Here is a 72089-nt window from a genome sequence, read left to right as displayed (position 1 = left end):
TTGCTCATTTTCAGGTTGCAGCCTAATAAAATCAAATTTAGGGAGTTTTTAAAGCAAGAGGTGCATTTGAGTATTCCAGGAGCTCTGGAGCTGAGCTACACAGAATTTTAACGATCCTTCACTGCTACCAGTTCTGCTTCTCAGCAGCAAGGAAGGTGGGATTTACTGCGATGGAAATGGCTGGTAAATCATGCAACACTTTCCAAAAGCGGACAACATCCTTCAGACTGGGACAGTAAACTGTGTTTAGACACTCCATATCTAAAGCATTAAAAAGATCTAACAGATCTACACTTTATAGCAGCAGCAGGTGCCAACAAATCCTTATAGATGTGATCAAAATGTCAATGAACAACAGTGTGAAAGTTGCATCTTGCAGCTGTTTCGAAAAGTGACCAGAGCCATGTATCATTATACACAGCCTGCCTACTAGTAACTAGAGGTGGGAGGAAGGTAACACAGGATTCCTGAAAAGTGTATTTCTGGAAAGCTTTGCAGATGTGAAATGGAGTACATAACAGAACACACTCTTCAGTGGAGTGCCTGGGAAACCTAAAGTGAGGCTTGATGCAAAACTGCTAAAGTGTATAAAAAGAAATGACAGATCTGTCAGGGTGCTGGAAAATCTAATTAGTGGCACAGTAACCTCTGCAGTTCTGTAATAACCTGCAGATTAGATGCAAATAGGAACAAGGAGTCTGACCAGCAGTGAACAACTTGTTTTTATAACTGCACAGCCATTTTATAATCTCCAGTGCAAGGGTGTAAGTTTACAAGAGAATATCTAAGCATGAAAATTACAGAAGGGACTTTCTGAATAAAATATTGAAGTAAGATTTCTCAGAAAATTTACTCAGGTACAGAAGTTTTGAATTTCATAGATTGCTCTCTTTATTTAGAATTAGCTCTGGAAAGCCACAAAACATGAAATATTATGCAAAAATCAGCCAGTAATGTCAGAACATTCTTACTATTTTTGTTTTACTTAATTTCAATATATCTCACCTAGCTGTAGGAGGAAATGAATAGAGATTTTCCAATTGCAGAGGTGCCAAAAGAGGTATTAAACTATATTGGAAGCATAAAGAAATAAACCTGCTTTGTTTTCATTCCTTCTATAGACTGAGCAGCGTAATAATACAAGTGGACAAGAAAACCGGTGTAACGTCATCTCTGAAGTAATGCTATGTGCGAATGATCTATGAACTCTCAAAAGTTAGAACTCCTTCAAATTAACTTCCTCAAGTGTTTGAGGAAGAAAGGAACAAAAATAATTTATTGACAAATTAGCTTCTAAAGCTCCATTTTTGACTAGTGATTTTTATTTTTTGGTGCATATAGAACCTAATTAAATTTGTAAGTTTTTWGTTTCTAGATGATCTATTTTTTGCTGCAAGGATTTTTCTGCATATTCACTGAAAGCCAAACAGAAAAGCGTATAGCTTTGGACATGTATTTCAATCTTTGCAGACATATCAGAGTGTAAGGATTTGCAAATGGGAATGTGCATCTTTAGTGGCACACGCACTGTTTTTCAGTGTGCTCTCTGCAAGGCTGAATGCCTATTCCTATGCAAGCATGTAGTTGGAAGACACTGTTGCCACCACTGATGGTTATAATTAAGCAAACTCAGTTTTGGAAGAAAGTCATTTGGATGTAGTTTACATACGGCAAACAGTGTGTCTTTTATTTAAATATACCATGCGTTTAGAAGGTATATCTGAGGGTCCAGGTAACCCATTTATCTCTGCTGAGCAGTAATTAGAAGCATATAAAGCTTCTGCCTTGTCTGGAATAGGACTATTTGATTACAAGCATTCAGATAATGTGCAATGCTGCAAAGGATGTAGACATTCTGAATTTTATCTGTGATGATGATAGGAAGTACAGTATGTAGATATTAATTAACTCTGGATTTGGTGAAACACACACAAAAAAGCTTTTTGTAACAGAGTCACAACACAACCAATTCAGAAAGTGAAGAGGCAGCTGGTATGCCTAACCTGCTAGGCTTCTCCATAACTTGCGCTGGAAGMCTTGTACTAGAGTCTGTTCTTTACACTACTGAAATAATAAACAGCTCCAGTACCGTGGGTGGGAAGGGATGAGGTGAAAGTTCTCTAAACATGCCTGAATTCATAGGGCAAGTATGTCGTATTCTCTTGTAACTCTTGACAGCCAGATTCCTTTGCAGCTTACACATTTGTTGTCCATTTTAGTGTTTTGGAAATTTCACTCGCATCTTGTTCTGCCCTGTTACCTGCATTTGTTGGGCTTTTTTTCACCCTCTGTATTCACTTTGTATAGGGTTTTTTGTTCAAATGTTTTGCAAATGTTAGCACTGACCTCCTCTATTTAGAGCTAAAGGCAGTTCCTGCATCACCTTTGAGAACTGGAAGTGCTGTGATGCCATCGAAGTTTGCATTTGTTGAATTCATCAATCCAGTAACCAAGTTATATGGATCTTTTTTGTAATCTATCTAGCTTCCAAAATTTTTAAGAAATGAGCATAATAATAAAGGATTGTGAGACATTTCTGTAGTTAAATGTCAGAGCTAATATATTAGAACTCACRGAAATGGATATTGCATGTAACTATAGACATTGTACTGCATTTAAATGTGCCTGATTTGTCATTAAGTAGTGTGGTTCCAAAGAAATCCAGTAATGTCATAAGAGATTTCATCCATTTAGATTTTACAAGAGGAACTCTAAACTGGTTCCCAGAAAGGTCTTCCAAATTCCCGTTTGTATCTTTTTTCATTGGGTGTTTAGTGCTTATACAGTTTGATGATGCATTTAAATTATTTTGATGGAGGAAAAAATGAAAGCAATGTTATTTACATAAAATTAATCTGAAAAGGACAAATCCTGAAGAGAGGCGTAATTTCAACATTTTTTTTTACTGAATTTGTTAGCTATAAACAAAATGTGATGAAAGAATAGGGAGAAAGAAGGGTCATTTGCTATATCTGCATTAGTTTTTGGAAGCATGATCAATAATATTGCTAATAGGTATTGTAAGTGTTCCCTTTACATTTTAGCTTAGGTAGGAACCTTAAGGGAAGCCTTAACTTCAACATGTAGAAGCATTTGTTAAACACTATGTGTCTATTGGTGCTCATCAGTGGAGTCTGGAGTACTAGGAAGATGATATTATCATCACTTAATTGGTCTGTGAGCCAGCCAGATTTCTGAGATGTTAATGAGTCCATTTATCCTTCTTTGCAGGGAGTTCAAGCTTGATTAGACTTACATTTTAAAGGTCTCCTTTGTGTCTTAATTCAACTGGTTTTCATATTGAAATCCTTGTAAAACTAAACAGTATGGCATACTTCATTGTTCATGATACATCCAGCAGAGAAAACTAAGTTTTTCATCTTTGCTCCCGTTTAAACCTGCCAAGTCTTGTACATTATGTGTGAGATTTACTTGGCCCCCATCTCACGCTTTCTTACTGTGGCACCTGCAGCTCGGTGGCATACATTATGAAACAACACAATATCTCTCTTGCTCTGTGATCTCAGGTGCCAAATACAGGAGAGAGATAAAAGCCAAGGCTGTTTTTCGTTTCTGTGTCCCCTCCTTTGTAAAAAGCTCTGACATGCAGGTACAACGTACCCTGTAGGATGTTGATTCAGCTCATAGAGCTTCACATATTGGGTTGGAACAATGTTGAGAGTTGTTCCTACTACTTTTGTACAGGTATATTATATTTCCTTCTCCACTGGACACATATCCAGTTTTTCTTTCTCTCTCTCTCTCTCTCTCTCTCTGAAAATATGCTCTAACATAAATATCAACTGTTTTATTTCTGTTAATAAGTTCTATTTTATGCTCTGTTTTGCATATATATTTTCAAACTAACATTCACATTTTTCTTATGTCTGTCACAATTATAACACAATGTGACCATTGYCATACCATGAAGAATCCAAGATAGGACATGCAAAAGTACGAAGGATGAGGTCTTAGCTTTTAGTAATTGCTAATGTAGCTGTTTATTTCGCATCAATATTTGAAAGACTGCATTAAACTCCAGTTGAAGAACCTGATTTCAAACATCTTGTCTATTGATAAGAGAATCTCGATAAAAATGCTAGTATTTAAATTAGATTATTTGTTTAAGAAGATAATGTACTTTCCTCCATGTCTTTATACATGGCATGAGCCAGGGAGCTCATCCTAGTAGCCACATGGTGAACATAAACAAGGTTCAAACAAACRAATTTAGATCTTTATAAAGTTTGATAACATTGCTATCTCTGCCTCAGGATAAAGTTCTATGCAGACACAGAAATTGGGACAGAATATGTACAATATGATGTTTTCCACAAGATAAAGACAAAGTCCAGAGTCAAGGATGAGCAAATTAAAGGCTGCTCTAGTCAATCGTCTTCACGAATGCTTGTAATTTCTGAACTAGACGCTACCTTTTGAGTTCAGTATTAAGAACAACCTGGGCCTGGGGGATAGACTTTTTGCAGTGTAAACACAGATAAAACACAGCAAAGCATATTTACTTTTGAGATGAGACCTGGAAAGTTACTCATGAAAAGCTAATTTCAGTAATATGAGGTTCACCTCCCTCAGCTGCCATTGTAGTCATCACAGAGGAGAAGGCTTTCTGTCAGGTTATTTGAGGAAGACTGAATTAGCTACTCGGGATGACAATTTGGGGCGTACTTGCTCTGATGGTACAGAGAAAACCTAGAGTAACTTTTGTATCTTCCTCTGCTGCATGCCTTCCTCCTAGGGGTCACAGTATCACTGAGTAAGAAGCTAATGCAATGGCCTATGAAGGCAGTGGCATTAACTGATCTTACATCTATCACATACATGTCATTTTCACATTTGGAATAAGTCATTGGCCTTTTCAGCCTAACATACTGTTGTTCAATTTACCTTTGCTTAATGCATTTTAGTTGTGGGGAGAAGGGCCTCCAGTGGTTTCTCTTTTGTGGCTCTGTTGTTTTACCATTCTAATTTTCAGAGATTGTAATGCTGAGAGTCAATTCTGTGGGATTTGCAACACACTTATATTAATTCAGCATGACTGTAATTGCAGAAGTTAAGTCTGTAGTGTTTTGCGGGTTTTTTTTTTTTTTTTTAATTGTAGACACCTGAATTACGAAAAGCCCTCGTTACAGGGAAATGCCTCAATGGAACAGCTAAGTAAGGAATTGCTTCAGGATCTTTTGTTGTACTTCCTACTGACCATTTCAGAAGTTAATAGAAGAGAAGTCTTCTGATGAAGCAGAAAAAGCAATCAAACCTATAATTCCATAATAATAATAGCATTTCCTGTACAGGCTATTCTACTTTTGTTYTTCTTAATTCTCATTTCTATACTTTTAATAGGCAATTTCATATACTAATGGATGCAGGTTGGCAGATGAAAAATAATATTAAGAATTTCAATAGAAAAAGTTAATAGAAGCTGCAATATCTACCTTGTGTCTTTAACCATTACAGTTTATAGTATTAAATGAATTTTACTGAATGAAGCAGCATTTGCAGTGTACCAAATGATAACCCTGATTTACTGATATTGGTATATCCCTTACTTCTCCCTGTAGTATTTCAATCTAATATTGTTATGAAAATCCAGGAAGATAAGAGAACACTGTGGTAAGATATCTTTAGTAATGGAGTTGTTACACTTTGCAATTCACCCTCCGGAAGCCAGGGGAATTAAAGGGGCTCAGCATTTTCCAAAAGAGAATCTGGGGTCATTGATTTATAGGATCTAGAATAAAATTCACACATTGTTACTGAATGGCATTTTGATATGTGAAAGGATTGTAGAGAGTATGATATAAGTGAGTATGAGAACTAGAAGCAGTTCAGAGTTACAGCTCTATAGCTCTAGACAGATGCATACTAATGAGTAAAAGTTCATGGTAGCTGTAATGTCCTATATCATTTCAGTGATCTTATTATGGATGGGAGAAATATATAATAACATTGTTCAGAAATGACATTTGTGAATCTCCCGAAGGTCCATTAAGTATAATATTTATGATTAATTGACCAAAATATGCCACTAAACCTAATTAGTGTTTACATTCATCTCTTCAAAGGTTCACCAAATAATCACATTATTTTCCTAAAAAAACGAACAGCACAAGTGATCTCGATGAAAGAACTGCAGAACATAGACTTTATTTAAAAACTCTACATCAAAATTATTCCTACTATCAAGTAGTTTCTAAAGAACATCCCGTTTGTGTTTGCAACATACATGCATTTGTCTTCAATCACTGAATATCCTTAGTATCCCGTATACTTAAATACTAAGCTTAAAAAACAGTTACGTAACTTTAAAAACCTATGTAGCTTAAAACCTTACCCGGTAAAAGAACTGTCCAAACACCAAATGGGGACCTTCTAGGGTACCCACAGAAAGCATAAGCTTATGATGTTGTATTGTTTAAAAATATTTCTCTCAAAAAGAAGCAAAAGATAGCTCATGGGAAACAATGTTTCTAATTTAAACTGTCCATGCAAGCATACAAAAGACAAGGAAACTACATTTCTGATTTTTAAACCTGATTGTGTGGTGAGCTTAAAAACCACAGTACTGACCAGGAAAATAYTTACTGGTCAAGCAATAGAAGGAAACAGAGCTTTCTAAGGTCTTTTCCATCTTCTACTCAGTGGCCACAGCGTATCTTATTGGTGCTTTGCCCAATGGCATGAAGGCAATAAAGCAGATGATCAGGTAGGCTTCTTTATGTGTTACCTTGAATTATCTGTTGTTGTTTGGGGGTTTCCTTAAAAAAAATTTTACTGTCTAATGTAGAAGGTAATGATATGTGCCTCCAGGTCTGATAATGATCTGCATACAGTAATCAACAATCTTACGTATACAGACAAGCAAATACTAAATTAAATGCAGGGTTCTTCATGATCTAAACAAATTCTTTTTAAAGAAATGTGGTCATTTAATATAATTGGTTTCTTAGAGCAGCATAGACTTTATATTACTGCAGTAAAATGGTTTTCATTTTGTAAGTGGGACACTTCAGAGTTTTTAATGTCATCTTAATCAAATATTATTAAAATAGTCTCAGCAAAGTGTATTATGAATTATATAATTTGTTGATTTTTTTCTTGCTGAAAATTCTTCAACAACCCAATATACTCTGTCACAATAGTATATTTTAGCTTAGGTTTTACTTCTCCTGGTTCCTGACAATGTCTTAAAGCAAGTCAGTTCCCTTTTCACTCTTTTCTACCTGTCACTCTTTGCCTTTACTTAATTAAATTGTAAACTTTTCAAGACAAAGTCTGTCTTTTCCTTTACTGGTTTGCACCATGATCTGTTTAGGCTACTTTTGCCTCCAACATTTGCCAGTTTTCATCTATGCAAATCCCACATGTACTCTAAGCTTATGAGAAGTCATATCATTTAATTAGAAATAACTGTAATATGCTCAGATTGTGTGATTTCTTTGATATATTGGTTTGGTTTCTATTTGACTCTCCTCACAATCTGGATTAACATTATTTTATACGCAGGCAATGTTCCTCTTTTATTAAGGATTTTTGTGTGAAAGTTTAATAACATGCTTTGAACCCTCAAAGTCTCCTATTAGATCCAATAGGATTTTTGGAGGTCAGAACTAAGGCTTTCAAAGTTCTAATTAAGAGCAAATAGTTATACTTTCAGGACATATTTCCCCACATCTTATCTCCAATGCATTGTAGTGTTTGTAAAAATGAATTTCTTAAAAGATAGACACTATTAATGTTTGTTAAGTCTACTCACTAAAATATTGATCATCTTTGAAGTGAATAGATTTCTACTATTCTCCATTAGAACAATCTTTTAAAAATACCCCTATAACCATGAGATACAACATGAGATCTTATTCTCTCTTGCTTTTTTACTTAATTGATGATTGTTCAGGAAAACCAATTCACATATCCKTAGTTTTGAAATCCTCTTATTATGTGGTCGTGTATGTAATTGTTTTATTTTTACAATATTCAAGGTAATTTTACTGTGAAGGTGAGGAAGCAGTTCTGTAAAGTGATCTGCACTACTTTAGCTGCCTGCAGTGCTTTCTGATTCACATCAAAAACCTAAATTCATGACCTGAAGTAGATTTCTAGTTGTCCTGATCTTTCTTTTCCCTCTTAGAGAATGGTTAGTAGTAATTCTGTTGTTATGGGAGATTCACCAATGTGACACAGCTGCCTCSCCTTCCATAACTTAATGTATTTGCAGAAAGAGTCTATGGAAACAGTTATTTCATGGGTAAAAGTCTCAGACACAGCCAGATCTGCCCATGATTAAAGATCTTTACAATCAGTTTCAGCTGCATTTATCTTTGCCCGTAAGCCTGCAGGTTTATTTAAAGCAAACCCTAAACTGTGGCTCATAAACCAATAGACTGATATTAAACTGTTAGCAGCATTTTTGCAAACACTGCTCACATGGACATTTAATTTAGTAATTTATTAATTTTAAMTTTTCATTTTGAAATATTCTCTTTTAAAGAAATTCAGGAAATGTTTCAGTTAAGTTCCAAGTGAATTTGATGGCAGAAATTAAATATTTCTCACTCTTTTTTTTTTCTTCTTAAAAGAATATGCCTTGTACTATCAGTTTCCTACAGTATTGGTCATCTTGCTGGTTAGTGTTTCAAATTATTTAAGATTATTTTTAGAAATGGACTCTACTTGGCTAATCTAATTTAACCAGGCAACTCAGTATTTTTTTCATGTTTTGAACCTATGTTTTTCTTTCTATAGTGAGTACAGTAGAATTCAAGTATGATGTGACAAGTTATTTGAGTTATATGATATGAAAAAAGAAAACTGTACCACATTTAGAAAGTAAACTTAAATAAACTCTTTGAATGCAGGTCAATCTGGAACTGTCTCCCTCATGTCTCCAAAAATCCCCCATTACTCAAAAATTCAGATCTCTTGTGGTCAACTATATATATTTCCCCTTCCATATTACTATTAGGGTCCTACTGTTTTTCCTGGCAGTCTTTACAATAAAGCAGGTACTTATTTATTCATATAGCCTTTTCTGTTAGCGCCATTCCTTGTAGTCATTCGTGCATTCTCCTTCACAGGCTATTGAAGAAAATATTTTCTGCTTATACTAATATGAATGTTTTCAGGAACATGTTAGGCTAAACTGTTGTAGTTTTTTGTACATGTATATATATATACACTTTATATATATATTTGTATATATGCTATATATAGTAGATGTGTAAAAATATCTTGTTGTATATTTTCTTTGCATAACCCACACTGCAGTACCTGCAAGCAAAATCACCAGCTTCTGCAAACCACAGAGGATGTTCTCCTTAGACGCATATGGAAARAGCACAGCTAACTACTTGCACTGAGGTCTGTGTGAGACCTTCTAAACTGAAAGTCTGTAGTACATGAATTAGTGCATGTATAAAGTGTTTCCTGCTTCATGTTTCTCATCTTCAGGGAGCCTTCTCCATCTAAGCAGCATGTAGCATGTTTCTCTTTGAGTAACAGTTAAATTGATCCTTAACAGAAACTGCTATACTGAATTGCATTTAAACTTTACCTGCAGTCACAAAACAGTGCATTTAAAACACTTTATTTTAAAGAACATGTTTTGTGAGAGCAAACCCTTGGAAGAGAGAGAATGAAAGAGCAAATCACGGCAGACAGATGACTTCTCTGAGAAGGCCGCCTACTCTAGGTCCAAGTAACTCCACTCTCTCTGAGGTACTAGTAACCTTCACCCAGCAGTGCCACGCAGGAAGGCTGAACAACGAGGAACGCTGAGCAACAGCAGAAGTGGTTGCAGGAAATGAAATAGCAGTGCTGGCAGCCATTCCTTTATTCTGTCCCTGGCTTTAACTGCTACAGAGCATAACATGGACGGCCCTCTGCAGACTGAGGAAAGAAGGAGCAGGTCCCCACCCCAGTCCAGTTCTCAGCAGGTGTTTGTGGATCTCTASTGAAGTCAAACGTACGCATATAAGGGCGGCGATCATCTGCTGTAGGTAAAACTGATTRATTAGTATGGCAAAGTGCTCTTCTGGTTTTGTTGAAGTTGGGTTCCGTGTTTGATCATGAATCACTGTAAGTTATGCTTAGCACCTCTGAATTCATGTAGATGACAAAAAATAACTGTTTATAGTTACTGCCACAGGCAGCAGCACTCGTTGCTCCACAAGCAAGGCCATGAAGGATGAGAGGCAATCCACTGACCGCTCTCTCATTGCCACCTTGGTCCTTCCTTCCCCGTTTCTTTTTTCAGCTCTTGCACTCCATGTGGCTACTCTTCACTGCTCGCACCTAAAATCACAACTCCTCTGGGGCTCTTAAGAAAGAAAAACCAGAGGAACCAGAGTTTCACGTGTCGGGGCAGGGATGCCTATGGGGCTTTCCTTGCTGAGCAAGGCAGAAAAAGGTGAAGCACTGGTGGCTGCAGGAGCGCAGAGGCATGCATGGTGCATGCCTGCACGGGGAGGGCAGCCACTGCCTGCCCCGGCCGGGGGAGCCCTTGGCAGCCCCACCACGGGCCGGTTCCTCACAGGGCCGTGGCAGGGCCCAGCCCACCCGGCCGCACCGACGGGAAGCYGCGGCACCGCCAGGCGCTGCAGACCGTGGGCTCCTCTCCTTTGCTGGCCGGCACCGTGCCACTGCGTGCCCAGAGCCGCGGCCTGCGGGGCCGCTGGGCCGGCCGGGCTGAGGCTTGCCTCACGGCCGCGGCGGGAGCAGAAGGATCACTCGAGGGGTTGGCGCGCAGCGGGTTAGACCAGCCTCAGAGGCGCTGGCTGGCGCATGGAGCCCTGCGCGGGCCCGCGAGGCGCCACACGCTCGCGCCCCTTCTGAGCACCGCAGCGTCAGGGTGCAGCACTCATTTCTTGTCTTTCCTTTGCAGTATTGAAACAACTTTCTGGTAATGTCGTAAGCTTTAACTTGTTTGAGGGTTTTCTAATGTATAAGGAGAGAAGAGAGGAGAGAGCAGGGAAATAAAATAGGAGCCGGGGATCTGCCGTTCAGTCTCAGCTCTGCCACTGACTGGCAGGGTTTTGTCGCTTGACATCTTTGGTGTGTGCTGTAGGTTCTCCTTCCAAAAATTGATGATGGTAACCAGTTATGCAGTGCCTTTTTGGATTTCTGTTAAAACTTTCAATCAAAGACAAYCAGTATTCTAGAATTTTGAGGAATTCTTTGTAGCTATTATAACCCAACCATTCACTATTACTGGCCCCACGTTTAACTCCTGAAAATTTTGAAACACTGTYCCTCAAAGAAAGGAAAATAAATAAATTGTATTCAAAATTTAAACAAAAAATAAAGCTTCTTCAGAAAAGAAATACAGCTATTCTAATGCCTCAAACCCCACTTTCAGATAACACTAATGAAAATACAATGTAATCAACGTTTTTAGTCAAATGCTATTATATATGTGAAGCTAATTTATTCCACTGTGGTAATGAGGTGGGTTTTTTTTGTCCTTTTAGGGTCTTTGGCCATGGCTGATGACCTTAATGACAAGCCAGTATCTGAAGGAAAGAGAGACTTGGACAAAGAATCTATGTTAAATGCATGTTCAATTTTATTGCTATACTCCGTAACGCGTGCAGGTGTTCTACATAGTGAGCTTTATTTACGAATAGTTTGCAAAATTACCCAGAGTTTTTCTAGATCCTTTTTTAGAAAGTTCTGGATGATAAATAGAGAGCTGATAACTATACTAGTAAAAGGAGTATATATGCAATTTTATTAATATTTTCTTAAAATAAAATTCTTTAAAAAGTGGAGCTGTTTGAAGAACATAGTGTAAATGAAAAAATGCGAATGCTGCTTCATTTCRAATGGTTTCTGATCTTAATTTTCAGCAGATGAAAGCAGTTTTTTTCTTTAATTAAAATGTTAAGGGGAGGGAATAACTTCTTCAGTAGTGACAGGAATTTGTTTTACGTGTGTTAACTTTACAATAGCTCCATCTTGTGGTTGACTAACTGTGACCTGCAGATTAACTCACTATATGTTCTCTAAGAAAAAAGTGGTCAAAAAAAAAAAATCTGGTGAAGAGAGGGAATTTTAGATATAATTCATTTTATTGCAGTTATTAGTAAATAAAAGAGAGGGAGAGGAATTCATGTGGGATAGAAAGTAAGAATGAAACCTGAGTGTTTAGTATTTGCCATATGTAAGTGAATAATTCAAAAAATGGAGGGAGWTTTAGCTAAAATATTATTACTGAGTTTTAAGAATCACATGTACAGTCCCTGTTATATTTTGATTGTATTTCATACAGATGTTTGATGCTACTGATCAGCAGTTTAACCTTGAAGCTGTGATTAAAAATGTTGATAAAATGTCCAATGAGCTGAAGAAACTAAATGGTAATTGAGATCACCACCCAGTTAAACAAGATGTTAAGGCATTGTTTAAAAGAATATGCAGCTGTGAATGGTTCATGTTCATGTTTTCTTTGTCATAGAGCTTTTTTAATGTAATGAAACAATAAATTTGCTCTTTWGTTTTGAAAAATTAATTTTGTTTTGAAACAATATTTACATAAACATGGAATCATATTAGCTAAATATGGAAAAATCTGTTAGATAATCAAAGTAATTCCTTTATAGGGACATAATAATTTCCTAACAGAAATATTACTAATACCCTAATGCCAAACTTTATTTAACTGCTTTGGAGTAAAGCCAAGCCAAAAATATTGGGACTGTTGAGGGATGAACACTTGAAAGTGCTGCATTAAATTGCCTTTCACTTAGTATCTACCATTCMATAAATGCCATTACAATACACTGCTCTTTGTCTTACAGTGGAAAGCCAGCTACTGCTCTGTGACCTTATACTGAATTTCAACCATCCCATGAAGGCCAAAGATTTAGCAGAAGCTGATGAAAAAYACCTGGGAGTTTGAAGAATTAGGTAATACTATTGATTTTCATGCATTACCTTCTATTAGGAGTCCTTCAATTTGAACTGTAAAATGATAGTATTGTTTTCCTCATTTGAATATTGTTATTTTAAAATGGAAATGTAGAACAGAAAAATGTTATAATTACCTTATTGATTTTAAGATACTTTTTAACTCAAWTTTTCTAAAATAAACCTATTAGGCTAAGAGTGACATCATTAACTGAAAAGGACAGGAAATGGGGCGTGATTTTTTTCACATGTAGTTGTCTCCTTTCAAGGACCTATTGGAACATTAACAGAAGATTTTAAACTATTTTAAGTCATTGCTATCTCTTATCTCAATTCTGCTAGGGGAGATGGGAAAAGAAAGGATTAGCAAAAGAGAAACTGCAGCTTGTCATCTGATCTGCCTTCCTTTTCTAAAAATGTTACTGTGGAAGGGAACTAAATAGCAGGTAACTTCTGGATAAACCGAAAGTACTCTCATTCTAGTTTCTGTAGTGACCTTCTAATTCACCTAGCTAAAAAAGAAAGCAAGAGTTAACTGATTTAAACACTCTATCCTGAAATCTTAAAGGCCCCAAATTTGGGTAGCCAACATTTTCATATATGTTATTACAGTTAATAATCAACCATACTGTACTTGTGGAAATGCATGAATGTTGAGATACGGTTTTATTCAAACAAAATATATGTTTCTGAATAATCAAATCCAGATTTACTCTGCTGAAAAAAGAAGATACACAATGTTATAATTTGTTATGCTAGTTTGTATTTTGTTGCTCTTTCACTAACAAGACAATTTAAAACAAGTAAGACACAATTCCATAGAAGACATCTCTAGGTTGTCAGAATTTTCAGGGTGATATTATAGAATAATATTACAAACCTCCAGCTCATAWAATTAGCAGTAATATAGGGTGTTTATTCTTAATTTTAGCATTTTTGGATAAGGGTAACTCCTGAGGCCTCCTCCTCAAAATTAGTAGCAAATTTAAATATGTATATATATAGTGCTAGAAATCAGTCTTGTCAAGTGAAGTTTTTTTTCAATTTTATTTTTCATCTTTTAGGGTTGGCTCAGAGCTACATGAAAATGAAATTCTTTAGCTCTAAATCCAGCTTCTAGCAAAATATATTGGAAATGAACATAACATTTACAAAATAAATATATTTAAAGTTGTAGAACTGTTTATGAAATTTGATTATCTGCAAAACTATCTATATAAGTTACACTGAAGACATTATCCTGCCTTCAGTTGTGGTTCAGCTGTTTCAAGTGATACACACACAAAATAAGGAAAAGTGTGGCAAAGTCCAAGGTATGTCTCAAACTAAGTTCTTTCTTAGAAAAGAAAAATCAGTAGAAAACCCAGGCAAAGAATTGGGTAAGTACCACTTACAGAGGAATGGGAAAAAAACTCTTGATGTAATGACTCCTCAGTAGTCTTTGGTACAGCTTACATTTTGGAACTGAGAATGTTATTTTTTTTCTTGAAAAAATACTGTAAGAACAGAAAGCAATTTTGTAAGAGGAACTCAGCTTACCCTGATTGTGTCTGCCTGCTTTCTAAGAGACTTGGGTGTGGTCTGACGGTTAAGAATCACATGATGATGAAGATCTAGTCTGCTGTGAAACAGTAGTTATTTACTTTAGAGATGAAGAGACAGCTAAAGGAAAGCTTGTGGTAAGGAAGAAGAGCTTTTTTCTGAATGAGGATGAAGGATCCTAGGGGATACATACTTCCATTTTGAAGGATAGCATATGCTATTAGTGACTCACAAAGAGTATGATAGAGATATTATCTCTATATGGTATGTTTTTCCAAAAAAGGGTGACCAGAGACTGTTTAATAGATGAATAACACAGACACAGATCTTGAAAGCCAGCTTAACATCCAGAGTTTTTGCTTTACTGAAAGTTAGGTGGTTTTAGGGCCAGGTCAGGGTCCTAGTCTTTTAGGACTAGACTTGAATTGTCCATGGCTGGATTTATTGAGAAGTGGACTGTGAAAAATAGTGCTCTTACTGCCTTTGTCTACTGCTCAGCTTTGACRAGATTTAGGTCAACTGTTTATCACTTTACCTAATGTAATTGCTACTGCAATTCAGACCKGAAAAATAGCTTACAATTTTTCTTCCTAAGAAAGAAAAGACATGTATTGGTATGTACATCATGGGTTCTGTAATTTAGCATGGAAATCCTTTCAATAAGATATATGTATGTTGGAAGACAATTTTTCTCATGTAAAGAGTTCTCACGCATTGTATGATTAGTAGACAGTACTAAAGATATTGTAGGAAGGTCAGATTTGTTGTATTTAAGGCATATTTTAAAAATAAGAGCATTGTCCTTTTTTTCTTAAAAGGATTTTTAATTGCTTCTTCATGATTTGAATTCACTGAGAAAGGAAATATCCTGAGACTTAAAGACTATAGTAGACTTTGATCTTGTACATGACCCTCATTAGGCTCTCATTTAAATATGTCCTGCAGCATATTTTAGCATGCACTGGTTTCTTGAACCCCTGTCTTTTCCATCAATCAGAAGAAGGGGTGTTCTTTGGAAGTAATCAATGATATCCGCTACAGAAGAAAAATCCTGTGGGACAGAAAAATGAAGATGAATGGGAAGATGTTAGAATCATCACTAATCAACARCCTAAGCAAACTTCTTTTCTGAACTCTAAATATTTTGCACTCTGGTAAGGTCCAGTACATATCATTAGATCAGGTATTTTCTTTCCCCTCATAATAACTCCATAACTTGTAATAGCTCCATAACTGTTAATCTAGTGTGTGCAGGAGGTGTTCAACCTACTTGTGATATGCTATGTAATTAATGTATGCTGATGTGGCCTGTTTAATATGCARTGTTGTTCTGCTTGACAAAGTGATTGTGCTTAAAAGTCCAAAAAGTTGACTCAGAAGTTCAGAAACTTTGACCTCAATCAGAACAATAGTACTTGTACTGACCAGTCTGTCTAACACTAATAAATCCAATGTATTGGATTTGTATTAGTGGAAGTGAGTAGAAAGCAGTCTGGGATAAAAGCAGTAGAGCTGACAGATGCAGATTTGTTATTAGCTGTGTATTTTCCTTATCTGRTATCTTAGTGGTAAATGAACATTCCCTAATCAGTTATGTTGATTTCTAATAGCTGTATGCTAAGGCTRTCCCCATTTCTTGAGTGTAAACAGTTGAATCTGATTTTAGTCTCAGCAATACCATACTGTATTTGCATCAGGAATAGCTCTAAGACAATACATACAATTCTGCTGGAGTGAAGCAGCTGCCAGGTCAAGTAGCCTGACGTTTTGAGAATGAGACAGGAGATACTTCAAGAAGAAAGGAAGTAATATGAAAAAACATGTAGTACCTCTTTTCCTTTTAAGCCAGTTCCTAGCAAATATGTGTGATTTTGCTCCTGGTAACGAATCTGAATGTTGTACACTTTATCTCTGTATAAAACCATCAGTACATATGGATGAGTAGCAGTTTTTCTTGAGCTGTCTCTCACCAAGAAAGTTCCATCCTGAAAGATGAAAAAAATGAAAGAGGAAAGACACTTGTAGATTTGGTTAGCACAAGAATCTTAAGTAGACCACTCATGCTTTTAGGTGTATTTTCTTTCATAAATCTGCTTTCCTCTTTCACCCTAGTAAAACCAACTGTATTATTAATAAGGGGAAATGTATAGGTTATTTTTGAAATGCTGCATCTTTCAGTCTGCTTCTTAAAACATTCCTTATCCAATAACAATGCAGATTTTAGGAAGGAAGGAAGGGTGTTGTATGAAGGAGAGATTTCATTAAAGGAAGAGGTGAAATCTTGATATCAGAGGCCAAAAGTAGCTTTACTTTGACTGGAAGGGAATTCCAAGATTCTGATAGGATCTATTTACAGACAAGATACTGATTGTGTCTATGTTATTTTGGTAGAGCCAGTGATGTTCTCTCTCCATAAGCACTACAGATGGTTTTTCTTCATTTCAGATCTGTTTTTAAAAGTATTCCATTAAGTCACCCTTTCTTAAAGGCAGATGAGGTGGTCTCATAGGCTATAGTGTAGTACAAGTTGTTGAAATGCTGTACATGTCAACTTTAGCTCATTGGATGGATTGTGAAGAATCGCAGTTTAAACATGAGTGGGACAAAGAGAGATACTGGCAATCCCACAATAATGGTTTACTTCTGATCTTCATTTTGCTGGWATATATGGCCTAGAAAAGGGTATGATTAATCTCTTCTAATTCAAGCTGTCCAAAACTTGGATTTTCAGTCTAAGCTATTTGACACAGATTCCCCACTGGTGACAAAGAAATAAGTCACCCCTCCTAAGGTAGGTGAGATTGTTCTCTGCAGGTGCCTATTTTGTTCTCTTTGACTGTAGAAACCAACAGCCTTCTTGCCTGGTTTAGGCTGGATGCCTAACCTTTGGGTGGCTAAAGGTATGCAAAACGAATCCTCCACTTTCTGTAAATGTACTGGGCCTAAAACCTTAGTTATGTACCTTCACTCTTTCTGTACGACTGTAGGGGCAACTAAGTAGGCCATTAAATCTTCTTTGGAATGCTGAACATCTCCAATAATTTAGAGTACCTTGTTTATTTTTCGAAGAGCGGCTTCTGCTTCCGGCCGGCTAATATCAGCAACGTACCATTCATCATTTAGTGAGTCCTGTGTTTTTGTGGGAGAGGATAAAGGAGAAAGTCAGTTGTCAATAAATTAGCTTGTAAAGTTAACAACATGCAAACAAGTAGAGGGAAATTTGAATGTGAAGGTTTATGTACGGTCTCAAGGTCTGAGTTCAATGATCATATTGGTATATCTTAGTGTATGCTATGTGGCTCTAACAGATTTTAAAGTGATTTGATAATTTGAATAAGTCTGAAARTCTGGCTGTAATACATCTGGCTATAATACATCTGCAAAAAAGCTAGGAAGACTTATTAAGTCATAAATTAAATTATAACAAAGACAATTATCTTCAATAGAAGTTAAATTTTAAGTGAAATTTTCACTTTTGCCTGGGATACTGACACTATTTGCCTTTGTTTTCCTCTCTCTCTCTCTCTCTCCTTTTTTTTTTTTTAAAAAAAATTTTTTTAACTGCCACTGAGACAGTAATGCAGACTTCTTTTGCACAAACCAGCCTTAGGTAGCCATACATGCCATCCTCGGGAGTGGTTTACTCTAAAATTGACTTGTTTAAAGAAATATGAAACTGGATTACACTTATGAGTCCAAATTCTTTATTTGCCAAGTCTTTTATGGAAGGAGAAGTGCATTTTTTATGCTTGAAGGCAAGTGTGCACATCAAGTAATCCAGCAAGCAAACATTTCTTTTGCTTTGTTCTACTGGGTTTTGGGTTTTGTTTTTCTTGATGAAGACAAAATAGGGCACTAAAGTTTGATGTAGAAAAGGAAACCAAAAGCAAATACCAGCATCCTGACAATGACTACTAAGTAGAATAACACATTTGAAAAAGTTCTCTCTCAAAATCAGAGTATTTGCTGTGTGTAGAATTTATGGTTAATATTTGTGAGATGTTTATACCTCATCTTCCCCTGCATTTGATGGATGAAYAGTCTGTCTGCTAGGAACTGGCAATGGAGGCCTTACATCTGCTTTGCCTCTTGAAGGAGATCTGTGGTTRCTGCCTTTAAAATTATAAAGTAGGAAAATATAAAAACAGCAAATAATTTCATCTGAGGAGCAGGTACAAGTATACAGTATAGAATCTTGATTCTGAGAGACATGAAGAAATTTATAGCAGTCTGATACAGAGAAAGTTTGAATTGATCTGAAATTAAGATTAGGCTACTGTATGAGAATGAGGTTCCTTACATAAATTCATCCTTGGTGCACAGGGACTTTACCTGAACTCTTGTGGTTCAGGGCACCTTAAAATCATATGAATTTGAAATACAGGTTACATCTTTTTAGTTTCTGTGCCACAATTATTAATCTGAGAGCATCTCCAGTTACTCTAAAAATAATTATAAGTAACATTGTCTCTTTGTATTCTTTGCCGTCTCAGCAAGCAGAAACTAAAAACTGTGACTGTAACACACTGGCAGCTGTGATCAAATGCAAAACTTCACTTTTCAGAGCAAAAAGATATCTAAGCTTGCTTTATTCTTGAGCTGTTATTATAAGCTATATATGCAACTAAGACATTGAATTTCACCTGGGAAATGTTTTCCCTTTTTTCAAGAGTAATAGTATACTTCAGTGATTTGCAGGTAGTGCTACTCTGCTCTCAATAGTTACAGCTAAATTGAAAAAGGCACTTATATGAGGTTTTGGCAATAGTTAAACTAAACAATAAGCCCAAACTTCATGGGAGAAAAACATCTTAAATTCAGGCTAATCAAATTAAGCAAGATATCTTTCAGTAACTCYTCACAGTTTTCTGTTCATAGTCCAATCAGAAGCATCTATAGAAGAAAAGATTATATTAACTGAACTGAAATGGCCTTTCAACCTTCAAGTATGATTTATACATAAAAGGGATACAGACCTAGCTGGAAGCGTGGCGGTAGAGAGCCACCTGAAGACAGGCTGCTAGCACTGTTTAAAAACAGATAAACAAACAAAAACAGTAGTCAGTATAAACAAAAAGTTTTGCTATACAAGCGTTTATAMTTTGAAGACGTGGTCTGGAGTTTGTGTTTGTTCTGCAGAGTCTTACATCGTTTTCAAGGCAGGGCAATGATTTTTAAAACATGGTAAGTAGATCCAGTTTTAAGTTTACTTGTAGCTTAGTATCTGGGAATAAGGTAGAGGGAATCAATAATGATCTGCCAATACTTCTGTATGAGGATTAATAGAGGAAACTACTTAAGCTTGTTGTCTTCCTACAGGGTTTGGCTATGTTATTCTCCCAAAGCAGAAAGCATAGGGAGCAGCTTGCCAGATCACGTTCCACTTGGAGTTCCACTTACTTTTTTCATATGCCTTCTTTAGTATCAGTGATGAAAATTCAGCTTCTAATCATAAATGTCCAACTATAAGCTGAAAGTGACACAGGGCTCATACCTACAGCATCATAACACTTCAAAAACACGTGAGCTTCAAATGCTAGAACAAAGCATGACAATGGTATTGAAGCTAGAAAAATACATATTTGAAATAAAGTTTACAATTTTAAATAGGAATTATTAATCATTAGGATAACGTAGTAAAAAGAGTGGTGAAATTCATTCAGATGGTTAACTATAGACAACTAAGGTATATGTTTTTCTAAGTTTTGAGGCATTTGTCAGTCACAGCTCTAGCACTTCTAGAGTGCTAGAATCCTCTACAGTGTGCAGACTCCTTTTAAATCAGGACCTCTTTGACGTACATGCTGTATAATTTGTAGGAAAAGATGGTCCCTTCCCAAAAGAACTTGCCATTCTAATGGACCCTGCAGACAAAAGATGGGAGCACGTGTTTTAAAAATTGAAGTGTTATACTATATAGACTCTAAAATACTTCTTTGACACAAAACTGAGAGGTGCATTTTTTCAGGCTGCCTCACTTGCTTACATTATCTGTTTCACTGAATATGGAGCTTCAGTTATATTAAGGATTCTCCTCGATAAACAACACAGATTAGCATGAAGTGTAGTTGSGGGCAAGGATAGAGCTGAAAATAGAAAATAGAAATCCTATGTTCCTCTGAACACCCTGTAACCTCATATATACTATTATTTGCTAAATAACGTAAATTTAGAGTCAGATTCAAAATGAATGACACTAGTGGCTGAAACAAACCTTTCTGCACCAGGCATACTGTTGGATCCTGGCTTAGGTGGAGGCTTGATAGATCTTGAAGGGAATGTATTGGAGCTGTATGGGGGCAAAGATAGCTGTGGCACTGGTCTTTGGGGTGCAACTGTGGAGAGGAAGAAAAGAAGACTTAAAAGTTAAGAAACATTCTTAAATGAGGTAGAACGAAGAAATGCTATCATTGCAGTTTAATTAGATACATGTAATTGAGTAAGTTGTTACTTTAAAATAAGTTATTTTAAAAGTCCTGGATATGTTAGTTATGGAATGTAACTTCAAATGATCACCTGAGAACTTAAGTATGAAATAAAACAGGCTTGAGCAACATTTAAATTTTCTAAGTTCTGTTTTAGATAAGCYACAATTCAGATACCTAACTGCATTAAAGCCCGTTGTGGCTTTCTTTTTTGCTTTCTCTCTTTTACCGGGCTTCCAAATAGTGGATTTAAGGTTACCTTCTTGAATTTCATTTCTTTTTGAGATTTCTCCCAAAATATCTCCACCATAAACAGCATAAAAGTAAAATGTATTTTCTTTTAGCRGTGACTTCAGAGCTGAACTACTGGTAAGAGTGGAAGAGTTTAACTGCACTCTGCGCAGTTTAAATAGCCCTATTTTTTATAAAGTCTTAGAAACAGTGATAAATTGCAGAGATGTGGCTCAAAGTCCAGCTTTTGTTATGAAGTCATATTAGGAATTTTATTTTAGGAACCAGGGTTGTGAAGTAATTTAAAAATACTGTTATTACATACCACAAGTTATTCTTCTCTTCCTTAGTGTGAATACTACAGAACACTAGCAAGGCTTGACTGAATATTTGATGAAAACTGTGAGGACWCTAGGTTTATAAACCTACCTATTTGATGGTGTGTACAGAACACAAACTAGGTTTATATACCTAGCTATTTGATGTTGTGTGCAGAATACAAGTCTCTACAATATAATGTGTTTCAAAATAAGAAATCCTGTTGTGTTGTAACTGGCTGACTGGAAGATGCTCTTAGCTATTGATTTCTTCTGTTTTGTGGCTTTGTTAGATATATCTGCAGGACAAATTTTGTAAGCTTTCTGCAGCTTGGCAAGATATCACTTGACAAAGCCATTTTTTAAAATGGCTCTGAAGAAAGAATACTACTTTTTTTTTTTTTTTTTTTTTTTTTTAGTAGTAGTATTTAGACAAAGGAAGACTTTAAGTTTTAAAAGTCACCACAGGAACACTTACTCTCTTCTTCTTCCTGAGGAGGCAAGAAAAACAAATAAACAAACATTAGCAGCTTACTATAGTACAGTTCTTAGGAATATTTGTCTTTTACAAAACTGAAACCTAGAAGTCAGTGAATTTTGAGTATGTGTGGAATCTAAGATCTAGACTGTCACTTTCATCTAAATTGCTGGGGTTTCTATCTTTATGAAATAGCTAATAATTTTTAAAATTCTTGTGATGAGATGCAGCCATTATTTACAAATAAACGGTGAGATAACTGTCTACTCTTAGGATTTGACCCAAAGTATTCAGAAACCCTCAGAACATGTAAACTTTCCTCATACTTTAAGTGTATGTTCTCAGAGTTATCTAAAATGAATTCCTGAGGTCAGCTTAAACCGAAAAAACAGTACCTGGTGTAAACAATATTACTTCTCCTGTGTCATAAAAGTGCTGGCCTTATTTTCCGTATTGTCTAAAATAAAGTAATTGAGGAATAAATTGAGCTGATCAATTGAGCTAGATCTGATTAAAAAAGAAAAAATGTGCTATGAAAGATCTACCTCTATTCATTATAACTGATAAAAGAAACCAGGTTATTAGTTTATGCAAATATTTCATTTCATTGTAGTACCTATTCATTTTATTTGCTTTCAAAAATATACTTACCTCATTTTTTTTTTGTGRTGGCCAACCCTGCCTAAAATGAAACAGAGAAAACAATATATGAATCACAGATGAAATATTCATTCACTTGGTGTTCATTAGGCAATATTTTCAATGAAGATGTGAGTTTATAGGAAGTTTTACAGTCCCATATGAATGCAGAAGTAATTTCTTCTCATAAAAATATCAAAATTTCTGATTTTTTCAGCCATAATCTAAGACTGCATACCAGCCTTTAGCCCATCTTGATCCTATGAACAAGTAAAATGTCTGATGACTTTATCATAAGCCTTAGAAAAGGCTTTGACAGTGATGAAACATTAGACCTCAAGTTTTAAACTCATTTGTGGTACTTACAACACTACTGGAGCACATGATGAGCCTTCTAGCCTTTTTTCTGAAAAATCATCTTGGCTGATCAGAAGATCTCAAGAACTCTCTTAAAATCGATCACATTGTTCAGCGCACAAGTTATCTAGAGAATTATCTAGTTATGCTAGAGAATGCTATTTGCTATCAACATTGAGTTTTGCAGGCTAATAAAATCAATAGTAGGAAATGGAATGTTTCTCTCTAACATCCTACAAAAATGGCAACAGGATTCATGAAAGAATATTCTCTAAAGCAAGAACTTGATCTCATCAAAAGACTGTGGATCGTGTACCTGTATGTAACTTGGAAGGCAGCCATGCTCTACATGATGATTGTATGATGGCTGGAGAGAGGGCTTTTTCTGTGTTTCCTCCCTTTTTTTATTTTTATTTTTTTTAACTTACAGCACATTGATTTCTGCAGACATTGCTGTAAATTTTGTTAATTTTAATTTAGATTTTCATTAAATTTCAATTAAATTGACTCTATTTTATCAACACTTACTTTACAGCTTGTTGCTTCCTTAAGGCAGATGGATTGCCTCTTTCATATCGATCACTTGGTGGGACAGGAGGTTTTGGCATCATTGCTAGCTGTTCCCCCAGGGATCTAAAGCAGGAATAAGATAATGAAATAAAGGTAAAAGGCTGCTTAGTAGGAAATAACCGGGTAACATTGGCATTGAGAGTATCTATTCGGGAGGCAATAGTCTTACCTTAGCTGTGCAGTCAGAGGCTGTAAAGCAATAAGGAAAAGTCAAGACAATGCATAAGTGTATCAAAAAAAAAAGTATCTAAAAGCACCAAACAAGGAAGTTCATACCTTTTCAGGAAGGCCTGGCTTCCTTCCTAAAAATAGTAAAAGCTTATATTTAGAAAAAAAATGTTTACAATAATAAATTAAATTTTCCATAAAATAGATGGGTTTTAAATACCATTGAAAGTGAATTTTTCAGTTTGAAGCATTCAGTTTCCTGAGATGTAATCCAGAAAAACAATTTTGGCTTTATGAGGGATGAAGAGATTGCCATTTCTCATAGTAAAGCATCAGAAAAATTAATCAAAGAGTTTTCAAAGTGTCATGTTTTACAATCTTATTTTCCACCCTTCACCTTTGAAATAGTGGATACATTTATGGCACTATAAACTAGATAAAAGAGGTTAGATATTTCAAAAAATCATAGGGTAGTCTATTGAGATTCATTGTAAAATGCTCTTTTCTGGTCTGAAACAAACATCATTTTTGTTTCTGTTATTTTTCAGTTCTCATCATTCTTTTAAGTGTGGATACCGAATTATATATATTACTCTAAACAGACTTTTGTGAACTTTGTAGGCAAAAGTAATTATTTCTTCTGTTAACCTGCTAAATATTCCTTTGTTCATTCAATCAAAGATTATGTTAAACTTTTTCGTACAAGGATCTCATAATCTCTTTCTCTTCTACTAGTCCTGAGCCATTTTCAATGTTGCTGCTTTCCAGAYAGAATTTCCCTCATTCTACAAGCATTGCTCACATCATCGCCTTTTCTAAATAGTTCACTTTATTTGTGATTGGATTATGGCACATTTGGTTTAGCCTTGTTCTGTGCATGAATGATATTCAAACTGATAATTTTGAGCAATAAACAGCTGTTGGTATTACCATAAGCAAATGCTGACCTGATACTGGGCTTTCTCTTTCAAATAGTGGAGCAGGACGATCCAATGGGGGTTTCGTGCTTCTGTCTATAGAAGGAGCYGGGGCTAAACACAAAAATTATGCAAAAATAATTTACTGGCATGGGTCAGTAAGGCTTTGTATAACCCGGAACTTGTGTTACTTCTTAGAATATTAACCAATACAACTGTAGGACGTATGAATAAACAGCAGAAGAAGGAGAAACTGAAGAGATGTAGGCAAAAATGAAGCGCTACGGAGTCCAGAGAAAAAGCTTTAAGAAAACAAAAACAGTTCCACTTACGTTTCGAAGGCTTGATATTTCTCTCTCTGTTCACATCGTTGTTGTTTAATGGAGGAGGAAAGGGTGGCAGCTAAAACAAATATTTCACAGATAGTTAAAGTTACCTTCTTTTTTTGGTTTTAATTTAGTATTAAACATGTCACACCACAGCTGTCAATCTTTGYGTCTGATAAAGCAGAAAAAATAGGTCTCTGCACAAAGCAGGAAGACCTATACATACATGCTTTTTCTGTCAGATGCAGAAGTAAGTCTGTCCTTTAGTCTCCCAGGGAATGCCATAGTGGGATGTTCGCTCTGGGAAGGGCATGGGCATGTGACAGGAGAGAAAGAGAAGCTTCTACAATGCTGTTGTATCTTTGCCCCTTCACTGCAGCAGRTGTTAGTTTTGAAATCTGATGTTGAAATTAGTGGAACTTGAGAAATATTCATTAATCCTGTATTAATGAAGGCTGCTGACTAATGGAGAACGGGCTATTCTTTTTTTATTGGGAGATCTGGGGTCCAACAGAAGAAAGTGTAGTTAGCTGCTGCAAAAATGGTGAAGATGTTTTCATCTAAGCCTAGATATCTTCAGACAAATGCCTTCCTGTGTTCTTTCTTGTTCCAAGTAGTAGAGCAGCAAGACAGGGTATCTGTCTTGAGAACTCTTGACACTTACAAGAGGCCTGTGTGTTTTATATATAAGAACCAATTATACTGTGTGCAACTGAAGGTTCTCCTATTGCACCTAAAAATTATCTTTACTTGTGTACATGGGTAGAGATCATGTCCATCTGTGCTGGTATACAGTGACTCTGTAATGGCAGTAACCAGCACAATAGCTTTCAGTTTTAAAGTTTTAACAGTATAAAAAAGGAGAAAAATGTGCATGTCATTTAYGGCTTTGAAAAATTGAAGTTTTTTTTTCCCAACTATATCGCTAAAGAAACTCAGAAGTATTAAACATCTATAATTTAAATGGGAGAGGCATTCTTAAGTTGATACAAATTTTCAGTGTAAGAAAGAACAAAGTAATATGGAAATAATTTAACATATTTGTCCTATGAAATTCAATATACTTGTTTGAAAAAAGACCACCCTGTAACAGCAGTGATCTATTTTGACAGCTGAAACAGTTTCTCCTTTCTTCTACATACACAATCTGAATAAAAATGGTATTACACTTGGATCTCCTAGGAGGTAGTAGCAAAGAAAATAGATGAAATATTAAGAATGAAACATACAGAAGTGCCTCTTCCCCCAGGTGCAGCTGGTACAGGGGATGGACCAGGTCGTTGGGGTGGTACTGGAGGCTGATTTGATGATCTAGCTGTTGAAGGTCTGTCTAAAGAAAACAAAAATCTTAAACTAAACAAGTACTCAGTAATTCGGTTCTTTTGTTCTCATCGGGTTTTTTCGAAGAAGAGGCCTTGTAGTAAGCTTAAGCTAATACATCACCAGGACATTGTTTTAGTTCGTAACAGACAGTTGCATTATGATCGGTTTTCTCTTGAGAGTTAAAGGCATGTATGTCCCTTTGGTGGGGAGGTATGTTTGACTCCACAGCTGCAGGCTACTGAAGAATCAGACATAAAAAGATGTCAAGCAGAGGAAGCTCATTTTCASTAGAGCATTTTTGCTATTGTTGTGAGAGTTCACTCTGTCAAAGGGACAACACTAAAGCTAATATAGTATGCACATGTGTTTTACTTTGTGCATATTCCAAATGAAAGGACACATAATGCACATATCAGAAAAAAACAACCTTGAAACCAACAGAGCTTGTCTGAAGTAGTAAATTTAACTTTGAAAGTCACAAGGCCACCAACATGCAGTAAATCTGTCACTAAATCTTATTCATGAACTGGACTGTTGACTGTGTTTCATTATCAGGCACTTAAAATATCCAGTCTGTTTCCACAACCAGTTTTTATTCATCATTTCTAATTTATTAGTAATAATTACTTTTTAGTAATTACCTATATAATCTGTGTTGTTGGCAAGTGACTTGGCAGGAAAGATGACATTGTGGTGTGCTTCATCATTATTGGATGGAGGTGGCTCATAGCCATCACTGTCGTGTTCTGCTTCCTCGGGTTCTTCTGTTGGTGATTCATAGTCAGCCTCATCTTCCTTTTCCTGATCATCATCAGGGCTTTCGTAGTCATCATCTTCATCCTGGCCAGTGCACATAAAAGAAGGATACTCTAACAGGATACTGAACACTTCAGTGCAATTTCCTTGTGGTTTTTCACTCTGAAGGACATCAAGTTTTTAAAACCACTTTGAATAGAAAAAATTATCTATATAATTCCAATGGGTAAATGAGGCAGCATTTTTTTTAAAATATATACTACTCAACAGCTTAAGAGAGGAAATGAGTATATTTTGTAATAGTAACTGCCGTGGAAGTTCAAGTTAAAGTGATAGCTTACTGAAATGTTTCATTTCTGTTAGATTCCTATCATTCTCATCTCACTCATTTTGAGGTGTCCACCAGGGAATGCACAGTGCCTTGGTTTTAGATACCATATGAGTTAAGGCACCAGCAAAGAATTCAGTGCTTCCTAGAAAAATAAGCAGTAATTCATAGCTGTTGATGCACACTCCTACTTAATAGTACACACTCTTCAGCATAAAGCTCAACTTCTTGAAAGCACTTCAGAAACAACTAAGTCTTTGATAGGGGCCTTGGTGTCCTCTGCTAACCAACTTCATGCAACTTGGAAGATTCAGTAAAATCACAGTGAAAATGTGGCAGTGGTTGTTGCTCACATCTTCTGTGCAATGTGCCATGACTTATAAGAAAAGAATATTAAATTTGTCACTGGTATCTTGGCTGAAAGTTCCAGAATAGCTCAGTATCAGCCTAGCTCAGGTGTTTTACAGGTTGTTGCTTGTGATGTTAGTGTTCCTGAAATGGCGGTAAAAATCCTGCAAACTTAGTAGTAAGTGCTTTCTAAAAAATAAAATAAAAATAAAAAATAAAGGCACTGGTTGATGAGAGAGCGCTTCACAAAGTAGGACCGTGTAACAGTCAACTTACATAGCTAGCCAAGCTGTGCATGCTTGATCTAATAACATTTACTGATGTATTTTTTATGCAGAAAGGCAAAAAGTACTTTGTCTGTCTAGTCGTCTTCAAGGAATTGGATTCTTTAAAATGTAAGATTGCAAGCAAAATAGCAAGATTTACCACTGAATTTCATTGCAACCCTTCCTTTACTAACCACTTCTAAGAGCTTGAAATAGGAATATGAAGTTCAGCTGTTGTTCTAGGCTGGGCTGTCATGGGCTGTAAGGCTGCACTCGAGGCAGTGGTACAGGACTGCTGTTGTGAAGCTCTGTCTTGCATCACTGGTGGTGAGGCCCTTTTCCCAGTGAAGAAACTGGCATGCAGCAGCCCCAGTYAGCCGTGCTCCTCCTCCTCCTTTTCCTGAGCCTAACACCCGTGTAATTCCCCACTCCTTCCCTCTGACCAAAGTTGATAATGCAAGACATGACAGAGCTTAAAGAAGAGTTAATCTGCTTAGCCAGCAGGCTTTTCTCATCCTGATACTTACAAATGAAGACCAGTCATCTTCTTCTTGACTGTATCCTGCATAAGGATACAACACAGGCTTCTTAGCATGTACAACTTTAATATATCAAAAAATAACATTTTTTTAATAATGTGATATATGTGCTTTCACTTTAAGTTTGTCCTAGTGTTTCAATTTTAAATACCATTTGAGGTAGAATGTGTTGAGAATGAGGTCAGACTTTTTACCTCTTTGTTTAATACTATTACAGCTTTCAAATCAGAAGGTGAATTTCTTTTTAAATTTCAACAGTCTTGGGAGAGAGTGGTAACTTGTAGAAGCTGAAGTGCCTTGGGCCATTAAGAAAATAATTTAAATAAAAATTAAGTATGAGGCAGGCRTCTGGAAACTTGCCTCTAATGTTGGAGGCTGACAGGAGTAGGGGGAACATATATACAACATACACAAAAACGTATATAGTGTATACATAATATATAACGTAAAATATTAATTTATATAATAATATGTTATATATAACATATACGATATATAAGCACTGATACTAAGTATCAGGTTAAACAAATGCAGTAAGGGAATGTTTATGTAAATGTCTCTGCTCTTGCCTTGTATTCCCATCTTTTCTCTTTTTGTAGAAAGAAGTTTTCATACTTTTCCTCCTTTAACTATCTTTTATTTTTTTTTTGCCACTTTTTTGTGTTCTCTTTAGAACATGCTTCCCCCCCCCTTTACTCTGCCCTACTTCCATTCTTCTATGCTTCCCTCTTTCTTCCTGATCCTTCCTTTCCCCTTTTTCTGCCTTGCATACTGTTCTTTACTACTTTTTACCTTTTCTCACACATAAGACATTCACTCTTATGATGGTGAGTGATCCATATGAAATATGTGCCTGGTGCTATTCAGTTATTCATAACAGACAAGGGGCAGTTTGGGTTAACTTCTAGCTAGACTAAATATCAGAGGACTTCTCTCTCTCTAATAATTACTGGTAAAACTATTGCACTTAAACTTTAAAGACAAAAGGTTTCATTGAACTGAAGACTTGACCAGTGTTTTTGTTTGGTTTGATAATGAAGAAAGCCTGGCACACGGAGATCTCTCTCTATATCCTCTGTAACCAGAGTGGGCTAGTGTGTTCTCTCCCGGTCTTCTACAGGTATGTGATAGGCCCCAGAAGTTGGACGTATCTGGAAGCTGGATCCTATATCCAATGTAAATAGTAATCTAGCTCATTTTTCTGCAGTTAATCTTGGAAGTTTGGAAAAGRCTTATTACCCAAGTGGAGTTACTGCCGATACTCTGTTCTAGAGTCTTCTTCTAGTCTATCTTCTAACTGAAGAAAAGTGACGAAAACTAAGCTTACAGGAACTGCAGATATAAGTCATATCAGTGACACTGAATGTAAACATTGCAAAGATTAACTTAATATCTTAATAGTTTTAATCAGTATTAGTAGTCATAAACAACCTGCCAGTACACACTTACCTGGGTTTTCAGGAAACTTTTGTGTTTGAGCCCTGCAACAAAGATACCAACAAATTAACTYATTCTAGCTTTAATAATTTTAAAATGCATATGTTTACTAAAATCTATTGCATGGATAACTTTAACAGTAAAATGAAATTTATGTAGATGAACTTAACTCTGCCCAAAATGCTACAAACATTTTATCTGATATTTCAGATACAGATACATACTAGTGCAGCCAAAACTGTCTTGAAAAAGTTTCAAGTCAGTTAGGCAGAGCGCTTGGAAACAACAGAACTCAGTAAATAAGCTTACCAGTAATCCAGTCCTGAAGAGAAACACTTTATTCACTATTTCCTTTGGAGTTGGTGAAAAGTCCAGTCCATAAATATTTGTGGGATTGACAAATATTTTTATAGATTTCAATTCTAGTTTTGAACTGTCTTGATAATGCAAAGGCGTAAAACTATGCTATCAGAGGGTGTAAAATCATGTTATAGCTTAGATCATCATACTACACGAATATAAATTGTTCTTTTTCTCAAGAACCCACCCAAATGAAACATTGTTATTGTGCTTTTCAGTATTTTCTATTGCAAGAATATCRCATTCAAAGATATGTATAAATTAAATATTACAAAGAGTAGCATCACAATATGTGATGCTGTGAGATGTACTCATGGCAATTCATTGATGTAATAATTTGTGTCAGGCTTTATAACATTCCTAAAGATTAATTTACTCAAGATCAAAGTTGTTTTAAATTTGTGTTACTTGTCTCTAGAGGTGGCGGGAGTATACAGGATGTTCGTGCGCTTAGGCTCTACTATTCTTAACAGATGACAGTAAAAACACAGAATTTTGTTTTATATACTTTCCACACACAAGTATTGTTAATCAAAGGGAAAAGAGTTAAAAAAAAAAAAAAAAAAATCTGTAAACACTGAAAAAGAAAGCTGATTTTTTTCACCTACCATTTTGGAAAGAATGATATCCTTCCTTCATTTCTGTTAATTTCTTGGCTTAATTTACTTATAATTCTGTTTAAAAGAAACAAAAGTAGTTCTTTTTAAAAAAACCACAACCTCCTTGAAACTTGTTAGTCACTTTCTCACCCACTTTCCTCCCCTTTTCTCTCAATTTTCGCTAAATGAAATCTAGTGATTCAGAATTATTATTTACAGATGTGGCAAGGATACTTGATTTCTCTACTTACAGTAAAGTTGCAGTACAGTGTATTTAATTGAAAACTGAAGCTTTTATACCATTTAAACATAGATAAAAACCGCCTTCCCTCTGCAACCAAGATATACTTAATCTGGAATGCCTCCAGGAAAGAAGGTGAAAAGGCATATCACATTTGCAGGCAAAGACAGACATATTCAGGGAACACAGGAAGACTATAGCTTTGTCTAGAAAGATTTTTCCCGGTTGATGTGTTTGTCATCACCTGTGCATAGTTGTGTATGGCAGAGGGGTGAATGGCCATCAGTGAATACAGCCTTGAGTGAAATTTCAGTCAGGAGCCTGCACTCAAATTCTGTACTTTGCTTATGCTGCTATTAATGCTGGCATCCCTAGAGCCTGAGAGTAAGGGGTTTTATATTCACAAACTTCTGAGAAAACTCTGAGCATGCAGGTCACAGTCATTACTGAGGTAAGCAGAATTAAGTCTGCTGAGAGCAACAGGACTCTGCTCTGCTAGTAATTAAGTTGACATCTACAATTATTTTGTTTCAAGGAAAGTTTTGTTTCAAAGAAACCTTATGATGAGTCATGATCTGATTCTTAATTCTCATTATTTCTTTGTGATGGAAGTCCCACTGAGAARGTGCCGTGACATCCACAGCAAATTAGTTACACGCATCTTGTTAAAAATACCCCATTTTATTTCTAGCTATATTATTTAGGTCTGCATTGTAATAGTGAAAATAAAAACATTATCAAAGACAATCAAGAATTGAAGATGTCTGTTTACTGTCTAAATTCTGTAAAATCTTAATTTTAGTGTTTGTCTGTGCAGAATTTATTCCATAGATCTTAGATTTAGCCAAGCAACCGTAGCAGTATTGCAAAAGCTTTCATTATGGCCAGGCAACTGCCAGGTAACCAGCAATTCATTTTGTTTATCTTCTTGCTTCACATCTTTTTCTGCTACTGAACAACAATGATCTCCTAACTTTTTCCAAATGACTTCTTTTGTGACTCTCTCATGTCTAGTTGGGCTTACTCTCTGGGCTGGGACTTGAGTTAAGCAAGCTTTCTAGGAGTACAATATTAAAAAAAAAAAAGCCAACAAAAGCATACTATTTTTTATCCTGTACCACTCTAAACATCTTGCTCTTATTTTGAATATGCTTCTCTTGCCCTTRTTACTTTCCTAATACTTTAGTGTAATTCAGATTAAAGATAAATTTAAGGCAGATGGTTGCTCTGTTTGATTATGGAAAGTGCTATGGAGGCAGATCATGCTACCAACAAATGTGAGATAACAAGCAATTTCAAAACACTATGATGATGCTATCTGAAAATTATTAAGAAGTGAAGGATATGTACTTAAGGATCCAGGTATGAAAATTAGAAAGGCAGAGGAAGAACTTAGTATTTTTAGTTTTCCTTTTTCAGACAGCACTTTGAAGTTTTCTGATTTTGAGCATATTTTTCCCCTTTTGGAATAAGAACATGAACAAATGTTTGTAATTTAAGAAGGAGTACAATTGTTTAAATCTGATATCCCTACCCAAGTGAATTCTATAAAGTAAGAAAAATGCCAGGTTATAGGCATAGGCAGGTCTTGCTTGTCTCTCTCATCCAATTCAGCCATAGTCATCTGCACAAGAATTTCCTTCTGCTGTGGATTGTAAGGAAGTTACTGTGTCCATTTTTCTCCCGTGGTTCTCTGAATAACACAAATTCCATGCTGAAACACCGGGAAATAGTCATAGGTGAAGCATGCACTGTGTAGTCCTGTGCTGTGAGCAATAAGAAGTAGATTAAGGAACTTGTGTGTGGCTAGTTCTCCATTGTACGAGAGGGAGAGGAAGGATCTTTCATAATGTTGTATTCATTTTCAGCTAAAGAAGCAAAATAGAAGTCAGACTAATAATTCTTTTAGTTTAGAACTCCATTGATATGAAAGAGTCTTGAGTGTTTGGAAGATTTCTGGACTGACCAAGGACTGGCTGCAATGAGGATTTACACCAACTGTGAGATTAAGAAGTTTTAGAAAAACTGAAAGGACAAAGTTTGCTCATCTTATCCTTAAAAACAAACAAAAAAAAATCATTTGCTGCTTAAAATTCAGTGCCTTATCTTCACTTTAAGGTTATTTAAAATGAATCAAACCAGAGAATATATTAGAAAAAAAAAGAAAGTAAAGTTTAGTATGGTGGCTCTTTACAGGCAGTGTCAATACAGAAGATTTGTGCACGGAGCAGCTGAGTCTGTCAGTGAGGAAGGAAGTACCAAAACCACACTGCTTTCTGAGCTGTGGGAGTGGATGATAGGACAGGATAAGGCTGTGCAACAGCAGAAAACGTTACTCACAGTGTTCTCTTTCTCTTTCTGCCTTCTCCATCAGACACTTAGCTTAAAACTGTCAGGAAGTTGAAAAGAAAGCAAAAAAAAAAAAAAAAAAAAAAAAAAAAAAAAAAAAAAAAAAAAAAAGCAACAACCCAAAACAGTACTCCAAAACTGGCTTTTGTTTGCTTAAAGGCATGGTTCTACATGTATGGGGTTAAGGAGTGAAGATAGGTGAGAGAGATGCAATGCAAAGTCCACTAGCACCAGGAAATCATGTATCTTGAACACCATCAAGAGCATAGTTTGGGATTAATCCTCCTTTGTTTTGGCTAGACGCAGCAGTGTGTTAGATTCAAAACTGACTGAATTTCAGTTAAGTTCTAAATCTAACATCCTTCTCTAGCATCCCACACTGGGGAGCACGTGTGCATACAAATTCACTGATGCCCACGGCATATGTTTTTAAAAGAAGAGGTCATTATAGATTCCTTTGTTTTTAGGTTCACAACTTCACTCTCCGGAAAGCAGCACGACTCTCAAGCACGACTCTCTTTTGTAATGCTCTRCGACTACCAGAAGTGATAATGAGCAATAAGAAAACAACTGCATGTATTTCTTAAGTTGTATCTTGGCATTTGGTTTCGCTAGATTTATTAACAAAATGTTGATTATATCCTCATGATGAGATATGAGTTCCATCTTGCACTTAAGACAGATATTCAATGTCTGCTCTGTATAAATATACACCATATCCCCTCTCCGTTCTCTCAATGTACCATTTACTCTTTAAGGATGCTGTGTGTTGTGAAGTTTCGAGGGCTATTAAAATTAACTTGAATTGATCTTTTATAAAATRTAGCAGGTATAAGAGTAACATGAATGAGCTCAACAAAGAGTATAACATCTTTTCATGTCACAAAATGCCAAGTTTTGAGCATAGTGCATGGCTGAAGAAAACAAGTGCAAAGCTATTAATAACAACTGGACTAATTCCTAGGTCAACTTCTATGCTATGCCTTATTTAGGATGACAGCTACATTTATGGTAACCCAGTCTCTGAAGCTAATGGTCATGCAACAATTATTTATTTTAATTTCGCAGTGGAAAAAAGGAGAAAAAATATGTGATAGGTATTTTTACCAGTAGGTTAATTGGCCCCAATGTGGCTGCTCCTTAAAGGTTTGCAGCAGTGTGGTAACTCTGGAGATAACAGATGAACATCTCCTGTTCACCACTAGGTGAGGAGGACTGAGGTAGGGATAATCCTTCATGGTCTGGAACCTGGGGACTAGATTCTACCACAAGTAATCATGTAATATCAGATCTTCAAATGTATTTCATCAGTGTCATAATAGATCCACATMTACCAGAAAAAATATGCATATTTCTTTTCACAGAATGGCAACTATTCTTAAATTCTTCAGATATTCTTAGTATTCTTAAAAGTTAATTTTTACAAAGATCTACCAAATTGTGATTGTCCTAAAAAAAAAAAAATTACCAAGTCTGAAAAATGAGTTATTGCTATAAATAAATAGTTATCTGTAGAAAAGGTACTATACAACTGCCTCCTATCACCTGCTTTGGAAGAGACATGGAGAAAACCATGAGCTTTTCTTAAAATCAGTTCACACTAATTTGATTATCTCCGATAGCTAAATACTTTTAATCATACTGTGATGCTATTCAATGGATTTTTGGATGAAATCATTTCAAGTATAGTCAAAGTTGCTTAGATGCTGTAATTGGCTACCTCTCTATCTGAATGTGTGGTCTCTGATTTGTTTATGAAACCTTAACTCTGAACTTTCAGTTGCTATGATGGTTCATTTAATGAAAAATAAAATAATAAAAAACTCCCACCCTGAAACTTTCATCACTTTCATGGTTGCACACCTGTGTTACCAATATTATCATGTACATTGTCACTGTTGATTCTGCATTTATTTACATGAAATGGTTCATATGTTTAGGCAATTACAAAATTAAACTGAATATATGAGATCTGCATTGTGGCTCCAGTTCATCAAATCCCTTGAAGCAGATGCCTGTGGTTGAGCATGTGCCTAAGTGCTGTCTTCTGAACTGAAGCCTTTAGGTAGTTAAAAAATCTCTCTTCTTTCCCACTCCTCCCCCTTCTACCCAGAACAGTTCAGCTGGCAAAGACCAAGCTCCTCTCTCCTCTACAGGAAAAGGCAAAAGTTAGGCAGTGAGTGGAGCTGAGCTCTGCCTTGCCCCTCTGGGCCTGGAGCCTGAGCTAGACCTTTGAATGTACTGTATACGTAAGTGGGAGTGAAAGAAAAGGCTGCATGTTAAAAAAAAAAAAAAAAAAAAAAAAGCATTAAGCAGAAGTAATTTTCTGAACTATTCCAAAGATTAATAGCAGCATGTGCAAGGGCTCAGGGCTCCAAAGAGTTACATCATCATCACAGTCAATATTTTAAATGAGTGTATAAACTTTGTATTTTTAGGCCTAGATACTGTGAGGAAAAGAGGGCTTGTGGGTTTCCAGTCATCTAGTGCTCTGTTTGGCACAACTTTTGATATAGCTCAGTCATGAAGACAATTTTTATCCTAGATCCTTTCAACTATGCTGATGAAATCAGTCTTCATTCAGTCTTCCGTTTCCAGCCTCATCAAGATACAATGCCTCAGTGGACATGTGGCATAGATTTCTTTACCCTTGCCAGTAAAGCTCCTCAGCATCACTGGCAGAGTCTGGCAAGTCTACAAGAAAATCAAGTGGTGACCACTTACAAGGATGGGAATCATTACAGAGGTAAGTGGTAAACTGTAGAGCTTATCTTATGATCCCTTAATAAATCTGTGCGTGGTCTGTGCAGGTAATCATTAGTCAGACTAAAATTTGCAGGATTGTCCTGATGCYTCAGTTACTTATGTATGGGGCAGGCCCCAGCTCTGCTGCAGCCTCACTTCTGCTAATGGAGAATTATTTTTAATTTCTTGAATGTGACATTGGAAATGACAGATGAGCAATTTATAATCTCTCAATCTGCAGTATAGTAACACATATTAACCACCATAGTGCAGCATTACTTCTTATATAAGCAATGGAAATTTTTGGCAAAGTTTTCAGTAAAGAGTTCCAGCCCTTTAATAGAGAGTTCTAAAGATTTTATAAAGTATTTTAATTTTCATAATAGTATTTCCATGTTTTTCTGTTTTTTAAAAAACAGCTAAACAAGATTCATTAAGGTGTACAACTCTAACGAGTGCTGGATGTTAAGCTTCAAAATCATAATTCTGTTAAAATCGTGTTTCTTATCAGTTTCAGTAAGTGACCCCTTATACTTTGCAATGACAGCTGTGATCCACACAGACACTGCAGAATTCCTGTGAAAGTCACAGAACTTCGGTTGCAGAACTGTGCCCAAGCAGTGGCACAGTTATACTCAAAACTTGATCAGTAGATTTCCTCAAATATATTTTTATTTTGTAAAGCCACAAACTCTGCTCAGGAGGCCAGTATGGATATAGGCTGTGGTTAGCAAACCTTATACAGTTGCAAGTGCTGGGTTTTGTTCTCAGCACATATAGGTCATCGTAACSCTGCTAGAGCTACCGGGTAACAATATGGCTTGTGTATGTGCTTTTTTGTTCATTCCGTTGAACAATGCTGTCACTGTGAAACTTAATATTAACTGGAACATTTTTATGGAATATGTTCAGATTTCAGCTCTGCGATTAAGTAAATTAGGTACTATAATTACARTATTATGTGTATTTTTGCTTGTAGGAAAACTCCTTCTACTAGGGAAAGTTTGCATTAGGATGTAAAAGTTTAAGGCATAATTGTGTTCTAACAGAAATCAATAGCAAGCACTTTTCATTTTGGTGAGAGCAAGGAGGTTCCAAAGTAATRAAATCAATGTTAAAAAGAGCAATAGCCTTCTATTATTAATTATTCTGCTTTTTAAATGGCAACCAGTTCTGTTCCCTATTAAAGCTCTAAATTCTCTTATGAAACAGTGGCATATTTGGAGGATCTCACACCACACTACCCTTTTTTCTTACATATTCACAACATACTAGGRCACTAGTTCCCTGACAGTAAGTGATGAGAAAGCTGAGAACAAGCGCAGTAGAGGTTCATTTGGCTAGTGTAAATAGTATGGATATATAACTCAAGGAAGAACTTGGTCCTAACCCTCCTGTAGTTTGACTACTACTACTTCTTTTGTTGATCATGCTGATGAGAAAGTGTCATATTAAAATTGTGGAATATTCAAAACGTTTTCATGTAGTCCTTCACTATACTTAAATATATGCCTATTTGGACCATGCACACAAAACTGTATTCCTAATTGATGTTATTTTCTAATTATTCCATTATTTGTTCTAGTCTGCTAGGTGAGTTATAAATAGGTAAGAAAGATTAGCCGAAGGAGCTTAATTTTTAGGGACACAAAAATGCAATAAGAASAAAACCTATGTGAAGAATATAAAACCTTTTAGTTCTACAACTTTTGTTCAGATTTATTAATTTTACTCAKCTATTGGGTTCTCCAAATAGTGCACCAACCTTCACTGTTCTTTTCCAGTTCTTGACTTAAGACCCTGCTAAGAAGCCCAAAAGACTGTAGCAGACAAGGCTGTTCRCTTTCTACTAGAGTGTTACAAGGCAAGTGGACGATGAAAACGTAATTTTCAAATAATTTGTTGAGATGTCAATGGATTAGAAGGGAAGCTACGAGCAACTCTACATTGTTTAATTTGATTTTTAACTGTCCACCTGTGACATTAATATCTSTTGTCTGCGCATGCTTTTAAGGTGCTCCACTAACCACTTTTGATTTATGAACTTTAAAGATTCTCAAAATTAAAAGTTAAAACAAGAAGAACAAAAGTGAATTTTGCCAAAAGACTGTGGAAGAGGGACAAAGAGTCAGAGAATTACAGACAAYGTATTTAACAGTGTGGTAATGTCAGTTAACTCTGGTCCTTTGCAATCTCAGTAACCACCATAGACCACACAGGTATTTCAGAATTTTTCTATATTCTTAGCTTCACCAACGCATCTTATGCAAGTACTGATGCTTCAGGAAAAGACAAGCAGACTATGTCTCCCTATCAAGATCAAGATATGCAGAGAGAGAAGGAGCCTGGAACTGGGAAATGAGCAACAAAGAAACAGGAATGTTGAACCACAACTTGAGTTTCTTTCCTGTTATTTAGAATGACACGAAGAGCACCACCTATCTCGTGGATAGAAGCTTTCTAACTTGCAGCTTAAATACATGCTACAAGATTCACAGCAAAATAAAATCCATCTTTCACTGTGAAACATTAGTAGAAGCTAATTTCTCTGTTACTCTGCTAACTTAGTGGGAATGTTGTTCTTCAGGAATAACTTCCTATGAAATTAGAAAAACTATTCAGATTAGTCCAAAACTTTTTCAAGGCCTAATCCAAAGGTGCCAAGGAAGCTATTTAACATGGAATAAGAAGTTCGAGTCTGATCTATTTTTAATGCCTACCTAAAGAGAAAAGCATGTTATGAAAAAAGCTTGAACTCTTTAACTCTTGTATACATAGCTGACAGTTTTTTTCCTTTKAGTGAAAGTCAACAGTTAAGCAGTGAATAGTTAAATTACACTCTGATATAATACTCCCAAAATAGGTTAGCCTTGGTTTAGCTGCTGTCAGTCAAAAAAGAATTTGAATAGGAATGAGATATGACCAGTTCTTTTGAACATCCCCAGACAGTATTTTTATATTGTATCATTGTACTTGAGCAGCCATGACAACACTCCTTTGTTTTTACTTAAGAGGATCCTTCTTTTTCTCCTAGTAAAGTCCCATAAGCAGATCTGTAACTAATCAGTTCAAATAATTTGATGTTTACTATCAGTTTTCACTGCAGAACAGTTAGGATAATTTTTAATGTTAAATTGGTCTGGATTTACTTACGGCACTCTGAGTTTGGGAAATTTCTGAATATCATTTTCAGACATATTCTGAAAAGGAAGCAGATGGTATATATGAAAAATTGTCCATGGAACAACCTGTGACTTACAGAAGTTTGCATATTCAGAAACATGGCATGATTTTTCAACTGATAGGAATATAAAGTACATAGAAAAGCGATGCAAGAAAATAAGTCTGCTTGCCCCATGGCCTACTGGTAAATAAAGCTTACCTAACAGATGTGAACCCTTTTTATTAAAATGTTCTCTATAAATTTTTCTCCCAGTTTTGCTAGAAGTTGGCTTTCACTTTATGTTGCCATCGGTTATACTCAACTAGCTAGGACATTAATAAACATTATGTGTATTTGTTTACACAAACTGCTTCAGCAAAGTAGTTAATCATGTGTCTAACTTGAAAGCAGCATTCTGTAGCTAGGATGATTTAAGGATCTAGGGTAAGAATGACTTGCAAGGAGAAGTGATAAGTGGTAAGACCCGYTGTTACCACAGGAGAGCTGGGTAAATTGATGTGTTTACAGGCATATGAACTGTTCTGCCAGGAGAAGTCTGAAATCAGTGGGACTTTGTGCAAAGTTAAAGTCAAGCCATTTGCTCTCCTGAATTGGGTTCTAATCCAATTCTTCATTGGTGTTATATTGTCACACCAACCTACAAGCAAGGTTAAAAGCCTTCCCTGCTCTGAGTCTGCTTCTGAAAAGAGCTGGAAATAAAACCCTCCCCTGCAATGGGCCCCTCCCTAGAGATTGCACAGATACTTAAGCTAAAGGGCAAACAGTAAAACAAAAAATCCCCAAAATACTTTTAACTGAGGAGTCTTCTATTTTTTCCCCCTCTTTTCTTTCTCTTGCTTTCTGGATATTGTTTATCAATGTACATTGCCATCATCTGTATTTATCTAGCATATAGGATAATGTATCTTTTATGGATTTATCATTAAAGATGTTTTGAGGTATTATAGCTCATCCCAGTAGACAATGTCACACCAATTACAGAGCATTACCCTCTGATGAGATCCTGTCCTAACTGTTATGGAAGTGAGCTCAACAGAACAYACACGGTCTGCTTGTATTCGTGATTAATGACTTCAGAACTCTTCCTGGAAATTTTGGAATTATACTTCTCTCAGTAAATGCTAAAAGAATAATTCAAGTGCTTTTTAAAAAATTTGCATAATTTTAAATATGTGTGAGGGAATTGTTGTTTGTAAAGAACTGTTGCTGATAGGGAAGGCAGACTTTCATGCTAGATTTTGATTTTAGGCTGTTTTTTCATGCCCTGTTAATATTGCTAAAAATCTAGGATTTACAGAATCACAGAATCAGTGAGGTTGGAAGGGACCCTCTGGAGATCATCTAGTTCAACCCTCTGCTCAAGCAGGGTCACCTAGAGCATGTTAGACAGGGYTGCATCCAGGCGGGCYTTGAAGATCTCCARAGAAGSAGACTCCACAACYTCTCTGGGCAACCTGGTCCAGTGCTCCRTCACTCGCACAGGGAAGAAATTCCCCCTCACSTTCAGGCAGAACTTCCTGTGGGTTCAGTTTTTGCCCGTTGCCTCTTGTCCTGTCACAYGGGRCAACTGAAAAGAGTTTGTCCCCGTCCCCTTGACACCCTCCCTTCAGGTGCTTGTACACATTGATAAGATCCCCCCTCAGTCTGCTCTTCTCCAGGCTTTAAGAATGGGAGCGCTCTTGACTTTCTCTGCTTTTTATGCCACCAAAATGTACGCTGTAAGCAAAAGCTCACTATGATATCAGTAACAAAAGAGTTCAAAGAAGCAGTAAGTGAACCTTTGCCAGCCAAAATCCTGCTTTTATTTGTGCAAGTGGTCCTTTTGATAGAGAGGGAAAAAACATGGTAACTACAGACTTTGGAATTTACTGAACAGAATTAGCTGAAGTGTTTGAGACATCAAAARCTGTACTGTGTTCAGCCAGATTTCAGAAAATAAGAGGTCAAGTTTTAYTTATGCACTGCATTTCCAAATATTTAATACCAAGCATAAAAATCCATAGCCATTTTTCTTCCATGAGTAACACCTGAAACATAGACCTGTGAGGTTAGAACCTAGTTTTCCAATGACAGAATGCATGACAGAAAATAAATAAAAACTTCAGAGACTCCCAGTTAAATATACTTGAATTTCTTCATGTCTTTGCAATGAAATCATGCAAAATCATGCTTSGTCACCAAGTTTCTGTGTAAAACTGTCAGCTTTTAAATAGTGGCAYGATTTGCTGGAGCAGAGGAGAGCTTTGTGATAAGAAACTTCTCTGTAACGTCACACCATATGTGATATGACATGTTCTGGTGGAGATTTTACACAAGTTGAACTGTTAACTGCTGTGACAACCCCTTGGCACAACCTGAAGCATTAGCTTGATGCTACCACAAGCAGTGATGCTGCCGGAGGACTCCCTGGACTTCAGAGAGCAGCCTCAGCAGCCTAACAAAGCTTAAACATGGACAAATGATCAAGGTAACAGCTCACGTGGTTTTTACTTTWAAAAAAAAATCTTTCTAGAAATGGGAGTTTTCTTCTCCTTTCTGCCCTAATATAACAACTACACTGCAGGCTGGTCCCGACTTGAGCTGAAATGTGCTGAATGTTGAGAGTTTTACCACTGCTCTGGCAAAAACAGTTGGCCTCTCTCCTGTTCTGTGCAGTTGTGTGGCTCCAAGCTTAGATCAGATCAATGTGGTGTGGAAATTTTGAGGAAGTTTTTTGTTTAGTTAATCACCAGCTTTACAAACCCTCTTTGCAACATGAAGGACARTCTGGTTCTTTCTGTCTTTCTCACTGCCAGCAATAAGAAGTTTCTAATTACACAGTGRTTCACCATTATATCAATGATTTTCAGGACAGAACAAATCCAAACTGTGTTTTCAAGCACTATTTTGCCTCTGGGAGTACTCACAGGAGGAAAACACTGTAAAAAGATGTACTCCTTTAATGGAAATGTCCTGCAGTATGTACTGAAGAATCTTAGGKTTTTTTTCTAAAGACTTTCTAAATTTCTCTCTAGAATTCTGTTCTGGTGATAAACCTGACAGATGTTACGATTTTAAACTCTCATAAAAAGTTCACATCACTCTATTAAATCTTAGAGAATTTTATTAGATTAAGTTATGTGGAATTCCTCCGATTTTACTCCTACTACATTTCAACTGGACTTTCATTGTGGTAGGCAATAGAAGCAGAAATGTGACTTTGAAACTAGGAAGCTATTCTATTGAGTAAGACAATACCATTTTTGCAGGCAGGTTCACCATACAGATCTAGCAGTGATACAAAACCTGCAGACACTCAATCTTAACTGTTCATTGTGTCCAAATGTAATTGGGCAGTTTCCAGTCGCTTAAAGATGGCAAAAGATATTTCTCAGAAATGTCACTTGTGTAGAGAAGCAATTATTTTTTCAAGATTGCTTTGCACTCTGGAATATTGCACGTAAATATTCCTATTGTTCTATTTCACGGGCAAACCTTTTTTGTGTTATACGATTGTCAAGTAGGTCAAAAGCTTAAAAACATCTGTCTCAGCAGACTTGAGCAGCTGCCTACTGAATAGAAAAGCATCCTCTGAATTTGCTAGGATGTTTCTAAAGAAATGCTGTACTCTAAGCCACGTATTTATAGAAACACTCTGGAAAAAATACAGAAATTCAAAAATCACTTAAGAATTGCACTGCTGTTGCTATTGGTATTTGTACTTCCCACACTWCCAGGATTTCATAATGTTTCCAGAGCCAGAACTCCCCAGATTCTCACTGCTTGAGTTAAGGAGACTCTCTTAGCGGTTAGTGCAATAAATCCTATGACATACTGAATAATTCTGACTCCACCAGTAGAAGGGGGAGGTAATCCCCTAGATTAGCTATTCCTGCTAGAAATGTTGAACAAAATTCATGCTTCATTTCTATAAAATGTCAAAAAAAATTCATACATTAGGACAAGTAAATAAAAAATAAGAGGGCTTTAAAGGAAATGTGCACAGGTTTATCCACTGTGACTAATTAGGTAGCTGATCAAAATGTGGACTTTTTAGAAAATCAGATAGAATAAATAATAAACCTGGAAATAAAATAGAAATTTAAAAAATGAGATAACAATAAAAACTTTTTCACCTCTTTATGAATGTATAYATAAGGACTGCAAACAAACAGCTATATAAATGGGAATTGTCAGCTTTTCAAAAGCTAAGCCAAGTGACCATGCTTATTACCTTCCCTCTAGCAATGTTGATTTAAATCCAATGGGACTTTGCTTACTATTTTTGATACTGTTACAGTTCATTGCTTGTGTGTTGCTACAGAAGAAATCCTATTTTAACTCTAGAGGCAGGAAGTAGTGGCTTCAGCAGAAAGCCACTCAGTCTGGCCTTGTCTACTTCTTTGGTAGGAGAGCAGAACTGATAAAGGTGAAGTTTTTCTAGTCAATATTTGAAAACAAGCATTTTCTATAAAGAAAGAGATGAATTCAAGCCAATGTTATGGCTTCATAGGTTCTCCATCCATTTAAAAGATACCAAAATACAGACATTTTAAACAACATTCTTGGGTTCCCAGCATTCCATATTCTACCTATATCCAGATATTTAGATGTTATTAACCACCTAGAAGCCAAATGCTGAACCAAAGTAAGGAACAGTCAGCACAATGACCCGATTTAAAGAATTTTACAACTGTACTTACCAAAAACCTTTGTCCATTTATACTGTGCTTTCTCACGACTTTCTCACAGTCCTTGTACTTTAACTGCCAAAGAAAGGAAGACGTTTACTGCACACTTACAAGAATGGCCTAAGATGCTTATCTGTGTGGTTAGTTTTGAGTAGATGCTTCAAATAGGCCTCGTGCATGCAGGAGCCTAMTGTGCCTTGTCTGTCCTAGGGATCACATTAGTGAACAACATACGTCTTAATCTGCATTGGGATAAACTCATAAAAACAGACAGATCTGCAGTTCATTATCCCACTTAGATGCTGTAACTTGTTGTTTTCCCATACCCTGGACTGTCTAAATGGCTCRTTTTGGTCTGTAAATGTGTACTCTTAAGTCAAGTATCTTTCAGTGTATTTCCACATATTTGGGAACATTAAATTTCTACCAGGATAAAATATAATAGCCACATTTGGAAGGACATGACTTTTAAATATTTCCAATGGGTGCCTTAAGTTTTAGTTTTGAACTGAAGTAACATCCTGTGAGAAAATAGCTTATCTTTTAGATCTCCAAAGGATAAAATATATTAATTATAAACACTAGAAGGCATGTCTTTTGTTTCAGGTAGGCAAGTCCATGGCAGAAGAAACCCCGAGAGTAGGCAAAGTGTCTTTTTGGAGAACTTTTTATTCTCAAAATAAAAGAATGGCTGCAGTCTTGCCTGGGACTTCAGGTAGTTAAAGTTACACAGTCAAAAGATCCTGTGCTGCTGGGAGATCTCCTCTACAGTAGAAAGTCTTAAAGGGAATATTGTGTCCTTTCTTCATTCTTTTTATTCTAGTCCATTTTAAAAAGCACRATTAAATCTTGCAACTAGTTGTTGTTTGAGACCAGATCCCCTAAATGTTTGAACAGCTGAGAGTTTATGGGAGCTGCCTTCACTTACTCATACACAGAGACAGACCTAATGTTAAACATTTTCAAATGCATATCAAAATTTTTGTGCCGACTGAAGACTTAAATCTATAAATGCTGACTCTTTCGTATAATGAARGCTATCACGGTATGCCAGCACAGCCCTGACTCTAGCAGCGACTGACTGCTACCTAGCATTGGCCAAGATCTTAGCTTCCGCTGCCTCGTGGCATGACCAGGCACTACGTTAGGTTTCAGGTGACTGACATCTCTGAAAATCATCCTTTAGTTATCTCAGTTTAGCAGGAAAAGAATTGCTCATCCCTCTTGGAACTGCATCCTAAACACGTGGCTGCAGGATACTTCCAAGGCAAAATAAATCAGTCAGATGAAAATAAAATATTGCTAAGGTATAATCGTAGAGCCTTCAATTCTGCGTGTGAGGGAAATGGTATGGGTTAATTTGGGGAAGGAGCTGGTCACTTAGCCCAGACTTGTCTAACTTAGGTTGACATCATTGTCTGCCAGATTTCCTGTGAGACTTTGAGCAGCTTCTCTTGGCGCTGATGCACCCCCCTCTATCCTGGAGGGTGTCTGTGGATCAATGGAGGGGAGGTCCTCAAAACCTTATGTATCAGGGCCCGTTTAATTATGGCAGAACTTTTAGTTAATTCTTGTATCACTGTTAGGCAAATCACTGGCCACTCTCAGGAGACTATTTCATCTAGTCTCTTGGAAACAGTGATCCAAACCTGCATGCAGCAGTGCCGTAATGTTTTTCTTATTCATCTGAAATCGGTTGTTGATAATGAGCTCACCTGCTCTATCGCCATTTCTTTACTGTCCCACTAACCACTACGCTTGGAATTAAAAGTTTGCAGAGAGCTGGCAGTTTCACATCTCTGAAGATTTTGGAAACACTGACTTTGTATTTTATCTGTTTGTCTTTGTTGCCTAGTTTTGCATTCTAGTTTCAAGCTTACCCCAAATCCCCAAAGAAAAGTCTGTGAAAACTGCTGAAACCATGAATTTTGCATGATTTCAATAGCAAACCCTAAAGTGTTCCTGTTTTTTCAAGACTAGTCTGATAGCCCACTTGAAAAAGAACTAGGTATGCTGGCATTGCTTGAAAATGTTCCTAAATCTTTTGATTGATCTGGATGTTAAATTCCAAGCTGACAGTTTGGGATTTGGGGAGGAATATGTTCTGTTGTGAGGGAGACAGACAGGCACCATCCCTGATGTGAACTGAAAAGTGAGGAATTTGTAGAGAACATGCAGAAATGAAATTTCAGTAAAACTGAAATTGCACAGCTACGCAGTTACACATTCCTGAGTAATTACAATAGTGCCAGTGCTGCGGTATAGAGGGTTGACACTGAATTGCCATATTAACCCTTGGCAGTATTTCTAAAGTGTGGAATATACTCCACCTTGTAAAATGAAATTTAGAAATGGTCACAAGTGAAAGAGACAGAATGCCTAGCTGGCCACACAAGGTAATTTCAGAAAAAGGGACAGTGAGGGAAGAAAAAGGGTGGCTAGAAACCTTGTTGAAAAGCTCTCTTAAGCAGGGGAGAAATAAGGAAATGAGCCATGAGTTTTGTCCAGGAAGTTTTCAAGAAAGAAAGTAGAACCACAAGGTAAAAGGTTTTCAAACTGACCCTTTTTTTAGGGAGTGAGCAGGAGTTGATGTATCCACATCTGTTAAGTTCCTGGCTGAGTTCATATGGATGCCTTGATTAGCCAGGACAGTCAGAATCTCATTTGTGAATACTGAGCAATTTGAAAAATCTGATTTCTGAAAATTACTGCAGAAGACCTAGAAAGCTTGTAATCTGTACACATTAATGCATTTTACAGCTCTTAATATATGTTCTATCAATAGTTACAGAAAGGAGTGCATTTTCTCTGAAAAAAGTCAGTTTCTCTTTCAGTTAATTTAAAATACGCTTTCAAGATTCATTTTTAGGTTTCACTACCAAGTTTAGCTCAGTTTCTTAATTGGTAGTGTTTGGGGGTTTTATTTTTGCAACAAACTTTTTCTGTTATAAAAATATCTCTATTTAGCATAAACATTTTGCAGTTGTTTGCTCCTCTGTGGCAGAACAGTTAAACTCACCGTCTTAAAATATTCTGCTAAGTCATCTGGGTTCCATGTAACCACGTCCGAMCGGTAGGGAATGTTTCTCAAATCCATTGTAAATCTTCTCTTCCAGGCAGTTAGAGAATGGTCACGCCAATAGTGTCATGAAACAGCCAAATATCCCCTCCATGGGATCACCGCCAGCAAGTGCAGCAATCCCTATGCCCCCAAAACGCCCAGCTCCTTCCTTCTCTTGAGCAATCTTTTGGTATCAGAGTCACGTTGTTTGCACATCCAAGAGAGGTGCTGCTTCCTCTAATACAAAATGGTCTCTTGTCAGCCAGTCAGCCTTACCACTTCCTTTGTCTGTATATAAATAAGTAAACAAGGAAGCACAGCAACCTACTGAAAATGCTCTGCCTGCTACATATAAGTAAGCTCCTATGGACCCTATCTGCTTGTAATTACTTCAGAACAGGTTGTTGCATGTTTGTATGCTATATCTAGTATAAAAATATTGGTTTATTAGCTGCATTGGTCTCTGCTTGCTTGCACAGAGCGCAAGTCTTGCCTAGGCAGGTCCCAGCTGCCTGGGGGGCAAAGCTGCCCAGTTCCTCAAAACTAGGAAAAGTTTCCTTAAGAGAAGCTTCTTCGCTGTATCTCACCACCTGGAGTGTCACATTGGCTTTCTATATTATAACAAAACACAATTCATGCAACGGGTTTCTCAAACCCGTTCGCAAACTCTTATCAGCAAGCTCTGCACTACGTCTGTGGATTTGATCAAATCATATGTGCGTAGCAAAATGCTGTATTAAATACAGGAAATAAAACGTTCTTGCTGGCGTTGAACATAAGAAGCTATGAATGAATTAGGAGCGCGAATACAGACAGCATTTGTTCAGTCCTTCAAATTTAGGGTGATGACTATCTCTCAGTGAAATTAAAAAACAAGCATAGATAAAAAATGATTATATTGTCATTATTTCTCCCTCTAGCTCAATTTCTCAGCTGCCTCTAACAAGAATTTTTGTATGTCTGAAAAAAGAATCCACAGAACCATAATATTAYCATAGGTACCTGATAAATAGCATCTGTCATGTACAGCCAATTCATGTGCCATTCATCCGGTGAGAGCCTTTGGTGACGCTGCATTGAGTAACTCCAAATGTGCCTGTATTTAAAAAAGAGCTAGCATGTTCATTCTCGCTTTTGCTGACATGGAGCTTCCTCCCCAGGCCGTCCTGGTGGGAATGCTTGGGGCCACTGTTCACGTCTGCTCCAGCAGAGAGCACAGAAAGTGGTATTTTGTGAACTCTCTAAATTAGAAAGAATACAGCATAGTTCTGAGGCACTGGAATGGCAAGTTTCTCTTCTTTCTACTGAAATGCTTCACTCTTGCTCTTTCTAGTCATTGAAGACCTTCTAACATTGGGCCCCAAATTCACAAGTTCCCTGCGTACAGCTCCGGTTGAGGTAGAAGTCTCTAGTACTGTACATGAGATTATTCCTTTTAAAAGGATTTGATTTAATGTAGCTTATTTTTTAGAGAAATATTTGGGGAAATGATGGCAGCAAGGTAAAACTCTAAAACTAAACTGCTGTAACAGCTGTTGAAAACACAGCATTGCATTTATCAAATACCTGGTGGAGCTGGGGTTTATTGGTTCTTATTTCCACTGGCCTGCATAAACCATCTGCAGCACATAGTGATAGTATCACAGAAACACCATCACCTCTTCATTTTAAATTTAGGTCTGGAGATGAAATAAGACTTTGTGAACGTGTGAGAGAGGAGCCCCGAAGGAGAAGTTGCTTTGAGGGTGCAGCAGCGGTAGAGGCGAGGTTACATGGCATACATCTCAAACTCCCCACCAGGCACCACGTCTTTCAACAAAGACACAGTTTCTTCTTTCACGGGAAGAAGACCGTGCTGTAATTTCTGTTTGTTCTATCACCATTTTTCATTACATTCCACGTGGCTCTGGAATCAGATTTCTACCCCAAGGTAAATCTAGTGTAACAGCTCTAATTTTAATGGTATTATTCTTTACTTACATTAATATAAAAATTACTAGCCAGATTAAAATTCAGACTGACACTGTTACATGCTGAAATAGGAGAAAGTCAGTTACCTTTAAAGTCTATCTAGTAGTTTAGAGAGCCACTAACACAGAAGGTCTAACACATTGAACTCACCATTATTATTTGCTTGGATCCCATGACGGATGATCTTTGTTTTACACGGTATGTCACTATAAATATGGTATAGGTATGTGCTTATTGCATGCATTTTACAAAATCCCTGCTCACCCTTACTTGAGCTTTCTCTTTGTCTAGAACTTTTTTTTTTTTTTTTTTTTTTTTTTTGTATTTTAAATAATGCTTTGGATGTGGTTGCCGTGTCAGGGTTGCTGAAGAAACATATGAGTTTTCTGCATTTTAATTTTCAGCTATACTGCTACATTAATGTAACAACTTTGAATTGCAATTCTAACCTATGTATATATTTTAGTGCATCAATGGAAAATGTTGCTCAGCTCACAAATAACCACACGCGAGTCACGTCCTCCAATCCCAACCGAACTGCAGAGAGTTGTTGTTATGAAAAATGCTTTTAAATGTCTTTCTCTGTGGCCCAGAAATGCAATTTGGCAAATCTCGTATTCAACAAAGGGAAATCTTGTTCCTGGAAAAAAAAATCACAATTTCCTCTCTCTTTCAGTTCTTCCCATGTTTACTTTTCTGATATATTCCCATTTGTTTATTGCTTCTCTCTATATATATATTCAGAGCCACAGTTGTTGCATCTGGAATTGGCACTTTCTCCCAGATGCTCCTGTTGCCTCCAGTGTCTCTGCTCCTGGAAAGGCAACTCCARCACTGTGATGGCCACCAAGAGGAGAAATTGAAAGACAGAAAGCTGCATGTCCAAGTTTGGGATGGCCCATGCCTGAATCTCTAGTCAGATTTGCTTATGGGGGTAAAGAAGGATGTTAGGAAAGCAGTAACATCAGATTTTTGTGGAGGAAGACAGAATGACCTCAGGGTAGCTGAGTGAAAAACAACCAACAGAGAAGGCCACAGAGAGCTCGTGTAGAAGCAAGCCAAGTTTGACAAGCTGCATGCAGGAATCTGGTTGATAACTAAATACATTTCAGAGGTGGCAATCTGCACTCTCTGCTTAGATCCTGCTATTGCATTTTTCGTGACTGGGAATGATCACATGCTTTGGAGCTTAGTAGTTCAATCTTATATTGCAAGTAAGGACAGAAATGAAGATGGAATGAGTTTGCAGCAGAATATACATCTGTTCTGTAAAGAATTTATTATATACCTCAGAGGGCAACCTTCCAAGAAATGCACTTAGATTTAGATTTCCAAATTTCTGCTAGATTTCCAAATYCTCAGGAAAACAGGTGTTAACCAGGTGCACACCTATTCCTCTGTGAGCCTTTTTTCCCTTTTGAAAGAATTATGTCTTCTATAGTTCATACCTGCACTGACACAACCTTGACATTAAAAAAAAAGTGTCTCTTCAAATAACAGTTGCCAGCAGAACAGTTTTTTTCAGCTGTAGCAATGGTCTGCTAAGTAGCATTTGAGAATCTGAGAGTCTAGCTATTTCGGGCAGTGTGGGAGGGAAGTTAACACTGCCCACATTCTGCTGTGTTCAGAGCGCCTCAGTACTTTCCACGTCCTCTCACCTCTTCTGTCCTCCAGCACCCTGCTCRAAGTAGAATCACAGGCTTGCTCAGAATAGCTTTCAGAATGGTTTATTTTTCTGTAAAGACTCAGTCTCCAGGTCTCCAGCTTGGTTTCTGCAGCCAAGCAAAAAAAAGTTCACATTTTATATGAATTTGCTCTTCATGTTCATTTCTAGTCCAAAGCAAAGTGATTTTTCATGACATGTTTTTCTATAGTCCTGGCCAATTTTGTTTTTCAAAGTTTCTTTTTATCTTGGGAGTATTTATCATTGCCAAACTAAATTTTCTTTTTTCTCACTGCAGCCTCTCATTCCAAGCCATGTATGTGCGTATAAAACATGGTAAGGATGTTTGCATTTTTATGCCATTTAAATATCTTCCTAGTATTGCTGTATGTTCTTTACTGTCTTTAATAATCACTAAGCCACACTTTCTATGCCTTAAATGTCCTTAGCCATTACTCCCTTCAATCTTGCAGTCAGGTGTTAACCTTCACTTCGCAACGTCCGTGCAGTAATATGAGATGCAGGACTGAGTCTTGGAGAAGTTAATAAAAAACCTCTTTGGCTGGAATCGAACTACAAAGCAGCCTCACCATCTAGTGGCTAACCCACAGAGAACAGGAGCGAGCAGCGACCAGTATTTCAAAGCAGAGGCATGGCACACTGAGCAGCTGACACTGTTCCAGTTTGGTACTTCCGTTAAAAGATGGGTAGTGTACGTGCTACCTTCCTGAGAACAGCAGCCGAGGCAGGCGCCTGCTGGCCTACCTGCATCTGAAATAAATGCTTTGAATTGATCTATATCTGAGATACAGGCTTCAAATACTATTTCACAAAAAAATTCTGCATACTGCTTCTGAGCTCAAGCTTCAGCAATCTTTTTTTCTGCATGGAAAAAGTTTCTTCATACCTGAAGAAACAGCTTTCGCTGCGAGTGAACCGTACCAGTGTGAGGAGGTGGGAACTTGGAGTATGGGAACAGGCCGTTACAAAGTGCCTGATGTCCTAGAATACAGCCACTAGAGCGCAGCTGAGGTCTATTCAGAAATCAGAAAGCAACAAATTAAGTTGCTGTAAAAAAGGCAAATAGTTTGAGATATTTTAGCAGTAGTATAGTTTTCCTAGGTAAATATTTTGTTCTGCTCTTTTAGGTTCATACATGGCGTAATGTGTCTCATTTATCCAAACAAACTGGAAAACAAGCACAGAAGAGAACTAGAAGGGAAAGAACCTTAGAAAAGGCTGGAAAATGTTTTGCTTAGTCTGGAAAAGGGAAGTTGGGGAAGGCAGAAAGAAAAAGGAGACAAGTTTGGTAAGTTTGGGGGATAGCAATCAGCTGTACTSATGACCTTTGGCTGTGAAAGGCTCTGCTAGCAAGGAAGGCACTGCACGCTTGAGGTGTAGGTATGGCAAGCGGAGGATTGCTCCTGCCCAGTAACTGGACTGTTCAGTGCAATTCAACAGCTGGATGCATAAATTGCCAACCAACGCCAGCTATGGTGGGACTCAAAAGGCAACTTTTGGATTTATTTAARGTGAAGATGGAGAAAGTTTGAAATATAGCATTTAGCCTGGGGTAACTGCTCTGACTTGTTCCATCTCTGCAATCAAGGAGCAGATTTTCTCYCACCCCTTTTCTAATTCCACATTTCTAATAGCTGCTATAATGAGGGCGAAACTCTTCATTTTAAACTTTCACCTTTGCTGAAGATATGCTGAAGGGGCATGGCTCTGAGTTTCAGCCTGAAAGGTCTCTGTGAGCTCAAGACAGATAAAGACCTTCYTGAATTTCTTGAACACTCCAGATGACTGCTGCAAGCAGGGGCGATAGTTTTGCTTGCTCTTGATTATAAGGAGTTTACTTGCTTGCTTGTGTGTGGTTTCCCCTCTGCCTGAAGGAAGTTTGTTGTTTCAAATCCTTCCCGAGTCAGTGTTTTAAGMGGGCTAATACTGCCCATCGCACAGTGCTGAAGGTAAGTTGCTGGGGTGGGGGATAAAACCCGCAGTGTTTAAGGCTGCTTAACTCCTTTACTGCCAAACAGCACCTGGTAATGGCTACGTGCGGACGTGCGGGTTTTGGATTCTGCGCGGGGCCAGGCAGCTGGGCACAGGCGGCCCCCTCCTGCTGCCGCCCCAGCACCGCCAGCCCAGGCCCCCGCGACCCCTTCGACACCGCGCTGCCACCAGCAACGCCCCGCTTCCGCGACAGCAGTGACCCGAAAGAGGCCGAAAAGCCTTCACTACCGTTGGATAAAACACACACAAGCCATAACTGCTTTTGTTGTCGTTGTTGTACAAACCAGAGTAAGGTTTTGCTTACGTTCGCCTGGGACTGGAAATAAGTGGCTCTGGGAGCTGTTCCTGCCTAGATGGCGCTGAAACCCAAGTATTCCTGTTGGGGTCTGCTATAGCGGGCTTTCAGTCGGCCTCTCTCGGTGCCTCTTTATTTTTAAAAATTGCRAAGAACTGTTCACTTCCTGCACAGATGACTGAAGAGTAAAACAAATGTGATTTGGTTTGATCAGACAGTTTTTAAAATCGTATTATTTTAATTTTATCCAACTGTTCTCATGGTTAAATGTATGATAACTGTTTCAGCTCAGCTTATTTTGGTATTTTTGTCAAATGAATTATCGACATCCCCTAAACAGCTCATTGGGTCTAGCATTCAGATTGTAAATGACCTCTTTTTATTTAGASGGGCAATTGTTTTCTTAACCTAAAGAAAGCCTAACTTTATGGAACGGAGTTTGCATTGCCTTCAGCCTAAGTAAGTACCAGTTAAGAACATTAAATTTTGACTGCTGTACAAATCTCAATAAAGACTTGACAATCCAATAAAGATGAAAGCAATTGCTATTAAATTTTAAGTCTAAATCTAAAGTGAATGCTGCAATTGTAGAGCATCCTGTTCCTACACAAACTCAGGCCTGGATTATGATCCTATACATTTCCAATTCTCTAAATATTTAAACAACTCACTTAGCAATAAGAAAACCATTAATGATTTTGCAATGCTGAGGGGAGAAAAAAAGTTCAACAGTTGATACACTGATATGTGTTCATAGCAGACTATTATGGGAAATTTTTTTGTGAATGCTAAAAGTTTCTGGAGTCGATTTCATGCCAAATCAGCAAATGTGGTATTTGTGAGTATGACCATTTTGATGAAAACAATGATTTTTCAGCATCTTAGTGACAATTGCAACCCCACAGCAGCTACAGATCCTGGCATATCCCTACAGCGTTCCTAGCAGACAGCGCCAGAAAYTGGGACTCAGAAGAAATGCTTCCCATTCTCATCTTTGCTGCACACATTTTCCCCTGCAGGAGAAGAACATCTGTGAACGCTAGAACGTTTTGTTCTCCGCAGATTTCCTGAGGGCTTCAGAACCAGCAGTTTAGATGCATCTAGAGCAGCACGGTCTGGTCCGGAGGCACAGAGGTCTGGGAGAAACAAAGAGCTGCTGCTAACCAACAGTCTTGCATGTAGTTTTGGTTTTAGTGTTAGTTTTGTTTTCAACGTTCATATTCCTGTCTGTGACTATCTCAGAGTTTCCAGAGAGCTGAATTCATGAACACGTCATGCTTTTCAGCTTTTCAGTGTTGCCTTATGCTCAAAATAAGGTAACTTCATAAGAAGAGAGATTTCTTCTTATGCACAAACATTCTGAATTTATTTTGATCTCTATGCATTTACAGTAGTGTGACTGGGCTTAGAATCTGCCTTAGCATCTTTTCCCTTCTGACTCATTATGAAAGAGGGGCAGCACAAATCAAAAATTATTTGGGGGCGGGGGGGGGCGCAGTCCTAGTCAGTCAGATCTCTCAACGAAGRTTTCTTCTAGGTTAGAGAAATAGCAGTGCAAGTGGGATTTCACCTTGCTGCTGGCAGATAGAATACACAACATACCCTGTCTCTTGCCTAGAGTAGCATAGGGAAGTGATTTGGGCTTTCTTTATCGAAACATTGGCTGGAGAGATGTAAACCTCAAAATTACAGAAGGAAGACTTGTGACTGCTGAACTTTCACACACACTTCAAGACAGCGATAGCTGATGCTGCTGTAGTCCTTCCCCAGCCTCTGCTTTCCGTATCTGTGCTGCCTCCTGACTGGGCTGGCACAGGCTTGAGCAAATAGGATCAGAGACTTTCCTGAGTTACCAAATCTGGCAAAAAAGTAATGATGAAATAGTTTCAGACTGTATCTCTTCCCTGCTCTGGCTTTGCTGTGTGGCTATGCAAATGGTTGTGCCATTTGCACAGGATCGGAGGTGTAGCATAGCAGGAGAAATGGTTGGTGCTGGCATTGGGGCTGGGGGGGGCTGGGGCTGTTTCTTTTGGCAGCGATGCCAGTTCAGACTGTACATCAAACTACAACATAAACAAGGTGGATCATCCAGAAAAAAAAATGGGAACCCTCTGCATTTTAACTGTGTTGATAATCTCATTTCASCCTCTTGTTCTGGCTGGTGGGGCACTCATTATTTCTTGTTTAGGATTTAYACTCACAAAATTTAAATCCTGTTTTCCAGAGTCGGTTGAACATTCATTTAGGTACTTCTTGCTATTTTTGACTGTTATCTTCTGTTTAGCCTAATAGATTGCAGCATTTAGACATTACTTTCAAGCAGTTTTATCACAAATGACGTATAAATAACATAATCTATGACACTGAAAGAAAGCTGAAGGCAGACACTGAATTGTTTGAACTGTCTGCTGCTTAACTTAGCACAGTAAGAGCTGAAAGTTTCATCTAAGTACCTATTTTTAACTGTTCCACAAAACTCCCACTTGTTTCTCATCCTGTAATGTTTTTACTCCTAAATTATCTGGATTCAGTAAGGAAGATTCTGCATTTAGCTCCTGGATGGTTGGTTGAACTGGCTATACGATACGAAGCCTGCAGAGAAAGACAACTGCTCTTCGTTATACTTCTATGTCTTTTACAGGTTTGTTTTCTTAGAAAGGCACAGATTGTCACTGAGCTTAGACTCTGTGAACAGATTTTCTTTCCTCATTGTCTATTTATAGCTTTATTACAATACTGCAGAGTTTTCTGTGGAACTGGGATCCTTATATATTTTGAGAGTTTGGGTACCTAACCAGTACCCCTGTCATCTGGGTCTGATCGGCTCCTAAGTGCTTCAGGCTAACTTTTCTAGAAGCAGCATGCTCTGTGTAAGAACTCCACCTTCAGATGTCATGTATACTGTAATGGGTTGTTCAGTACCACAGTTTTGCTTTTTCTCAAATTCTTCATGTCATACTAGTGCCTTTGGCAATGCAGGGCTTTGCAGAGCACTGAACGAGGCTCTTCTGAAAGCTTCTACCTCCTTCTAAATTCTAAATCCCTGCAAAAGAACTATCTCAGGTTTCCCGTGGTTGAGAGGAGACTTGCAAACTGACAAGATCAAAACTGAGATGTTATCTGGGAACAGTTCATTTGGCGCCTAGGCTGTATGAGCACATTTTACAGAAATTTATCTTTCCGAACTCTGATCTCCTGGGTGATTTTTCAGATATAATTAATCTTGCACTTGCACTTTGAGTCCTATATTAAAAAAAATACTAGTGTCCATATACTAAGCACTACTAAGCACTACTAAGCACTTCTGCTTCACCTCAGGTCAATATGTCACTCACAAATTGGCCTTGTTCATGATGACATGTGTTTGGATGAGGAAGTAATGAGTGTGTATGAAGAGTCTGCAAGTGCCTGCTCTGCCAGCAGAGTTCTCTCTTGCACACTGCTACCCAAGGCCTGGCACTGCTTACTTTTCATCCAATTCGTTCTTGAAAGAACTTAAGAATAYTGTCCACATCCTGTTTCCCTGAGCAACAGGGCCTGAGGGCACTAATAGGCCTTAATGGCCCTAACCAGCCTCACCTGGGCCCCCAGCCCAGTCTACGGTCCAAGGGCTCCTCTTTAGCTCAGGCTGAAGCACAGCCTGTAGCCCTGTCTCTGGTCTTGTCCTTTTTTGTTTCAGACTGTGCTCCTGAGAGGGACCCTGACCATCATCTGCTGTGTTCAGGACTGTCAATGCACCCTGTGGCCAGCTGTGGCTCTGCTGCCCTGCCTGGGCCCGGTGGGGCTGTGCTRGTGGTTTGGCATGGCCTGTGCTGGGTTCACTCTGGTGTCCTGCCACAAAGGAGCCATCAACCTGCCTTGCTCCCAGCTGCTGTTTGAGTTAACAAGTGTAGCTTTCCCTATGGCAGAGAATTTCGGGGGTGCAGAAGTTTCTGGCTGGCCTCAACATCATCCTCAGTCTCTGCTAAAATATTTGTGGATTAAGGCTTGAAGAGGCACAGATCTCCTCAGATAAGGTACTTCTTGCTTTCCAGTAAAGTTTTGGCTTTTGAGCCAAAGCACCTGCTTTCCATTCTCCTCTGCACCAGTCATAGGCTTGACATAGCATTTAAGTGATGATGGAAAATATCTGGATTGCTCTAATTATATTCATTTAAAGACAAAGGCTGCTCAGTGCTCTTATTTATGTTAATATGTTGTGGTAGGATGGTCTGGAAAATGAATGACCCTACTGTTGGTAGTTTCAGGAGGATGAAGTTGAAGATGATGAGTTCATTGTCCTTATTATATAAGGTGTGAGTGGGACTGTTACACGCTTTCTTCTTCAGAGATTGCTGTGACTTAATGGGATTGAGGAGCTGACAGTTCTGTAGATAAGATGAGATAGAGGTGAGATGCTGTGTCAATCTGATCTTTGCTGTACAAGATGTTGCCTCTGTATATTTGCTTATATGGCAGAGAATGTGTGTGTGTGTCCTACACAGCTGAGTAAACCGCTTGAACGTTAGTCTGAGTCAGACTGAGTGTAGCCAAGATACCCACCTACTGTGGCCTGACAATAGAAATGGGTGTGCTTGTGGCCTCAGAGCTAGTTGTTCCTCCTTTCTGGGCCATAGTGAGGCTTATTGAACAACCTGTAGGTGTCAAGAAACCAGTAGCGTGGTCATGAGTTTCAGCTAATGACCAGAGATCCTTTATTCATAAGATAATTCAGGTTGGAAGAGACCTGCGGAGGTCTCTAGTCCAGGCTTCTGCTCACAACAGGGTCAGCTGTGAGATCAGACCAGGTTGCTCAGGGCTTTCTTCRGGTGATTCTTGAAAATGCTGATGACAGTTATGCATGTATGGATTCAGAGAGACTTTGTGGGGAAGATTTTCATGGCGGAATCTTCCATTATTGTCGTCTTGTTTTGTTTTGAGTAGTAACCCTTTCCTGTTGACTTTTGGGCTTGGTTTGTTTCAAGTGTTACTGAACTTTCTTAGAATCAGGTTCCTGTTCATTTAGACAAGCTTGTGCTTGCTCACTAGTTTGAGAATCTGTAGGTCAAGATAAATAATGGCTCTTGCAAAATGAGACAGTAGTATCCCTAATGGAAAGGGTAAACTTAAAATCCTCTTAATTCGTGAATAAAAATTCAGATGCAAGGTGAAACACTTACCTCTGCCCCAAAGTAAGTGGTCTGTAAATATAACCTGGAGAAGATTTGAGGCCCTTTTCTTTTCTTTTTTTTTTTTCTTTTTCTTTCCCTTTTTTTTTTTTTTTTCCCCTCCTCGTTAGGAAGCAAAGAAGAATTATTTCTTTCCATTTTTTGTATTTCCACAGCAACAAACTTGCCTTTGTACTTTAATGTATTAAAGCATGGAGGCAGTTCCCCAGAGTCTGATTGTTTGATTTGTTTTCTTGTTTTTATCTTTGTTGGTTGGTTGGTTGGTTTGGGTGTTTGGGGCTCATTTAGCTTTTTTTTGGAATGACTTGCTTTGCCTCAGTTGAACCAAGACAGAATCGCTGCTGATCAGCATGAGGCCTTACAAAGGGATTTCAATTGTGATAAACTTCCTGGAGATGGGTCTGGATAGGAATCTTGGAATTGCTTGGTCCTTTTCTCAGATGCCATTTCTAAAATAAAATTGTTCTGGTTTATGTGGAGATGTATACAACTATATATAGGAGCAAAGGGGGAATATTTTTCCATCTGTAGCTGCAGGTTAGGCTTTGAGCCATCTAGCTACATGGCTGTGCTCTCATGGTCTTATGAGATGCTAAATTTATTAGCACTAAACTGGGTTGTAAACTTGGGTAGTCAGTGTATGTGGCATGTAGCCCACGTAAACAATTCACTAAGCTATGCGCTTGTGYGGTTCAGTCAAATACACAGCTGCCAGTTCCAGATTGCTTTTTGGATAATGTTGAGACTCTCTAATAGCCAGCGCAGTACTGGAATATACTTCAGCTGTCCTTGTTAATGGATGGATGGTTTTACAAGAGAATCCATTTGTGCAAAATGAGCTCAGGTTCCCATTTGTGYGCAACAATCAGAACTGTATCAACACAACATATGTCTCTATATGTGTAGTTTTATAATCATATTTACTTTCCAGTAGAGCATATRTTAATTATATATTAATAAAAATCAATCTTTGGATATGTCGGTGTTCAGGCCTCAACTTCTTAACTTTTCTGGAGACCTTTCRATAAGAGCAGAAGCTCATCTGAAAAACAAATAGAAGGAAACCATGTAATAAAAGCAATAGAATGTTACTGTGCGCATTAACCAATTTAAACTTCATCGTCTTCTCCGAATAGAGAAGAAACYGGTGCATGTGTGGCAGAAGTGATATGGAGGTGCTGGTGCAGAAATTGGGTATGAACTGAGGATAGCTTTTGAGATGATGAAGGGATCAAGGACACCCTATTCAGTTTAACACAATCTTTATAACTGRTCTTGAAATACTTTCTTTGCTTTAGACACTATATGTTAGCCAAGTCTTTCGCTCATAGATCATCCATGGGCAAGGCAGAGGACCAAAGGAGAGACAGAAGATTAAGTGCCAGCTGGATTGCATGGAAATGCCCAGGCTGAGGCTTGCTAAATGCTTTGGGCAGAGCCAAAGTATACTTGATTCTCTATTAATAAAAGCATCGAGTAGGATTTAAGAAGACTTTCATTCCAGCAGTTAATATTACATCCTGAATTCCTTCCATCAAACTGACACATTGAAGGATTGTTGTAGGAAAGCACTGTAAGGAGCTGGGTAGGAAAAGCATTGAGGTGGAGGTTTGGCAGCAGCATCCACTTCCCACATCAGTTTGGGTATTTATAGTTTCAAAGGACGGATGAGGGGAAGAAGAAAAATCACCTGTTACCACAATGGTGAAAATCAGTTGCAGATAGGAACGTGCAAAGAGAAGGTTGGGCAGAAAGGAAAACCGAAGTTGATTATAAGATTATCTGTATTTCTGCTGTAGCACTTGCTGGAAGAGGTACAAGACAATTTTGTTGTATTTTAAATGGGTACAGACTTTGGGTGACTGCATTACTTAAAATGAAATGATATTTTCAATTTTCCTGGAAAGGAAGCCCAACAGGCAGCTGTTAATTCACTAATTTAACCTATGGGAGCAATTTTACTGTGGCTATAATAAGTTTCAAGGTAAAATATTTTTATTTATGAAAAGTAGCAAGAAAACTAAAATTGGATAGGGCTGGGAAAGAATTCAAATCAYGCTTTAGGCACATTACTTTCTGAGGCAGTTATTGTATTCACATCTTGATTCACAATATTTCCATTTCCCAGTGTTTATATTGCAGAATTATTCATGAGTTTAGATCAGGTTTGAACACTGATCTTTGACAGAGTGTTTCTAGCTTTCCTCTCCCAACCATGTATATCAGCATTTTACAAAGCAAACTGTAGAGAATGAGGCATATGTGGTATAACATATTTAGTAACTTAATTATTTAGCTGTTAAGAGATTTTCTGAAAAGTGCACGGCCACATTCTCTRATGGTCCCTGTAACAGAGAAAGCTAATTTGCTCAATAAACTGTTGGTCAGATATCAGGTGATGGGGAATCTTGCATGGGGATTATAAGTGTCTACATAACTGATGTTTTTCATTACATATCTTTTTCCCTCCAAACTCTGCTTCGCTTTATAAGTGTGTCCTCTTTACACACAGAAAAGAAAACTTTGTCTTTTCCCAGCTACCTCTTAATAATGATAATCATTGTTGAAGTATACAAGTTKCTCATGATTCCAAGATCCACAAAGACCACAACTTAATACTTAGGCATTTCACTCTATTCAGACATGTTGAAATCCAGGAATGTTGACTCACCATCAACATAAACAACATCTTCCTATCTGAGCGCAAGATCTGTTTCTTTGACCTTTTGCTAATACAAMTGTGCATGAGCTGGGAGGTACTCGGATATTAAGAGGGATGAGCACAGCATAAGAGTCTGTATCATATAAAATATCACCAAGGTCATGCAAAGTTTACAGAAGAGCAAAAACTTTAATCTGTGCGCTATGGATTTCAGTCCTGTGCATTAGCTGCAAAGCATCTTTTCCTCAGGGTGTAAGCACTGTAGTCAAAGAAATCATAGTAGGCAGGAATAAATTCCTTAGCATGGCTTTCTGCCCCAGTTAATGTATACTGCTCCATAAKAGAGCTAATCAGCTTTGGTACAGCATGACACTGCTTCTGCTATGCTGCTCCAGTATCGAAATTATGCGTAGCATAAGCTGACAGCTCTTACATGAGGTTAGCAAGAAACTTCCTCTGCTGACAAGTTTTTCCTTATGGGAATTCTGAGTTTGTTTTGAAGCATYTTTTGCTGTTCACAGTCAAATAGGATCCAGCTGGGATCCTGTGGGACCCAGACAGGATCCATCCTGTGTTCCTCAAGTACTAACAATATTGTAGAAGGTGCCACATCTCCTACAATGAATCCTTTGAAGGAATATCGCACCCAAAGCTTTGCTGGAAGCCTTGWTTGAATGATCACTGAGAGCTCTGTGGGTTTGGGCAGTCTTTGGAAGTGGCTGTTGGCAGGGTGCTCACTGCCTTCAAAGGAGAGGGGCTGCGCCAAAGGCACTGTATCTGACTTGATAAGAAAATTTTAAACAGATGGAAAGTAATCTGGAAAAAGCAGATGTATTAAGACTCAGTAAGAATAACAGTACTGTTGTGTTGTCAAAGGCTGTTACTACAAACAAGACTCGAGAATAGAAAAATAAGCAAAAGAACGTCAAACTAACAGAGACCTTGCAGGAGCTTCTCATCTGTCTTGTTTGTATTCGCTATTTGCCTTAATCTTGATATACCAAAGAAACACGCTTCACTTACAGCATACAGGCAGTGCAGTTGATGCCAGCTGAGAAAATGGTAATAGTCCAAACAGTTTGCTCCTTTTCTGGTATGAGCATGCTCACAGGGCAGAGGTTAGAGCAGCATCACCTCTGTCAGTCCACTAATACTYGAGGAAATTTTGAGGTTGCTATTCTGGTGCACGTCTAACTCTAATACTGATCTCATGGCAAGGGCTTGATACATCTTGGCATTTGCGGAGTCAGAATTAAAACAATAAATCTGAAGATCATATGCAAATGGGGGAAAAAGCGACTACAATTTGGAATAGTGGCATTTCATGCTCCTTTGTGTTTCATGCTTCATCCTGCACTGCTTTGCTTTTTTCTGTGGCCTCCCTCATACTCATTTCTTCTTGATTAAATGGATCCTCCAAATCAGGTTATATATTTGTTTATRTTATATCTAACAGTAAGATAAGTGAGGCTATTCCTCCTTGAATTTTTTGTTTAACATCTCCCCAAATATAATAGGTCATTAGTCATTGCATGGTATAAGTCTGAACAATTTTGTTATCTCTATATCAGTCAAGAATTTGTTCTGCAGCATAGTGGCATTATTTAGTTATCAAATCAGATGTTTGCTGCACTGTGGTAGCATCCAATCCGTAGTAGTCCCMAAACCATTTTGTTGTTACTTATCCTCCAGAGCAGAGGCCCTCAGGTGTCGGTAAGGTGCTGCAGGGCATCCCCTTGCCCCTAAGGTGCCTGCCAACAGACTTAGGAGAGCTAAGGTAAGAGCTGTCTGGCTGTTTTGATTAGTGCAAAGACACTGGCATGCCCAGAGCAGCTAGTAGAGTGGGAGAGTGTAAAGGTGGCTCGGAGCCAGCCTTGCACATCCATGCTTGTCTTCAGCCTGAGGGAGCACCATCCTCTCCCTCAGTTCCAAGTCAAGTTCTATTCTTCCACTTCARTCCTGCAGCTCTGTTACCATCTATGAATGAGAGTTCGTTTTGAGTGGATGTAAATTGAGTGTCTATCCCCTGGAGCAAAGGCCTTTGCCTGAATGCAGTAAGACAGGCCTAACTTGGAGGTATTTTGAACCTGTTTATAAGTAGCTTCCAATGTGCTGTGTTTAAAATGAGTTGCAAATGACACATAATTCATCTAAATTTAACTTCACCCTTCACAAAAGAACAATTCTGAAAAGGGAAATATGGTAAGAAATTGAATTAGGTTTCCCAATACTGAAAGCTTATGAACAGCAGCCTAATGCAGTAAGCCTGATAATGAGGATGGAGTGCAGTGTTAGTGAGGCCTTGACATTAAAGGGGAAAAACAGATGATTTTATGAGACTGCTGGTGTTGTGAACAAATGATCTGTATTCAAAAGAAAGCATAGAGCAAACATTAAAGTTTAATGGAATAATCTCAGGGGGAGGTTATTTTCATGCAGCTGAACATTTTTCTTATTAGCATAACACATGGTCACTCTTGCAACATGCATAATAATGTTGTTCATCACCCTGTTGTTCTGTGTAAAGGTTAAGTCTCCTTGGAAGTGTAGTCAAATAAAGTAGTTTATTATGCGCTTTGGAACGCAGTTCTCCCTGTGAAGCATACTTGAGTTCCGTGTACTACTACAGTGCTACTGGAAACTGCACACATCTTGAATATTCAAAAGATAAAGGGCAGCGCTAATGTTTTGCACTAGCCGCCTTTGGAGATCAGACTTCTTTACGCAGAGTCTGTAAGGACTCATGTCACTCTGTCCCTTGTGAGCTGAGAGAGGTTCTTAGTCTCCATGTGGGAAAGTTGAGAGACTGATTTGGTCCCTAAGTTTCAAAGCTGGGTATGGCAAACGAGACACCTGAATTGTGACACTCTGAAGAGCTCAGTGGCGGCAGGTGCCGGACTCTTAAATACACTCGGAAGTGGCGACTCTTCTAAATCTGTTCAGAGGACAGTAACCTTTGGCAGCCTTTTTGCTTTCAAGGCTGCATTAGCTGTGCTGCCCTCTAAAGCTCATCCATGGGAGAGGAGAAGAACGGCTTTGCAGGCTTGCTGCGGCCACCTGTCTGCATGGTCTCTGCCACAGAACTAAAATACTACTGCCAGGAACTGAGTTCACTAAGAGACTGGTGAGCACTGAAGCTGTAATTACTAGAGGTTGAAAATCAAGATCTGTAATATCAGCTGCCTAGTATCTGGCCACAGCTGAAACTGCCATATAAAAGTCAAATACTTGTCGCACTGAATTTTTTCTAAGAATATTCTTTTGCTCACTCTGATCCTTGTCTATTTTCTTCATAACTTTAGCTGCATTTTATAAAACAGCTGGAAGCAATGAGTTGTTGCAGTCCACGCTTGGTGCTTGGTCCAGCACCTGCTCCTTCTCCGCGCTGTCACGCTGGCTGAGGTGAGCAGCACACCTCCTGCCTGTGCTCTTCGCGTGAAYTCCTGCCCAGCTCCACTCTCCTGTCACTTCCTCCTGTACGAGCAACCACCATTGCTACATAACTGTTAAACCTACGCCCAGTTCCACGCACGCAAATGTATATAGACAGGTACGCTATAGACACATAAACTGTGCGTTTAAGCTTGACTTCCTGATTGCTGTCTTTACACAAACACTTGAGTTTATTTAGAAAACAGAAGTACTTCAAAGTGCTTTTTTTAGGTTTGTAATGAGATTTTTATGTATTTTTTCTCACCTCCGTATCAGTCATTCAAGCTTGCTGTATGCATCTGCCAAGAAAGCTTACAGATTTATTACAGTAGGAAGCTGTAGTTTCTGCAGTTGGTTTCTGATCTTGGACAAAAACAGATAGAGATCTTAGGCCTTTGATTCTGTGATCTTTGAAATGGTTCTACTAATGTCCACATCATCGGAGGACTGAATTTCCAGGACCAAACCTATTAGGTCCTGAGCTCCTCAGCTCCTGCTGAGTTAGAAGMAGCATTGAACCTTGCTGATAATTAAACAGAAAGGCATATACAAAACACGCCATTACTATTCATTACTTTGGGAACACTAAAATATAAATATGTATTTGTTGCAAATGTAGGCTGTGACTAATTCATTCATAAATCTCTTGAATTATGGTTGGTCATGTTGTATCAAGAGTTCAAGTTTTGCATTTAGAAAAGCACCCGCTGTGATTTGCAAATGTGAGTCGGTAGGRTCTGTGCTCCTAACTCTTCATGGATGCTTTCTTAAACCCTACGCAGGAAGTTTATTTCCCATCTTTCTCTCTTACTTGTGCAAATCATGGTTAAACTCTTTCAGTGCATAGTGTATTTCTTGAAATGATGAAAACCTTATGGCTGATTCTTTATAATTTTATTATGAACTTTTCAATAGTCATTTTTTTCTCCTCTAAAGCTCTTATTCACAACGTATAGATCTGTGTGTGTGTGTGTTTTTTTTTCCCCCAACAGAAACCCTTGAGTGGAAATGAAAAACCTAGGTGTATACTTAAAATGTACTTACATTTTAAAAAATGCATTTATGTAGCTTGCTAACTGTGCTAAAGCCTTATGGGCAACCCTGAACTTTTGCATTGTGGACTCAGGACTTGCAGCTGAAAATCTGCCTTGGTCTGTGAGATCCATGTTAATCTTGCAGGTGCAGGATGCTTGGTGTCTGGATTAGCCAAGTGTTTCATTCTGTGTAAAACTTCTAGATTTTAAGCATGAAAAAATGCTAAGTCAAGTCATACTGTTTAGTATTTTCCTCATAGCTATTATGGTATCTCTCGCTTCTATTGATATACTGAACTGAAACCATTTAAAGCTTTATAGATGTTTTATAACAATCCATTTAATGGAGACATTTAGAACTGTGAAAAACAACTATGAGCAATTGCTAAAGATTTGTGAAATGTGAACTCAGTGGTTAGTCACTCATGGAGAAGTTGTATACATTTATACTCACTCTGTCTTTAGCTAGTCACATACCTATTGTGATGACCCAAATCTTTCACTAGCTTAAAATCAGGTTATCTCCAAGAATAGAGACTCTATCTATTGCCAACACTTAAACTGAAGCTAAGARAAAGACGACTGAGTGACCAAGGCCTATTAATGAGTTTACTTTTGCTCCGTTATTCCAGCTGAGGATTTGGTCTATCCTTCTTTATCATGTCATTCAGCACTCAGCTAGATCATGACTGGGGGCACAATTTTCAAAGTGAGAGTTCAAAGTGCTTAGTGACTAAGGATGAGATGACTGGCAAGGCTTAGATTTGTGATTTGTATTTGGAAACAATGCCAAACTTCATGTGAACTGTGAAGCAAACTCCGTATTTTCTTATGAACTTCAGCTGGCATAAGAGTTTAAACATATACTGGCAGTAAGGATATCCTGGGGGGAGCGAACATACACCAGTCAATTTTGACTTTTAAGGTATATATTATTCTGCTTTTTTTTAAATGATTGGTATAATTCCTTAKTGCTTTCCAATGAAGATGAGCAAAGCATTTATCCAATTCCATTCTGTTTATCTTGTTCAAAGTGTAAGTTTTATGACTTATATGGTGATCTTCCTTATATGGTCCTATGTCAGTAGTAGAACAATWAACATATGTTACCTGTGTAGCTCATGTGAGACTTCAGTGACTCCCAGTTCACTTTCATTTGTATGCATATTGACATTTTTTGTAGGAAAGGTTAAATTTCCTCTCACGGTTTACACAGTATATATTGTAATAGATCAGCTCAAACACCACCTTGAGGGTGCTGCTGAAGGACCTACTCGATTGACAAAGTTACCTGCCTGAAAATATGTAAAAGCGCATTTGCGAGGGAGAAAACTATTCAACAAGAACGGGTTTGTGGTTGAAGGTGCCAGACGTACAAGGGAAGCGGCCGCCCGTGGAGGCACTGCAAGCTGCCGCACACGTATGCTCGGGCACGGTAATGTGTTTTGCAGTCATTCTAATGTGTCTGCAGAATTACTGTGGCTAATAAAGGTGTCTCAGTCCTGAATGTTATTTATAATGACACCAGACTGAAAGCAGATCTGCCGTCAGGATCCTCTACAGGAGGACTATAATGAGACAAATACTCCATCTTACTAACAGCAGTAAAAGGGCTTTATTTCTCCTGCTTTTAGAAGCCAGAGTTTTTCAGACTTAAGATTTAYGTATCGGATTTTAAGCAACTCCTACAGGAGTATGCTGACAGTAATCTAACCGAAAAATTATTCATGCCTAAGAGATCTGTTACAACAGCTTGTTGTCACCAAGACAAAATAACGCACTGAAAAATTTGCAAGTGAAATTATAATCAAATGAATTTGTGTAAAAAGTAATGAGCCTTTCCTTGTCTAATTTACTCATCTCTAATTATAATCTCAGCACGACAGTAACAAGTTAAACTCAGCAGGTATGTTTTAGCTAATGGRAATTACGTGCTTAAACTTCTGGGAAAGGGGAGGGAAGGGAAGAGTTTACTTTCTTTGGATGCTTTTATGGAAATAGAATATAAAGCTAGTGATACTTCAGGGTTACTTGACAGTCTCACAGACAGAAGTCACTACTGTAGTCTGTCCTTTGTTCCAGTGTTGTGACTGTCTGCAATCAGATGAGCGTCTACCGGAGACATAATTTAATTTAAACTTTTAACAACAATGTAAAGCCTTTCCTGATTGAGAACACTGAATTCCCTTAAAAAGAGAGAGCAAATAAGCCGCATATTGCTGTAACTGTATGGTGAGTCTTTTACTTGGCCTTTCTACTCTCCCTCTGGACACCTTCTGGATACACTTTGTTATTAGCACTTCTGGAAGCTATAAATGGGAGATGATGTAACTTGTAATGAATCCAGTAAAAGCTTCCCATTATTCTGAATGGAAATAGTGGGATTGTTCTTGCTTTTATTTCTTTACCATTAGATTTTTGCACTAGGTAGATATTCAGCGTATTGTGACTCTTACTGGTGACATTCCTAAMTCATTTACTCTTAAATAGTTCTTGTCAACATGTGTTCTGATTAGTTTCAGCTATTTTGAAATTGAAAATGATGACTGCAATATCAGTCTGTCACTTAGCGTAAGTTTTCTGATATTGGATGCTACCTTTCTGATGCTGTATTTGTCCCAGTTCTTATAAAAATCAATGGGAAGGCCTACAAGCATTTAACTGAAAACTGCACYGAGCCTGTATATATTTCTTATTGAGTGGTTTAAATTCCTTGTATTGTTCTAAAKTTATATAATCCTTTTACTTTCTCAGATATTATTAATAAAAAAACTTAATACATTTTGGCACTTGGGAATGGTAGGAAAGTTCGTCCAAATCGTGACATTTATTGGGGGCTATGCTYTTATTTGAACAAGGAAAGGTCAAGAAAATGCATCGCTGTTTGGATTTAATAAAAATACAGATGAAATGTAACAAGAGTTCTTTCCCAGGAATTATCTAGCATTATCTAAAGGTATGCTATCCAACAAAACATCCCTTTTCCTTCACATGAAATGATCTCAGTCATCACAGATGAATATTTAATTGCCTCTAATTAGAGATATGATCCAGTTTTAAAGTCAACTGTAAAACTCCAATTAATATTAAAGGGTTCTGAAACAAATATACAGTCAGCCCATCTGGCTGTTTTACAGCTGTCTCTGGCCTGTAACACTCTAGTAACAAGGGTAGTAATGTACCAGTTACCATGAAGTTATTAAATCCCTTTCTCCCTGACTTTATGAATGCAGGTCAGCAACATTTAATGGGATGTGTAGCGTTATATTTGCCTGTTCATTGTACAGCAGCGTATAGCTTCTCCTTAGTGAAGGCAGAGGTTAAATGTTCTCAGGTCAGGACTGTTGAGTAAAGAAGGGAACAGAAAGAGCGGGAGTAGACAAATGGATGCKTTAGATCATGGGGCAAAATCAATTTGTTCATCAAGTGGTTCCTATCGTTAGAGTAAGAATGAGAATCCCACTGTGGAGGCACAGCCGAAAGGGGCGTAGAGGCAGCAAGCGTGATGCTCAAACGCACGTTCATCTCCAACGGGTCTTACGCCCTCCGTGCTGCAAGGAAGGCATTAGCTCAGACAGCAAGGGGTAACTGTTARGAAGAAAAGCGGAAAGCCACAGGAAGGACTTGCTGGGGCAAAAACAGAAGAAATAAATCTTTCAAAGCACTACTAGGGTTTAGAACAGAGCCTATGAATTAAGAGCCCAGAGACAGTATTTGACTGAAGCCTGGTTTCTTTAGGATAAAGAGAGAGACAAGAGGAGCTGGAAATCTGCAGTTGTCTCCTTAGTCACAGCTGCCAAACGGGGACTGATCTYTTCTAAGATGACTTGTGCGCACCATCCTTGTTTAGCTGTACAATTAGGCGTACGCTTAAAGTTAGTAATTTTAAGGGAGACTACATCAATGCATCTTTCACATTAATATGCTCTTCCTGTACCGGTCTGGGATATGCRCACTGCAGTAAACTACTGAGGCTCCCACTGGGTGAGTTAAGGATGGAATAATCATGTTGAGTGTTGAATCCAGATGAGGGACTAGCTTTACATCACCCATYTTTAGCCATCTAACTTAGCTAAGTCTCTAGCAAATGGAGAGAGAGGCACCTCTCATCTCTTTCCTTCTTCTAGACTCAATAGCTCTTGCCTAAAATATGGTCATCCTAAGAGCTGAGCTCATTCACCTTCTAGAAATATGCTGTTCTCTTCAAGGAGATTGAGGTGACCAGACTAGCCTGGAGAAATAAGGTTAAATGACAGGAATATACACTGAGAGATTTTATTACTCATTTTTACAAAGAAGAAGCTTTAGTAAATCTTTTCTAATTATTTTTCAGTCAAAATGTTTCTATGTTGCAGTTTCACTGACTTCTGCTTCAAAACTCTCTTTTGGAGTATGTAGTGGTATGTTGGTATTTTGTGGTGTTGCTGGCAGCACTGGAAGTGTTTGAGCTTATTTTGTTTCAGTAAACTGCAGTGATCTCTGACTCTTACAATACATGTGAATCGGTGTCTTCTTAGGGGTATTTGAGGGTAATGGGTGCATCAGGAGCTGCATATCTCCTACTAACAGGCAAATCTGGAAAGGATTTGTGAGCTGTGGGGTCAGGCCCTGCACCTTGTTCTGTCTATAGCACAATTAGGGAGTTRGTACTGAAGAAGAAAGTGCTGGCTGGTGCACAGACAAGAGTAAGGTTTTGCAGATCCCATGCGTAGGTGACTGCTGGGGATGAAGAGTGAGCGCAGGCTGCAATACCTTTGCATCCCTCTGGATGCTTAGCTCTTGCTGTCTGTATCTTTGTTGGCTTCCTGCACCACCTAGCTGTTTGATAATCTGGAGGTCCGAATTAAGTTTGGCTGAGGGTTATTTAGAGTCCTTGCTAGGCAAGGCAGCAGAAAAGTCGTTTAAGTTTTGCTCAATCCATTACCACCTTGTTMCTGCTGAAAACAGTGCTCAGTGTAGCTGGTGTTGAGTCCTGGGTTCTGTGGGAGACCATCAGAGATGTTAGCTGTAATTTTAAGTTTGGGGTTTTTTTTGCTTCCCTTGATCTCCTTAGAAACTTTTGAGGTCTTGTTTTCTATTGTAATTTTCTTCTTTACTATATCTAAATTTCGACAAGGAATCTTCTCAAGCTCGTAATGTGTTATCCTGCAGTTCTGAGCAAGTTGCTTTTTTATTTTCCCTTTGGCTGACTTTATCTATGTATCAGATGTAAGGTGGCTGAGTTAACGCCTACAAAGCACTTGGATGGATTATTTGGCTGAATTATATTACTAGCACTGTTAGTCCTGCATCCTTACGAAGTTAGAAAGTAAGCTTCCCAGCAGCTCCTAACTGCAACACCGATCCAAGCTGTTAGTAGAAACTGTGTTCTAGTTGGGAAGAGCAGTTGGCTGTAGAGTCAGTTCCCTGATGCTGTCATGCTTATTTTCATGGGATGTTTAATTCCCTGAACACTGCAGGACTCAAGAAAGCAACAGATGATGTCCTTGTGCTTGTTCCCAAGCTCCCTTTCCAGCTGGCACTTTGTCCCCTTAAAAGGAGCTGAAGGAGAAAACTTCAAAGCAGTAGTACTATGTCAGATATGTTGCATTCTCTTTGAGTTTCTCTTGGCTCTTTTTATTTATTTATTTATTTATTTTTAGAAGTTGTGTTCAAACTTCTAAATACAGTACCTTGGGAGCCTTTGTCTGCGGTAGGTGTGTTTTCCCATGTCTGTGTGCTGTTTCTGCTATGCTGTTATGTGAAGATCCATAATTCCTTCTCACAGATAATTCAGCCAAAATACAGCACAGCAGTTACAGTCCTGGTTCCAGGCACCTTCCTTGTTTTTAATCATTCCACTAATAGTGTTGCAAATGAAATTGCATTGAGAATGTAAGCTGCATCTTACTAAGTTTTTGAGATGAGAAAATTTACTGTTCCTGTTTGAAAAGCAARTGTTAAATACTGGGGAAAAAAACAAGCCCAATTTTACCCTTCTTGATTTTCTATTTAGACTAAATTTTGATAGAATTGTATCAATTTAAAAAACTTTTTTAAATAACCTACTTAAAGGACTACTGGATTTTTAATGTAAAGTAGTTCAGTCACAGTTGCCCTGACCATATCTAGTTCCAGGTTCTTTGTACAAGGCTCTGAGGCCCTTCAGAGAGTCCTTAGTTTTCATTCTTCTACTGACTAACGTTTTTATATCTATTATTCTGATAATCCCACCATCGTTTGCTTTCTTGTTTGATTTTTGCACTCAGCTCTGAGAAATGAAATTGTTTTTTAATCATCTTTTTTCAACTGAATCAATATTAGAAAATTGGATAATAGTAGCTATATGTGGGAAGTGCTGAGTACTGGTACATGCTGTGATCAGTGGGACTTGAGAGTGTGCAGCTGAGTGCATGATAACATTTAGTCTTTACAATAGCTGTTGGATTTTAACTTTTAAATATTTTGATGATGCTACAGATCAAGGTGAGCCATATTTATAATGAAATGTCATAGCATTCCCAAACTGTCTCTCTGTCTCTGCAGATCAACTCCTTCCAGATAACTCACTGGGATTTATCATGCCAGTGCTTTGTAGTCACAAAATCATTCAAACACCTCCAGAAGCATGATACTTCAAGTGTGTGTAGTGGTTTCTTGAAAAGAAGTACACTCTGCATCTTGAAACATCCTCTCCCTCAGATCTGTCATATGACTGAGCCATGGTGTCTAAGAGCAAAGTAGGAGATACAGGAGAAATAATTGTCATTTT

At 37.8% G+C, this 72089-nt stretch overlaps 1 protein-coding gene across 1 annotated transcript; it reads right to left on the bottom strand.

Moving 5' to 3' along the window:
* Positions 1-15308: 15308 nt before the first annotated feature.
* LCP2 (lymphocyte cytosolic protein 2) lies at positions 15309-47274 on the bottom strand. The gene is made up of 21 exons (XM_085299566.1): positions 47059-47274; positions 44052-44114; positions 39339-39385; positions 30860-30925; positions 29904-29935; positions 28443-28477; positions 26859-27057; positions 26124-26224; positions 24901-24970; positions 24599-24682; positions 23760-23785; positions 23653-23672; positions 23442-23546; positions 22569-22599; positions 21918-21930; positions 20681-20801; positions 19443-19492; positions 18476-18579; positions 17518-17595; positions 16296-16451; positions 15309-15517 (listed from the first exon to the last, which is right to left on the bottom strand). Exons 1-21 carry the CDS (start codon positions 47134-47136, stop codon positions 15395-15397), a joined length of 1602 nt encoding a protein of 533 aa, XP_085155692.1. The 5' UTR covers positions 47137-47274; the 3' UTR covers positions 15309-15394.
* Positions 47275-72089: the final 24815 nt, after the last annotated feature.

Source organism: Rhea americana, unplaced genomic scaffold (genome assembly GCF_003343005.1).
Source record: "Rhea americana isolate MKP2758 unplaced genomic scaffold, rheAme1 scaffold_150, whole genome shotgun sequence".
NCBI lineage: Eukaryota > Metazoa > Chordata > Aves > Rheiformes > Rheidae > Rhea > Rhea americana.
The sequence above is the reverse complement of the archived record's forward strand: the minus strand, read 5'-3'. Positions and strand labels throughout refer to the sequence as shown.